Source organism: Carya illinoinensis, chromosome 3 (genome assembly GCF_018687715.1).
Source record: "Carya illinoinensis cultivar Pawnee chromosome 3, C.illinoinensisPawnee_v1, whole genome shotgun sequence".
In the NCBI taxonomy this organism is placed as follows: domain Eukaryota; kingdom Viridiplantae; phylum Streptophyta; class Magnoliopsida; order Fagales; family Juglandaceae; genus Carya; species Carya illinoinensis.
This window is the reverse complement of record NC_056754.1, coordinates 56,183,065-56,254,837: the sequence shown is the minus strand read 5'-3', so window position 1 is coordinate 56,254,837 and position 71,773 is coordinate 56,183,065. Positions and strand designations below refer to the sequence as shown.

The window sequence follows — 71,773 nt, the reverse complement described above, 5'->3', positions numbered from 1 at the left end:
TGAGTCAGTGCTTGTTGACATAACTCTCTCCCTCTCCCTTGCATGTCCTCCCATCGTCTTTCCATTTTTGATGCTTCTCGCCAGAAATTTTTCTAACCTTTTTATTCTGTTTCTTTTTGTGTTTCCATTTTCTTTCCATTTTTTCTTTCCCATTTTGTATTTTTGAGAGAGGGTGTGTCTGTCTGTTGAGCCCTAAGTGTGAGGTGGTGCAACTTTAACATTGACGGCTTCGTTGGTTGTGTCATCGAGAGAGATAGAGTCGACGGTGGCTGGCAACTCTTCTAGGAGTACTCTAGCGTCAAGATCTTCTCCTGTGACAGAGGAGAGAAGGCTTTGTTCTCCATGTCGTTGGAAATCAGTCCAGCTCCATCGTCATCTTGTAGAGAACTTGCCGATCAAAAACTCTTGAGCCACTTAGCATTGGGCTCCGTTTTACCGATAAACCACGCGGATCCTTCTTCAGTCATGTTCCTCTCGGTTTTCCACAATTGTTCTTTAGATCTACTTCAAATTTGCAACATAGGCTCGTGCTCGCATATTTTGCATAAACATTCGAGAGGAATGAAGCTTGGAAAGCCTCTGCATCTGAAATTGAAGGTTTGAGATTAATATGGGTCAATTGATTTGCTTTTCTGTGGAATGAAGGCGTTTGAGATTTCACCAAAAGCATGGAGGTTCTCAATAAAAATTTTGGAGAGGAGTAGAAAGGTTTGGAGGTTTGTAACTATGGGTCATAGTGGTATAGGGTGGATGGTGGCTACGGTGGAAGCAGTGTCACAGGCAAAGAGAAATTCAGAATTTGCAAAACATTTGCGAGAAGGAAACAGAGCCTTCGTGGCTCAATGATGCTCCAACATGCATGGTAGGTATCTAATTGTTACCAAATATGGTTGAGGAGGCCGGCAAAGTGATGTAGTCCTTCTCCAGAAGGGTATAAAGGTTTGGGTTGGGAGAAGTTTGCTGTCGAAGTATGAAGAGTCGTTGCTTTATTTTTCTACATTCATGTTGAGGGTCAAGGAAGGAAAGCCAAAAGAGGACATCTGGTCAGGAGAACATCAACTTGGAGTTGAAACAAAAAGACCCAAGCACAACCACGGTGGAGAGGCGATCATATGCGGCAATTCTAAAGATAGGTCATGCTTTGGTGACTCGATTTGATACCAGGGGCAAGAAGGGGAACTATGAAAGTGGTTGGTAGATCACACAAGCTTAGAACCAGCAAAAGGAGTCTAACTCCTCTGAAAAAGCAATGTATGGCAGTATGGTTGTAAAAGAGATACAGGGTACATTAAGGCTCAGTTTGGATTGAGAAACACTCAATCTATCTCATCTCATCATTATAACTTCTATAAATTTTCATATAAAATACAGTAAACAATTTAATTTTTTCAAATGTCAAAACAGTAATAATATTAAAAAATAATATTTTAATAATATTTTATTCAGCTTTCATTTCAACTCATCTCATTTTAACTCACTATCCAAACCTAACTTAAAGGAGATGAAACCCCAGCTTGTCAAGTTGAAGACAATGGTCGCTTTCTTGTCTACAAAAATAGACATGCTTTCAGTTGGAGGCAACAAGGTTCTAAGAACGTGCCCGAATCCTTTGAAATCTAATAAAGGAAAATGAAAAATTGGTTTCAGCCCAGTCCCTATGACTAGATCCAAGAGAGTGGCAGATCTAAAGGAAAATGGGTCATTTGAAGTGGGTTCTACGTTGGGTATTGGTGTAGAGATTTTTGTAATGGAGCGCCCTTCGCCACAGGTGACATAGGAAAGGTTGATAGGCAGTGTTACACCCTTGGTCAATGTTCTCCCCGAAGAAACTATGGCACCCACATTGGAGCTAAAGGAAATGCCGAGGTCTAAGGGCGATGTAGGGCTTGTCAAAGCTGCACAAAAAGGGTCTACTAGAGGTGAAGGAACTTGATGTACTGTCGAGACTTGCCTCCAACCCAAAACCTCCAATGGAGACCATGACAAAAAGAACCAATAGAGCTGTTGAGGAGGTACAGGATTTGAATACAGGAGATGATGGGGGGCTGAATATGGGTTTGTTGTTGGTGCTTTGCGAGGTTGAATGTTTAGGGCTTGGTGTACATTTGGAAGCTGTGTCTAGGAAAGATGTTGTCCCCCTGTTATCTCTTCCTCCTATAAACAACATAGCTGGATCATCATCGGATTAGGTTTTGCAAAAGGTTAATAAGATACTGCAGTGTGTGGGGATTACATGTGAAGGATTTGACGACCAATTCACAGCACTACAACAAAAGGTTAAATGAGGCAAGTCACTCGCTTGAAACAAAATCAATATTTAAGAAGAGCAAAGAGTTAAAATGTCTTACTTGGGCAATCAACTATGACTCAAAGGGAGGTAGTACAAGTTGAGGGGGGGCATAAAGCCTTCCTCCGTCCTTGTAGGACCATTCGGGTGGTGTATTAGGCCTCGCTTAGTTATGCAGTTCAGATAAGATGAGATGTTTTAGATAGTAATGAGATTTTTGAGTTAAGATGAAATGAAATAGTTTATAAAAAAAAAAAAAAAAGTGTTTGTATAGTCAGATGAGATGAGATAGCTTTTACTTTTTGGGATTTGATAAAGGTGTGAGTCCCATAGTTTGGAGAGCACCCTTTCACTTGAGATTTTGCACTGTTTATTTACTATTTTCCACTATTCCTTGTCAATTTTACACTTTTTTTTTTAGTGAATGCTTTCAAAACTTAGAGATGAAATATGGATGCTAAAATGCCAATTGGTTAGCTAGATGATTTCATCCCGTATAGCTCCATATGAGATAAAAGTATCTCATCTAGCTAACCAAACTGGGCCTTAGTCTTGTGGGAAACAAAGGGTTGAGGTAGTTACAGTGACTTGCTTTGTTTCGGGGAGGCGTGTTTTGTCCCATTAGGGCTTGGTGTATATTGGATAGGTTTCTAATTTCTCTCTTGGGCAATGTTCATTAGGGGCTCTATTATAGGATATGTGTTTTCTCTTGTATAAATTTGGTTATGCCTATTGATATTAATACATTTTTACCTATAAAGAAAATTTCTTCTTAACCAACCCATGTACCACCCAAGTGATAGGGCGAACTTGTGTAGATGTGTCCCATGTCCCCCATCATTAAAAAAAAATAATAATAATTCTTCTAAACTAAGCGCCAGACACAAAAGATCCCATATATAAATACGTATAGTTAATATTTATTGTATACTTAAAATCCAAAAAAGTCTATGGAAGCACTTATTAAAATTAATAAAATCTCATGTGCTTGTCAAAATAACTTATTAAACTAGAAATCATAAACTAATTGTGTCACGAACTGTCTAGGCTTCTGTCTCGCCTCCTCGGGCCAAGTCTTGATCTGTATTTCCATCCTCATAAAGATCCTCACCTAGGGTGGTTAAAACATTAAAATATATAAAAATGAGTCAAACACTTGATAAGCACACATCATACAGTAAACATTATAAAAATACAAGGGTTCTTGGAAAATATGCATACTCATAGTTACAAACGTATATAACATTAACCTTATCTGTGTATGAAATGCATTAACTTGTCTTTTACTTGTCATAGACCGGTACTCATTGTTGACTCGTGTGAGTTAGGGTTAGTGAATCTAAGTAGATTCTGATTTTGCTTGTGGCCGTAGATTGTGAAATCCATACACAAGGAAGACATGTTGTTTAATGCATAAGTCTTCACATAAAATCATGGACTTTCATAAAATATCTTGATGCATGACATGCATGTCATGTAACTAACATGAAACTTATGTAAAAAATCACTGCATTTATAAATTTATCATGACTTCGGTACATAAAAAGGGGCTTCCAATGAAGGGTGTACGTACATAATATTTTTAATAAAAACATGTTTACCGAACAAAGGTGTAAGGGTATAATCATGCTACTTAACTCATAGCGTTAATCCAATATTTTCGGCAGGTAATCGATCACCTATAGAATTAGGCATGTAACTTACGTCAATTTATAATTAAACAGACATCATAATTAAAACCCTAAATGCATTAAATAACCTATATTTCCATAAGAGTAATGCTATACACCACAGTTTCATTCTATTAAATAAGATGTGGTTCATTTATTACCATTGGATGATAAAAAAAAAATGCAATAAATGATCATTCAATAGTGATAAATGTGTCACATCATACTTAGTGGGATGAAAGTGAGATTGTAGTATGGTGTATAGAATTTTTCTTTCCATAAACCTAAAATCCTCGAAATCCTAAAATTAGTCTAACCTTTCATGGGCCCAAACTCTCGCAAATCGATATTCCCCATAAAACATAAGTCCAAGTCCATGTTGACATGCGTATAAACGCCACATATTTACTTTACAGTCCGTAACCCATGCATGCTCATATTAATCTTATACATACTAACTATAAGTTACGATGGAAGCTAGCTAAGGGTGAACCGATGAGAGCTTGTGAGCTACAGTGGTGCTCGAGCGTGGTTGGACTTAACTTAAGTGGATCATGCAGCGTCCTAGCGTCCTCTGTGGTGGCTTCGTGTTCCAGCTAAAAGAGTGAGAGGTACTGTGTGAAAAAGGGTGATTGAGCTTATAGTGATTCTTGTGAGAGAGAAAATTGAGAGGTAGAGAGAGAACCAAGTGCTCGTTTTCGCCTTATAAAACAGGGGCTTAGATTGGTGGTTGTTGCTAGCGTGGAAGGTGGCTGTGGGAGGAGCTTTGCATTTGGTTGTGGCTATGAGGAGGCTAGGTACTTCGACAAGATACTAGGTAGTGAGGGATGGTTCTTGGTGGCAGGATGTCGCTTGCAGTGGTTTGCTTCGTCAAGGTGGTGGAGCTCCCATCGTCGATAGCGGAAGTGCAGTGGCTGCTTTTAGGTGCTCTTTTTGGGTGGCTAAAAAAGGAGCCTTTTGTTGGTTGCGGCCACTTGGTTTTTCTATTCGACGAAGGGGTGAAGGGGGTGCTTCACGGCTGGTTGTGCGACGAAGGGACACACGTGTAGTGGTTTGCGGCTTGGGTTGGCATGGAGGAGCATCATGCTGTGGAGGCACCAAGCTAGTCGAGGGTGTTGCCATGACAGGGAACAGGATCTTGGGAGAGGAATCGAGGTTTGGGATTAGAGGGGTGCAACGGCTCGGTAGAAAGGAAAGGAAGTATTTGCAGCAACCCTAATTTGTGGCGAGGAAGATGGACATACGTGCATGGATCTATGAATTTATAGAAGGTAGTCAGGTTCTGGATCTTGAAGACAGGTTGGGTCAAGGTCATGGGTCCTAGAGTTTTACTTCAAGTGTTGGCTCATTTTATAGGTCTAATTAGATTTTAGGGCTTGCCTATAATTTTTACAGGCTGTCACTTAGCAACTCTAATGAGCTGATATTTAATTCCCAAACGAGTCCAACTCGTCCGATAAATATTTTTGTGCTTATAAAATAGTTCTTGGGCTTAATACCAATTAAGTGGGGGCCCGCTTGGTCCATATATATTAAATGGGCTTTAATTCAATCATTAAGCTCAATAAAAATTCCATAATCCATTTAAATAAATTTTGGGCCCATGACCTATTCAAAATCATCCAATAAATCTCGATTGGGCTTTCCAAAAATATTAGCATATTAATATCATTCCAAAATCATCCACTAAACCCTTAATGGGCCTTAAAATATACATTTGGGCTCTCGGGCCAAATTAAAATTCCCAGCTAACCTAAAAAATTATAGCTTGTGGGCTTACCCAAAATAATTCATTTAACTTAATTTAGGCCCAATAAAATTATCCATACTACATCCCTAATAATATTTGAATCGTGTCGTTATATTTTTTCAGATTCTTAATAATGTACATGTACTGCACCAGGTTTCTTATGACAAAGTGACCACAATGAAGCAGAAATCTGAATTTTTAGATAGAAAAATAGAGAGCTTGGTCAAATTCTTTCACTCAATTTGCAAGATGAAAGGAGAACCAAGCTGTGCCAACACTATTGCATTAGTTCATGATCAGCTGAAAAATAGAATGTGTTGCAGCTATATACGCCAAGATTTGCAGGTCTTTATACTCTTGCTGAAATTCTTATCAATGCATAGAATAAAGTGCCTTATGCCACTGTGGGACATATCCTTTCTGTTACTTTTGTCAGCTATGGGAAGTTGGTGGTTTTGAGAGTGGGAATGGTCGTTATAGCATTCTCCTCAACTATAAGGGCTACATCAACCAAAGGTTTCTTTTTTCTTGGGTTCCTTTATTTATTTACTCAGAGCTAAAAGTGCTTTGTCAAGTTGATAAGAGATGTCTTTTTTTTAATATATACAGATTCACAGTAAATGCTGGTCCAATATCAAGCGTAATCGTCACAAGCAAATTGAGTGATACCAACATCTTAAAGGTATGAGCAAGGAATTCTTTGTTTTTATTTATTTATTTATTTTTAACCTCGTGTTTCTTGTTAACTAGAACTTTCCAAACATTGATGCTTGCACTGGATTTGCATTTGTGCTAAATGCTGAGACTACTAGGAAGTATGTTGGATCAAGATGTTTGGCACAAGAGACACAGGTATGCTACTCATTAGCTTTATATAATCTTTGCTAGGCCATTTTCCTTAAATTTTTTCTCCTTTCTTTTCCAACCCTAAAATCAATGATTTAAATACAATAAAGAACTTGGTCTTGGTGGTATGCTCCCTCCAAGTCTAAAGTTTGAATTCTCTTTGGTGCAAACAATTTCTAGGGGCCATTAAACTTGGGGAAACTTCCCCTTGAATTACCTGAGGTGCACTTGCGGAAAATTCCTTGCCGAGGGCCTGTGCACCATTGGGATTAGATTTTGTTCTCGGACACCAGGTGCCAATAAAAGAAAAAGGACATCACCTGCAACAAGGAAAACGTTTGCAAACATTAGAACCTTGCAGTTATTTGTTTTTTAAATGGGTGATAGAATCCGTTTGATATAGCAAGCTACAATTTTTGTTGTATCAGAATATATTGTCTACTGTATTATAGGTTGTTGCTTTCACTTTTGTATGTTATATGCAGATCTCCAGTATACTTCTATGCAATCTGCTTGATGTGGTTGAGGAAGTTCAGTTAACCCAGATAGAGGTCACAAATCTGATCCATACATGTTTTCATTCTCCATCTGGTAATTTCTTCCCCCACAGGGCCGTGTTTTTTCCCTTTTGTGCTTCTACGTTTCACGTTTATGACTTTCAATCCATTAATATTCATCCAAATTGGTTGATCAAAAGTCAGCAACCCAAAGGAGAGGTTAACTAGAAGTTAATATCTAATTATATAATCTAGCATGCATGTTGATGTTGATATTGATGAATGCACCTTTATCAGCCCAACTATGAGTGGAGTCGAAAATCTTATGACAGAAACTTAAAAATTATGTATTTGGGCTGATAAAGGTGTAGTATCATTTGTCCAATTCAAGTTTGGAGGTCTCATTTGTTGGCTCTTATGATCTCTCTCTCTCTCTCTCTCTCTCTCTCTCTCTCTCTCTCTCTCTCTCTCTCTCTCTCTCTCTCTCCACTGATGGGTTTTCCCAAATGTCCCAAATGCTTCCTATCAGTAAAATCTCTTATTCTCTTATCCCTCCTATGCAATCACATTTTTTGTTTTTGGGTACTGGTATCAAGCATGTGTTTTTCCTCACGATTAGTGATCAATTCTTAGTTTGTTGCATTGTTGGCGATGGGGGAGATTTCATTACTAAGAATAACCATGAGAAGTAAGGGCATAGCTAGAACAATATCCTTCAGCTAGTTGTTAGCCAACATGGAAGATGTGTTTAAGGCAAAGAGGTTACCAAATTTTTTGACAAAGTTTCGTGTTAGCAACAACATATATGGTGCAAAGATGCTCCAACTTTCATGGAAGATATTTGGATATTTGGCTATTTTGGAAAATGTTAGTAATTCTAGATGGGAGATATGAGAAGCGGTGGAGTAGCCTTGCCAAAGAACTCAGAGAAGCTTATGGTGAAATTCAAGGCATGACGGTGGAAAATTCTATGTAGTGGTTCTCAAGAGAATTGCCTTGGTGTAGTTGTGCAGGTAACCAATAGAAGAGACGGGCAATTCAAGTAACGTTGGTAGAGGAGTTTTTAAAGTTTCATTTGGGAATGTTATGCAAGAGGGGCTTACAATGGGTCGGTTTGACTTGTTTAAAAACTGAATTGGGATTTGTTGAAATGTTTAGAATCTGTATAATGTAACTTCTAATTGGCCCTCTGGGTTGGAGGGCTTTTAGGTTGGGTTGGGTTGCATTATGTAGTCATACATTTTCTATAGCAACCCTAGTTTAGTAGACCCATTATTCATGTTCGATCACTGCATAAAAATGAAGTTGTCCTCTATAGAGGTGTAACCGGTCCGGTTTTGGATAAAATTTAGGACTGAACCGGAATGAATCGGTTTTGCATTTTCAAAAACCGATTCCGCACCAGTTACCCATCTAAACCGGTTCTTCCAGTTTTATCGGTTTCGGTTCGGTTCAGTTCACTTTTTCGGTTTTAATATACTACATTATATATTATATAATATAGTATATTATAATATCTAGTGATATAGTATCGGTATAACTATTAATATGCATTATATAATATTGGTATAACTATTAATACAATAAACTATAGTGATATAAGATTTTAAAATTTAATATTATATTAATTAATAATTTATCATATAATACAAAACTATTTTATATTTAAGTATATATTATATATAAAATTTATATACAATATAAACAAATTAAAATATATATATGAACCAGGTTGGTTTTAGAAAAAGAAAAATCGGAACCAGACTGGCTTAAACCGGGTTTAAGAAAAATAAAACCGGTACCGGACCGTACTAAACTCAGTACCTAACCAAACCCACCGGTTCGATCCTGTCCAGTTTATCGGTTCACCATTTTATTTTTCACCCCTAGTCCTCTATGCCAAATGCACCATGCACACCACTTGTGATAGAAAGACTTGTTGGGCAGCAAAGAAAATCTAGCCACCATGCCTGCTAAAAAAAACTTGGAGACAAGGGCCACCCAAATTGTAGAGGCCAAGCCATTCAATGGAGAGAAACTAGCTCATCACAAAGGGGAGAAATTCCCACCTACGATGGTGACACTATTAGGGATATTCAGTAAATGTTGGCAACCCCAAAACCAATGCTTCTCAAGATTGACATCCAAAGTGCTTGTTTTCTAGTTTAATTCTATAGGAATTGGGGAGGCTAAGTGGATGTAAAGGGAGTTTGAAGAGATTGAAGTCTTTGAAGTGTTGAAGGTTGTGCATGACGACAAGGGTCCGTGACCTGATAGGTTCTCTCATTGGCTTTTTTTAGGCTTTGGTGGGGGTCCTCAAAGTTGATTTGATGTATGTATTTGTGGAATTCCATTATTGGGGAGAGCTTGAAAGGGCGTCAATGCTACCTTCATTGCTCTTATCCCTAAAAAGCATAGGCAATGGAAATCAAGGCTTTTCCCTTATTAGCCCAGTTGGAGATGTGTATAAAATTATCTCTAGAGTCCTTGTTAACAAGATGAACATAACTCTGGAAAGGTCACATCTAGAACTCAAAAATGCCTACATTAGGGTGAGGCTGCGGCAAATCCTGTACCCAGTTCTCATCGTCAATGAGTGCCTTGATAATATACTCCATTTAGCTTGATAGTATGCAAGCTGGATTTAGAGAAAACTTGCAATCATTTGGGAGTATTGTTGTATTTATTATGGAGATACGGTGCGGGGGGATTTCTGTCTTTTAGGTTTGATTGATGTATCACCTTTCAAGTACTTTAGCAGCTCATGAGGTTTGCGACAAGGGTATCCTTTGTCTCCCTTATTATTTGCAATCCTCATAATTTTGATGTAGTCCTCGAGTAGAATGCCAACTGTTGTTTTGAGTAAAGGATTCACACCAAGTTTTTTTGTGAGGCAAAAAAATTATTATGAGTTGCTTGTGTTGCATCTTCTTTTCGCTGACAATACATTGATCTAATATGAGCCTATCTTGGATAATTTCCATCAGTTAAATTGCTTCTCTTTTGTTTTCTAGTTGTTTCAGGTCTAGAGATTTATTTGACTAAATCAGAACTGGTGTCTGTGGTGGCCAGTGCGAAAATGGAAGTACTTAGAGCTTCCTTTAAGACCAAAGCCATTTGGGAAGATGTTGAGAAAATGGAATAATCGATTAACAAGGTGGAAGCCACCATATCTATTGAAAGGAGGTGGGCTATCACTTGTGATTGCCCATCTTTTTCATACGGTGTCGATGCTAGGTTCTAGAACAAGGGTCACCAGGAACTACCCCAGACAATGCTAGAGGAGGGGGCGGTGGCACCCCTGGTCGTTGTGGCAGCGTAGCCACGGCCCTAGAGGAAGACATCAAGCCCATTTCGAACTAGGTATTCCTCTCGGCCTGAATGGGCATAAGCCAATTTCTTTTCAGACTCCAACCCATTTTGGGATGAGTTGGGCCTGTTCGGCCCAAGCCCATCTTTGCTTTGCTTTTTTCTTTATCTTTTTCAAGCCTCATTTGCTGTCGTTACCCCAACCCAGAGTTATCTTGGCCCAGGTCTTGATTGGGATTAAAATCCCAGTCCACCCTGCCTAGCAAGTCTTCAACAGACTTCTTCAGACAACACATCTCCTCCTTCAAGTCAACGAGCTCCTCCTTCATGTCAATGAGCTCCTCCTTCAGCCCAAATAGGACACTCTGCGCCTCACTTTCCACTGTGCAGATTTTGGACAGACCACCACTTTCTTTTCAGGTATAGAGTTTCGACCAACCCTCTCTCTGCAACAAAGCATTCCCCTGCTACCCAGCTGTTTTTGTCCTTCTCTCCATTTTGTGATGCCAAAGAATGGCGTGTACCACCCTACACCACCACACTATTTCCTACCCTACCCCATCACACCCACAACATACGTCCTAGCATACCCACCACTAGAACCTTGTAGGGGCGAGATAGAGCATGCTTCATCTCCATGGAGAGGCTTTTCCACCCCCTACCTTCTATCCCTTATGGGAATACAAGCAGACCTTGTCGCCCATTGTCACCATGCTCAATGACTTCTAAATAATGTCCATAGGCAGTGGAACACCGATGAGCCACCAATGACAAAGACCCAATTCGATATAAGTCTTGAAAAATCCTTCCTTCCTTCTGAAAGAGAGCACTCTTCCACAGTGTTTGCCAACCACCAAGCACTGCATGGCTGAAAACCAACTCCTTCATGACCTTCCTGCTTCTTTTAATATTAAAGTAACTTCCCCCCTCCAACAATAATACAAAAACCTTGGTTTCAATTAACAGGTATTGTAAGTAGCCCATCCTAGGCCAGAAAGATTATTGGTACTTATCAAGAAAAACTAGGAGTGCTTGTTATATTGTGTATGCCCCATAAGGGTATAACTATATGTATGTTAGAGTATATATGATGCAATAGTAAGAGGGTAGGGCTTGATTTTTTAACTGCCTAATATTTTCCTTATAGCCATTATCTCTTTCTAAACGCTAAGCCCCATTTGAATACAAAAACGGTTTCATCTCATTTTATCATTACAACTTTTCCAAATTCCCACACAAAATATAATAAACAATTCAACTTTTTCAAATTCTAAAACAATAATAATATTAAAAAATAATATTCTAACAATATTTTATTCAACTTTCAACTCTCATATAAAACCATCTCATCTCATTTTACTATTCAAACTACAACTAACTTTTACAAAATTAACCACATGACATACTTTTAGGCCTGTCAAGTCAGGCACTTGTGTGAAGTAGCATCTCGTACTTGTTTGATGAATCCCTCATGTCAAGATAAAGAAGTCACATGGAAGGGCAAAATGATGTTATCAGCTTTTCTTGATACAAAATATTGTTTATTTCAGTTTCCTCTAAATTTTCTAGTTTGATCACTAATTTTTCTGTATAATTATAATCGTACTCAATTAATTGTGATTTGAGTTGTGTTCTAGAATTGATTCAGTGAATTTGGTGATTTTTATTTACAGGTGACCAGCTTAATTTGCAGCTATGTTTCATTGATTTTTATAGTGGTTGGAAAGTGACGCTGACTCTTGATTTGACGTGTTTGAATCGGTAAAATCCTTTACAATTCTGTTCTCTATCCTAATCACTAGACACCTTACATGTTAATTGACCAAATAGAGCCATATCATAAGTTTTAGTGAAGGGAAATGTTAGTTCTACTAACTGTTTCTACAAAAGTGGCTCTGCAAAGTGACGTCACTTACAAGATTTCAGAACTTTTAACAAAAAATGAAGTGCTTGACCAGAACTATCATATATAATTGGATGCATTTTCCTGGAAGGATTCTTGACCAGAATCCTATATGTTAGGAAACTTAATATATCCGAGTATTCTTGATGCTGACTGCTTGTATAAAATAGGAATTTGAGGTTATTTTAAAGGTATTTGATTTTGGCATGTAGTACACCACAGATAAAAGGAAGAGGAATAACTTGTTTTATAATTTTTTCATCGTTATGTTGTTCAACTGTGGTGTGTTGATGGGGTAACATCAAGTGGTGGTGTCTGGCGTAGGCTGTGAATCGTGAGGGACTGAAAATGGGGGAGGAGAGGGAACTGGGTGAGGGGAGAGGAAGAGAAAAAACCATGCAGATTTGAAATGAAAACAGGGGGAGGGGAAGGAAGAAAATAAAGCGGGCTGCAAACAATAAAAAAGTTCTGAATTTTTCATAAGGTGGCAGCACACGTCACTTTGTAGACGTACTTCCCTTTAGGAAATCACTATGCCATAAGGCTATTAGTTTTTATTTTTTATTTTTTTTATATGATGGGGGAACCGCCCAAGGGCAAAGCCCTTAGGACTCACCAATGGAACCTACACCCCCTGGGAGACTAGCACAGCAACTCACTGTCATAGCCTCTCACTTAAATCACAATTTGATCTCAGGGGGTATCGAACCTGTGACATGGGGCTCATGCACACAAGTTTGCCCTTGCCACTTGGGCTACCCACAGATGGGTAAGGCTATTAGTTATAGTTGAAGTTTTTGAAATGATGCGATATAAGGGGTCCATGGTCTGTAATCTATGGTAGATATATGAATCACATGCATCAGGCCACTGATTATGGAATCTTTGAGTTCAATAGTAGTTATCTTTCTGCAAGTGATTTACATTCATGGACATATTTAGGATCGACATCTGTGGAGCTGTTCAGGGAACTCTGATAAGTTTGACCCCTCAGGTGCGCCATACACAATTCATCCAGTGGGGTGTGTGTGTGTTCTCTTTCTGCAGGGTATTGCTCTTCCTGCAAGTGATTTCCATTCATGGACATATTTTCTTTTACCCTCAGATGCACTATCCACAACTCATTCGATGGTCATTGTGATAAGAAAAGTGTGTGTTGCCTGTAACAATCTGTTATCCAGATAGAAATGATACTTGTCTCATAATTCGATTTTTAGACTGCTTAGATAATAGGTGTTAGGAGGTTGTGATACGGGGCATATAATTACAACTGAAGTAGAAATGAGAAAGAATAAAAGAAATAATAAAGAATTCCAATTGTAGAAGAATTTCACTTATAGCAAAAGGATTACAAGAATTTTTCTCTTGAATAAGGAGAGCACAATTGACAATACCCTCTCTTATAAAAGGAAAAAAATACACTCTTTCTTATAAAAAGAAAGACAATATTTAGGAGAAACCTCACTATTTTTCTCTCTAAAACTCTCTCTTTCTCTAAATTTTTCTTTCAAAATGGGATGGATTTTTAAAAACAAAAACATGTATTTATAAGAGTTAAAGGAGGTGGAAGATGGCGGCTTGGAAATGTGAATGCAAGCTTGATATAGGTTGTCAACTAGCTACCATTTTTGACCCATAAAAGTGGCTTTGGCGGTGGAAGATGACAGAAACAAATGTGAATGTAAGCTTGATATAGGTTGTCAACTAGCCACCATTTTTTATCCATAAAAGTGGCTTTGGCGGTGGAAGATGGCGGAAACAAATGTAAATGCAAGCTTGATATAGGTTGTCAATTAGCCACCATTTTTGACCCATAAAAGTCCATAAAAGTGGCTTTACCGCTACATATCTCTCACTTAAAGTCACTTTTGTAATCCTTCTATCTTTTCTACACTTTCCATCTCCAGGCCACTTACATATCTGCTAGGCCTAAGGAGGATCGACACCAAATAAACTTGTCATTATTAATTGGCTTTGTTAATATATCTGCTAGGTTGTCTTTTGTATAGATTTTTTGTATATCCACACTTCCTTCTTCCACCTTCTCATGAACGAAGTGATATTGAACTCGTATGTGCTTTGTCCTTGAATGAAATGCTGGATTCTTTGCCAAATGCAAAGCGCTCTGACTATCACAAAATAAATCAACCTTCTCTTGTACGTGTCTGAGCTCTTCCAGTAGCATTTGCAACCATATTGCCTTTTTGCTAGCTTGTGTAGCTGCGACATATTCTGTCTCCGTTGTAGAAGTAGACACGATAGACTGCAATTTTGAAACCCAGCTTACAGTTCCTCCAGCAAGAATAAACACATAACCTGAGGTGGACTTGCTTTTGTCAAGATCATCTGCATAATCTGAATCAACATAGTCTCTGACAGTAAAGTCTGATCCTTCATAACATAATGTGACATTTGAGGTACCCTTGACATATCTCAGGATCCTCTTTACAGCACTCCAATGCTCTTTACCAGGATTCACCATGTATCGACTAACCACTCCCACTGATTGTGCAATGTCTGGTCTTGTATAAACCATAGCGAACATTAAGCTACCCACTGCTGATGCATACAGTACTCGAGACATTTCCATCCTCTCTGCTTCAGTGCTAGGACTCATACTTGAGGATAACTTGAAATTAATAGGAAGAGGGGTAGAAATTGGCTTACAATCTTGCATGTTGAAGTGTCGCAAGATTTTCTTCAAATAATTTTTCTGAGAAAGCCATATCTTTCTATTATTTCTATCTCGGTAAATTTGCATCCCTAGAATCTTGTTTGTTGGTCCCAAGTCCTTTATTTCAAACTCCCTAGCCAACTGTGCCTTTAAGTCTGTAATACGATCTTTGTTGGGGCCTGCTACCAACATGTCGTCAACATACAACAACAGAATAATGAAATTACCATCACTAAATCTTTTGTAGTAAACACAAGGATCTGAACTATGTCTGTTGTATCCAAGGTTCATGATAAAGGAATCAAATCTCTTATACCAACATCTCGGTGCCTATTTGAGACCGTATAGAGATTTGTTCAACCTGCAAACCAAATTCTCTTTTTCTTTTTCTTCAAAACCTTCTGGTTGGAGCATGTAAATCTCTTCTTCAATTTCTCCATGAAGAAATGCAGTTTTCACGTCCAGTTGTTCTAAGTACAAGTTAAATGTAGCACACATCGCAAGGACTGCTCGAACCGTTGAGAGTCAAACAACAGGAGAGAATATTTCGTTGAAATCTATGCCTTCTTTCTGAGCGAATCCTTTCACCACCAATCTAGCACGATACCGCTCCACTTGGTCATTGCCATTTCGTTTGATTTTGTAAACCCATTTGTTTCCGATGACCTTCCTTCCTTGTGGTAGTGGTATAAGATCCCATGTTTTGTTTTTATGGAGAGTTTCAATTTCTTTTTGCATTGCAACCATCCACAGAGAAGCTTCTTGGCTATTTGTAGCCTCATGGAAAGTTGACGGTTCTCCATCTTCTGTTAGTAGACAGTATGCGACATTTCCCTCCATGATGTACTCTGAGTGCCAAGCTGGTTCTCTTCTCTCCCGAGTTGACCATCGAACTTGTGGAATTGCACACTCAGCTTGTTCTTATTCTTCGTGCTCTAATATTGCTTCAGAAGAATCTGGAACTTCTAATTCTTGTCTTTCTTTAACTTGAACTGTAGTAGTCTCTGGTTTCTCTTTTGAAGCGCTATCATTTTCTTTTTCTTGTACCTTATCTTCTACAAATACAACATCTCTACTAATTAGCACCTTGCGGGCAGTGGGATTGTTGGGGACCTCGGTCTAGTCCCCAAACATTAGGGGTCCATGGGTCTCGCGTCACTTTATAATGACCGAATATTCCTTGTCGTCTTGCTTGGACTCGGCTACGATATGGCAATGAAGGGTTCCTAGGTCAATGAAAGTATGATGTTTAGTGATGGATTTGATGATGATGATGATGAGTTCGGGTGATCTAAGTGGTGAGTTTGTGTGTTTGATGCAATATGGAACGACTTGATGGTTGTCCTTGATGTTGGCGCCACTTGGAAGGTGCTTGGGGTTGGTATGATGAAGTGTAGCTAAGGTTTTGGGTGGTGGCTAAAGGGGATTACGAACTTGGGAAGTGGTGTATTAGGGTTGGAGTCTAGGATGGGAGGCTAAAGTTTGGAAGATGTTTGAAAGAGTCTAGGGTTGCTCATTGACTTTAGGGATTGGCTAAGGTAAGATGAGGAAGGTAAGATTTGAATATAGTAAGAGGATGAAGTTAGATGGTGTTTGAATAAGTCTCGGGTTGTTCCTAGAGTTTAGGGATTTGGAGATGGGAGATAGGGTTTGTATGATGGATAAGGTGGCTAGGGTGTGATCCTAAATGATAAGATCGATGGGAGTTATTTAGAACTTGAAGTTTGACTAAGGCCAAGTATGGATTTCGAATTTGGATGGAGTGGAAGATGGAAGATGAGTTCCTAAAAGGTAGGAAATGATTTAGGGATTAGGGTAGTTTGGCTAAGGCAAGAGTAGAGTGAGGGATTTAAAGTTTGAGTGAGTCTTAAGTAGTTCCTAGAATGAGGGATTTGATATGGCAAGCGGATGAGGGTATTTGGTAGGTTTTGAAAAGATAGAGATGATTGAGAGAGTTTAGGGATTGGATTTCCGAAAATGTTAGGATTGGAATTTAAGTTTGAATTTGAGAAAGTGGTTGGCCAAAGATGGAGATGTCGGGATATGATGTGATTTGGAAGATGAGACGAGGATTCCTAAAATGTAGGAAATATCTTGTGGGGATCTTGGTGGTTCGGCTAGGGCTTGTGAGAATGGAATGAGGGTGTTTTGGGAAGTGTTGGCCGAATATGGACTATGGGAAACAAGGTGGTAGGCGTGTGGTGTTTGGAAAATGGATTAAAGCTAGAGAAATGATGAACACGATGGAAGAACACGAAGAACACATGAACAATATGACAACTAGAAAATATAAGAACATAAAAGTATTTTTAGATTTTTGAATAGAGAATGGAAACATGCAAAAGATGGATAAATGGATGATATGAATATTGAATGGAAAATAAACAAGAACAACGATAGATAGATAAAGAGATTCAACATCTATTCATGAATTGCAAGATGATGAATCAAAGATAGATAAATGGACAACACCTATTCACGAATTGCAAGGTGTTAATCCTCTCATTGGGATTCACGAATTGCACCCAAAAGAGTCCAAGTGCAAAAGCACCAAAAGTGTTCATAAGAACACACCAAACCGTTCCACAAAGGAAAATATGCCAAATGATCAAAGATGCCAAATGAAATACCTAAGGGTCCTATTTATAGAGCTTACAACTTGGAAATCCCCAAAAGGCTCCTAGCACAATAATTTAAATAAATAATTAAAGAAATAAACTAAAAGCAATAAGATAGTGATGGATGGGCCATGGTGGCCCGTGGCATGCCATGGCCCATGGATGGGCCATGGTGGCTCATGATGTGCACGGCATGGTGCCGTGTATGACTCGATGTGTGGCACGGCTTAGGGCTGTGCATGGCTTGTTGTTGGGCGTGGCATGGTGCCGTGCATGGCTGCTGTGTGGCACGACTGCATGGCATGGCATGGGCCATGCGTTGGTCTTGTGATGGGCACAGCATGGCGCTGTGCGTGGCCTGATGATGGTGGGCATGGCATGGTGCCAAGCCTTGGCCTGATGGTGGGCACAGGGTGATGTCGAGCTGCTGCTGTGAGGCTCAGTCAGGTGGCTTGGGCGGTGGTCTTGCATGGCCCAGGCTGGTGGCCTGGGTGATGAGCATGCATGGCCCAAGCTGATAGTCTGGGCGCTGGGGCTGCAAGGCACGGGCTGGAGTCGTGCGCTGGATGGCATGCCTGGTGGGCATCCACTAGCCTTGCCTGCAAGGCACGGGCTGGAGCCGTGCGTTGGATGGTGTGCCTGTGAGGGCACGCCACTATCCTTGCTAAGTGGTGTTGGGGCGCGCATGCATGCGCGCAGGTGCTCACTCAAGGGAGTGCACAGGCCTACATGCATGGTCTGTGCGCTGCCAGTAGTCTCCATGGGTGCTTGCTGCGTGTCAAGGCATGTAAGCAAGCTAGCCATGTGACTGTCCTGGGCGTGCCATGGCATGCTAGCTGGGATGTCCTGGGCGTGCCATGGTATGAGCTATGGCATGCCTACGACATGTATGTGCGGCTGACATGAGTGTGCCATGGCATGCTAGCGATGCTGTCAAGTGCGTGCCATGGCCTGTCTGTGGGTTCGTCATGCATGTGCCATGGCAGGGGCCATGGCATGATGGTGGTGCTATCAGGGCATGCCAACAGAAGTGTCAATGGGCTATTGGGGCTGAGTCATGGCTTAGTCAAATGGGAAGATGTGAGCCATCTTCCAATTGACTCGTGCCATTCCCGCAATCTCCCTAGAGTTTGCACTAGACCCCTAGAGAAGTCCTCCAAAGTTAGGCTTGACCCCATATGTGGTCCAATCTCCGATATCCATGCATGTCTAGGACCATGTCCTAGGGCGATTTTTGTTGGGGTCTCGACAGGGATCCCACAGGTGATACCCCTTGACTCCATCAGCATACCCTAAGAAAATACATTTTCTAGATTTTGAATCTAGTTTTGATGTTTCTTGGGCGTTGTACATAACATAAACAGCACTTCCAAATGTATGTAAGTGAGAATAATCAGCTGGCTTATCAGTCCAGATCTCCATCGGCATTTTCAGATCAATTGCGGTTGATGGTGACCGATTGATCACATAACAGGCAGTCTTGACTACTTCTGCCCAAAATGACTTTGCCATTCCTGCAGTTCTCAATATCGCTCTTGTTCGTTCTAACAAGGTTCTGTTCATCCGCTTTGCTACTCCATTTTGTTGTAGAGTATATGCCACCATGAGCTGTCTTTTGATACCTTCTTGTTGACAGAAGCTATCAAATTCACTACCAGTATATTCTCCTCCATTGTCTGTCCTTAAACACTTGATCTTCTTTTCAGATTCAAGTTCAACCCGCGCTTTGAATATTTTGAAAATTGAAAATACATTTGCTTTATTTTTTATTAGATACACCCAACATCTCCTGGAATAATCGTCAATAAATGACACAGTATTTTGCTCCTCCTAGGGACAAAACTGGTGCTTGCCAAACATCAGAATGGATTAGTTCTAAGATAGCTTTACTTCTAGCAGAGGAACTACTGAATTTCAATCTGTGCTGCTTACTAGTAACACAATGCTCACAAAAGGGTAATAAAAACTTTTTAAGCCCTGGAAGAAGCTTTTGTTCAGCAAGAATCTTCAAACCTCGTTCTAACATGTGGCCAAGCTTACGGTGCCACATCATTGTTAATTCTTTTGCTGAACTTGCCAACGCAGTGGATGCTTCTCCTTGTTGTGTTTCTCCTTTAAGCATGTACAAATTTGCATCTATCTTTTCTGCTTTCATCATTACAAGCGCACCTTTAACTATTTCCATGATCCCATCTTGAATATGGGTTTTACATCCACTATTATCTAATTGTCCTAAAGATAATAGATTTTTCTTCAGGCCTTTCACATGTCGTACCTCCTGAATGGTGCGAATTGTACCGTCACACATCTTCAATTTGATGGTACTAATACCAGCAATCTCCAAGGCATGATCGTCTCCCATGAATACAGATCCTCATGAGATAGGTTCATATTGATGGAACCATTCTCTCCAGGGAGTCATATGCCATGTTGCTCCCGAGTCAATAAGCCAGACATCAGCGAATCTTCTTCTACCTTTAATAACTGTCGTTGCCTCACTGTATAAAATTTCACCATCATCTGAGGTGCTTGCTACACAACCCTGAGTTTTTGACAACTCAGGGCCTTTTCCTTTGGCTTCTTCGTTCTTCTTGAGATGCCAACACCCTTTTTTGTAGTGCCCTTTCTTGTCACAGTAATGACACTTGACATTCTTCTTACTTCTGGATTTTGATCTACTCTGATTTTGACTCCCACTGGGGCCACGTTTCGTTGATCTTCCTTTCGTCATTACCAAAGCTTCGGCTTGTTGTGAACCTCCTGGTCTATCTTCTTTGCTTTTGCGCCGACTTTCTTCTTCAAGAACCGCAGCTGCAATATCATCGAAGACTAGAACTTCAATGTTGTTGGTTAAGTTGATGATGAGTTGATCATACGAATCAAGTAGACTTTGAAGTAGAATTTCAGCACGTTCACCCGTCTCTATATTATGCCCCATTGCTGTGAGCTATGAAAATAAAGTGTTGAGGGTGTTGATGTGGTCTGTCACCATAGTTGACTCCATCATTCGAAGGGTGTAGAGTTTTCTTCTCAAGAAAATTTTGTTGTGTAGTGATTTGGCCTCGTACAATTTTGTCAGAGTATCCCATATCTCTTTTGCTGTTTTTTTCTCCGCTACACTTGACAATACTCCATCAGCTAGTGCTAGGTGTAGATTAGCAATAGCATTGCCATCCATCTCGTTCCACTTGCCGTCGTCAGTGATCTCATCGAGCCTATCTCCAATTGCCGTCAAGCAATTATCTTTCCTCAAAATTGCTTTTATTCTCATTTTCCACAATGAGAAATTACTCTCATTGAACTTCTCTCTTTCGTAGTTTGTCGCCATTATTGAATATGCCTCCTTTCCACTAACTGTAGCACGAAAATCAGCTATAAACTGATGCTCTGATACCACGGTTAGGAGGTTGTAGTACGGGGCATACAATTACAACTGAAATAGAAATGAGAAAGAATAAAAGAAATAATAAGGAACTCCAATTGTAGAAGAATTTCACTCATAGCAAAAGGATTACAAGAATTTCTCTCTTGAATAAGGAGAGCACAATTGACAATACCCTATCTTATAAAAGGAGAAAAATACACTCTTTCTTATAAAAGGAAAGACAATATTTAGGAGAAACCTCACTATTTTTTTCTCTAAAACTCTCTTTCTCTAAATTTTTCTTTCAAAATGGGATGGGTTTTTAAAAACAAAAACATGTATTTATAGGAGTTGAAGGAGGTGGAAGATGGCGGCTTGGAAATGTGAATGCAAGTTTGATATAGGTTGTCAACTAGCCACCATTTTTTACCCATAAAAGTGGCTTTGGCGGTGGAAGATGGCGGAAACAAATGTGAATGTAAGCTTGATATAGGTTGTCAACTAGCCACCATTTTTTACCCATAAAGTGGCTTTGACAGTGGAAGATGGTGGAAACAAACGTGAATGCAAGCTTGATATAGGTTGTCAACTAGCCACCATTTTTGATCCATAAAAGTGGCTTTGGCGGTGGAAGATGGCGGAAACAAATGTGAACGCAAGCTTGATATAGGTTATCAACTAGCCACCATTTTTGACCCATAAAAGTCCATAAAAGTGGTTTTATCGCTACAATAGGTCCTCTCAGTGATGAAGATTGTTCTTACCTTGATGAGTTCAGTTCAAGATTATATGCTACGGCACTTCTATTTGCTATTCTTACCGCATATGAGCTTCATAGCCCATATGTTATATATATTTCATTATTTTATGTCAAAGGATTGCTGACTAGTCTGATTGCTTGGTTTCTGGGCAGTGGTGTTTATCCTTCAGAGGTTCTTCCGAATGAAATCCGAGCTCCCAACGCCGGGTCAGATAATTCATGGTTGCAGTCACTCATGGCTGAAATAAGAACTGCAGCCGAGAATCTCAGGACTGGATATTCAAGGATAATGAGGCTCTGCAGGTGCGTTTCTCAGGTGGTGCAAGCTTCAGGGAGATGAACAGTATTGACAAGGGAAGGTCAGAAGTGTCACTGAATTTCTTTAATGTGTCTAGAATGCGTACCAGGGTAATACAAATGTTCCCTTTTCTTGGTAGATTGCACGGTACAAATGATTTGTTATGTATTTTGGTTGGTGGAGATTGACAGACTTGTGCTTTTTTACCGAAGGTGTTCCTCGTAGGATGGAGTCGAATTTTGATTTGGCATATTCTAAAATCTAAAGTAGACGTGCGTTGTGGGTGGGGCAAGTGGATTGTTGCCGCTATCATGCTGTCATGTTTCAGGTTAGTAAATGGGGGATTATTCTCTTTCTTAGGTTTGGGCCGGAATGGTAGTCAGGGATCAAATGTTTTGTCCTACGTAATGGGCGATTGGAATCGTGTGGCAAAACAAGATATGGCACATCTCGGTAATGCCATTTTTTGAGTTCAGAAGCGTGCATTATAATGTTGATTCTAAAGCCTCCACACGATGAAATGAATACTAAGGCTTGGATTAGTTATACAATCGTGTGGCAAAACAAGATATGGCACATCTCGGTAATGCCATGTTTTGAGTTCAGAAGCGTGCATTATAATGTTGATTCTAAAGCCTCCACACGATGAAATGAATACTAAGGCTTGGATTAGTTATACAATGTTAAAAATTTCATCTTAACTTATTATTATAATTTTTTTAAATTCTCATATAAAATATAATAAATAATTTAATTTTTTTAAGTTTTAATATAAAATTAATATTAAAAAATTATATTATAATAATAATTTATTTATTATTATTTAAAACAATTCATGTCATATGTGTAATCAACGGGTTTAAGAAATTCGAAGGTCAATGATATTAAATAATATATCGAAACAGTTATATCGCTTTGTTTGCTTTTCCGCTTTGTTCTTTCCACTTCGCTCTCCTCCCCTTCATAACTTAAAAGATAAAAACATAGAACCACCTAGACCGACCATGTTTGCCGATCTTTCTCTGCCAGACTGTCAAACTCGGAGTCCCAATTTGCCTGGCATCTGTATCTACGTATGCATGTACATACAAACATACAGTACATAGCATATATAGATATTTATAATTGGGAAGATATGAAGTGTCCTTTTAGCGGCGGCTACTTGGTAGGAAAAGCAGAAAAGAATGGTCCCACTGACATGAGGATATGTTTGTTGAGTCACGTGGCACGAGGGAGGCAATTTGTCAATTGATGCAGAGAGAGAGAAGGGTAGTTGGGTAAAATAACTAAAGGAAAAGGCAAACGCTTTTGTGGAGAAAGTGGGGTTGAATCCCACGTGTCCCTTTCTCCGTTTACTCAAATCATAGAATACTCTATCCTTCTTCCCCATTCTCGAGTGGCCGCAAGCTCGTCTACTCGCTCCCCATGGTTGCCACTTCTTCTAGCTTACTATTTTTAACAAGTTATACTACTCTTAGGAGCTATCGCTCTAATTCCCTTCATCATTTTAGTTTTTACCATATTTTTGTTATTTTATAACGTGATATTAAAAATTATTTATTATACATAATATTTAAACCTATTATCTAATTATAAGATGATAAGAAAAAAATTGTAGAAAAAAAATATATGTTTTCATTAGTTTTTGATTGTTTTGTCTTTTATTATAATTATTATGAGAAATGAATTTCTACACTTTATTTTTTCAAAACCTAAAATGTTGAGTAGAATAATCAATAATGTTATTTTTAAAATTTACGAGGCTAATATTTTTTTTAATAAATACGAAATCCTTATTGATAACTGTAAAGGCGTAATTAGGGGATATTCATGATTAAAATATTGTGAGATTAAAATTATCTTTATTGTACTTTTAATCTTTAAGTACAGATTTTTTAAATACATAATAATATATTTATTAGAATTATATATATTTGTTTTATTTTATTTTGTCAAAAAGTTATTTACCAAAATGACATCAGTTGATCAACAAGCCAAGTGTGGGAGTTAAAACAAGAAGCTCGCTATAGCCAATGTAGCAAGATGGGCTGGCATTAAATGGGATATACGGGTGCCATAAAGGACGAAAGGGTAGAAATTACCGAGCATGTTGTAATCAGGAATTACCGAGCATTATATGCGCTGGCATGTTGTAATCAGGGTAGGAATTTCATAGATTCCCACTTTTGTCCAGTTGGGAGTCCAAAGCCCTTGTAAATGTTAAGAGCATATAGGGAAAAGGGACAGCTTCCTAACCGAACAATGCCAAAGAGCAAACTAAAAGTAAAACATATAAAACAGGAAAGGAGATAAACGTATGGCCGGTTGGTCTGTTCTCCTCCAAATAACAGCTCTTCAATGAGTAAATGACACTAGGCCTCCATTTCAGCTCCACTATAACCACACCACACCACACCACAGGCTATAACTCACCGAAACAAAAATCCACTCTCTCTAATGACACTTCCCCCCTCTCGAAACCCAGAATCAGATGATGGCCCCCTCCCAAAACAAAGAATCATGCTGACTCTCCCAATGGAAATAAAAATATCAGATCAAACAAAAATGAAAACAATCGATCGGTTAATTCTTTTTAACAACTAAAGAGCAAGAGCCAGCCGTCGTCATTGCCCACACCTATGACTCTCCCTCTCTTCAAATTCAATTTTTCGTCGATCTCTCATCAGCAAACTATCTCTCTCTCCTTACTTTGTTAGAAATTAAGCCAAAAGAAATGAAATTCATTAGGATGGAGTTGGATTGGTTGTGGGCTATGGCTTGGGCTTTATTATTGGGTGGCTGGGTGTTTTTGTGTTTTGATTTGTGAAGACAGTGAACAATGGTATTATATTAGTAGAAATGGCATGCCCTCCTCTAAGTGATATGGGTTTATTCAAAATGGTTGTCCATGTGATTTGGGTTTGTCTCAATTTCTCCTGAACAAGCAAAAATGACGATGAAAACAAAATCACGAAATTGAGTTCTGGAAATCTTGAGAAAGAGCAATAAAAATAAACCCACTGTGAAATCAAAGCTAGAGAAAATGGAAATGCAGAAGACGATGGCGATGGTTGTTTTGAATCGGATGAAACTTGGTGGCTATATGAATGGTGTGGTGTCGTGCAGTGATGGAAGATGGTGTGGCAACACTGTTGTCCGTGTTAAGCTACTACCTACAGCACAGCCCACATAAGTAGTAACAAACACATATACACCAACTAACAGAACAGAGACAACTCAATCTCAAACTCTAATCTCCAATTCAAACACTTGATAGTTACAACACATGTTTATCTATAATTTATAATTTAAATACTAGATAGGATTAGAGTTTTATTGTAACTTATCATCTCTAACTGTACTTATCAATTCAAGTCTATAAAATCACACAATGGTCAACAACGATTTCAAGTTGCCACACTCAATTTCTCTACCTTTTTACATTGCATCCTAAGCCATAAAGCTTTACTGCTCTCACGATCCTACAATGGTTGCTTCCGCCTCCCTAGTTCCAATTTTCCAAATTCCAAATCTTACACCTTTGATATCAGTCAACTTGAATTACTCCAATTATCTCCTATGGATTTCTCAATTCCTTCCAGTGCTCTGCAGTCACGACCTTATGGGGATTGTCGATAGGAATAAGCCTTGCTCATCAAAGTTTCAGGTTGCTGTCGATGGCAACCTAACCAATTATCTCACACCAGAATTTGTTCTCTAGTATAAAAAGGACCAATTTTTGTTAAGTTGGCTCAATGCTACTTTGTCTGAGAATGTGTTGTCCCTCGTTTATGATTTCAACTCTTCTCAGCAAGCTTGGAACCTCCTTGCATCTCGGCATCGCAATCCCGTTCTCGGGTTTCCCATCTAAAGTTGCAACTTCAGTCCATGCGACAAGGTTCTAAATCCTACAATGAACTATTGTGGCTTGCCAAAACTTTATATGATCGACTGGCCATTGTGGGGAAGCCAGTTGCTGATGATGATCTTATCACCTATATAATTAGTAGTTTGAACTCCTTTTACCATGCCTTTGTCACTTCTTATTCTTTGGCCACTTGAAATGCTTCTCTCTCTTTGGATGAATTTCAAACTGAACTCTTAAATTTTGAGATGTTTGTTAACAATCAGTCATATGGTAATGATGCTAATGCTGGAACATTTACTCTATTTTCTCAAAAGAAAAGCAGCCCTACCACAAGCAACAACGCAATGGTTTTGTTAGGCCGTCAAATTCTCAGCAAAAGCCACTCAAGTGGTCTTCCAACTCAAAGTCAACATAGCATCCTCCTAAATATGATAGACCTGCTCCACCTTGTGCACCATGTCAAATACGTGGTAAAAATGGGCACCAGGCTCTTGATTGTTTCCATCTTATGAATTTCTCTTATCAATGACGGAATCCTCCTTCTCAACTGGCTACAATGGCTACAAAATACTCAAACACATGAGAAGAACATACTTGGTTAGCTGACAGTGGTGCTAACTCCCACATCACCTCTGACCTACAAAACTTACCGCTCAGTGAGCCTTATACTGGTGGTGATGAAGCCGTAGTTGGTAATGGCTTGCCTATCACGTCCATTGGTTCCTCTGTAGTTAGTAACTCCTCTACTTCCTTTCATTTAAAAGATGTTTTACACTGTCCCTCAGCTGCATCTAACCTTTTATCTATCCAAAAATTTTGTGAAGACAATCATTGTTGGTTTGCTCTAACATCTAAATTTTTTGTTTTGAAGGACAATCTCAAGGGACAAATTCTTTTACAAGGGCCAAGTAAGAACGGCTTATATCCACTCCATTTTCCCACCTCCATCAATAAAGCTCACTCCTACACAACCTTCCTTGGAGTCACCACTGATTCATGCACATGGCACATCGATTGGGGCATCCCACCTCTTTTATTTTAAGTCTGTTAAAGTCTCAAAGTCTTGTTTCTATCAAGTGTCATGTTCAGCATCATTCTATGTGTGATTTGTGTCAACATGCCGAGAGCAAGTCTCTTCCATTTTCTCTATCTACTAGAATGTCCATTGTTCCTCTTGAAATAATACATTCTAATATTTGTTGTTCTCCTATTAAATCATTGAGTGGCTACAAGTACTACATTACATTTATAGATGACTTATCTTATTTCACATGGATGTACTCTCTTCACAATAAATCTGAAGCCTTCACTTATTTTATTAAATTTAAATGTTATGCTGAAGATCAATTTGATACAAAAATATAGTCCATTCAATCCGATGGCAATGGTGAATTTACTTACACACAATTTGAATAATTCCTTGCCTCTAATGGTATTATGCATTGCATCTCATGTCCCTACACCTATCAGCAAAATGGTGTTGCTAAGAGGAAACATCACCACATAGTGGAAACAGGTCTAGCACTTCTTACTCACTCCCATCTCCCTACTACATTTTGGGCTGAATCATTTAATACTGCAGTATATCTTATAAATCGTATGCCAAAATCTCTACTGCAAAATAGATCTCCCTAACAGGTTCTCACTACCAAAATTCTAAATTATTCCATTCTAAAAGCATTTGGTTGTGCTTGCTACCCTCTTTTTAGATCATATAATACTAACAAACTTTAATTTCATTCCATACAATGTGTTTTTGTTGGCTACAATGCTAATCATAGGGGTTATCAATGTTTAGACCCTATGACTCACAGAGTTTATCTCAGTAGAAGTATTGTCTTTAATGAACAACTCTTTCCTGCTCACAAATCTACTTATTCCTTACTTAGTGGCTCCACAACTTAATCTGTTCATGTGGGATCTGTCTCGGCTTCAACTACACATATTGAGATACCACATTTCTTACCCTTTTCCTTTAATGGCATTGATAGTTCTTTAGATACCTCACTATCTAATTTACCTGCTGCAACACCTCAGTCTACTCTATTAGCTCATGTCCCTGTCACTACCTTTCCTCTCCCTTCACCAACTGCACCATCTTCAAGACCTTCACCTCCTCCCATCCTACCCCACCATCCCATGACTAGTAGGTCCCAAACATGTCATTCTCATCCCAAGCCATTCACAAATTATCATCTCTACTACTGTATAAAGTACCCTTTATGTGCTCTACAAACCTTTACTGTGTCATCTGCCCCTTCATCATTTCATCAAGCTATGAAATCTCCTGAGTGATATGCTGTAATGGTAGAAGATTTTAAGGCCATTCAATCCAACAATACTTGGACCTTATGTCCTCAGCTTCCCAACAGAAATATCATTAAAAATAAATGGGTCTATAAAGTCAAGCAACATGCTAATGGCTCCCTTGAGAGACTCAAAGTTAGGCTTGTAGCCAAGGGTTTCCAACAGCAAGATGGTTTGGACTACTTCGAGACATTTAGTCTCATTATCAAGCCTGCTACCATCCACATGATTTTAGCTATTGCAATACACTTTAATTGGCCATTACGCCAACTTGATGTTTCTAATGCCATCCTACATGTTCACTTAATAGAAGAGGTATTTATAGAACAACATACTGGCTTTGTTGACCCCAAATATCTATAACATGTCTGCAATTTAAACAAAGCCTTTTATGGCTTGAAACAAGCCCCTCAGGCGTGGTTCCATCAATTTGCAAATGCTTTATCTCAACTGGGTTTTATTGAATCAAATGTTGATTACTCATTGTTTGTATTTCATGGACTGGTGTTCTTATATTCTTACTTATCTATATTGACGACATCATTATTATTGGCAATGACATGGATCTTATTCTCAATTTGATCACTTCCTTGCGACGGGACTTTGCTATCAAAGACTTGGGTCCTCTTCACTATCTTTTGGGTCTCAAAGTCACATTTTGAAATTCTTCTAGTATGTATCTTTCTCAATCTAAGTACATATTTGATTTGTTGCACCAATTCAAAATGGCAGGTGTCAAACCATGTACCACTCCTCTTGCTTCTGGTGTGAAGTTGTCTCAATCCTCAAGAGATTATTTGGCAGATATAACCTCTTATAGGTAGTTGGTTGGTGCCCTTCAATATTGCACCCTCACAAGGCCTGAAATTTCCTTCACAGTGAATCAACTATGTCAGTTTTTTCATACTCCTATAATTGATCATTGGTCCATTGCTAAACGGGTGTTGCGCTATCTCAAAGGATCTCTCTATCATGGTCTCTTTTTCAATAAAGGGCCTCTCACCCTTAATGCATTTTGTGACTTTGATTATGCTGGCTCAATTGATGACCGACGCTCCACCACAGGATATGCTGTTTTTCTTGGACCTTGCTTGGTTTCTCAGTGGTGTCTAAGTCCTCCACTAAATCCAAAGATATCGCTCTATCGCTACCATGACTGCTAAATTGTATTGGTTGCGAATACTACTCTGTGACCTTCATATACCACTTCCATCAGCACATATACTATGGTGTGACAACCTTAGTACCTTCTCTTTGGCACTGAATCTTGTCTTTTACACATGCATCAAGCATATCGAAGTAGATTACCATTTTATCAAGGAAAATGTGCTCAATCGAGATATTAGCTTACAAATCATCTCCACTAATGCTCAGCTAGTTGATCTATTCACCAAAGGATTGACAAGTGAACGCTTCTTGTTTCTTCTCTTCAAATGGATGATTTATGAACCTCCCCTCAATTTGTGGGAGGATGTTAAGCTACTATCTGCAACACAGTTCATGTATGCAGTAATAAATACATCTACACCAACTGATAGCACAGAGACTACTCAATCTCAAACTCTAATCTCCAATTCAAACACTCGTTAGTTACGACACATGTTTTATCTGTAATTTATAATTTAAATACTAGACAGGATTAGAGTTGTATGGTAACTTATCATCTCTAATTGTACGTATCAATTCAAGTCTATAAAATCACACGGTAGTCAGTAGTAATTTCAAAATGTCAAACTCATTTTCTCTACCTTTTTACAGTCCGATAGTGGCGGCGATGGAACTTGCTATCGTGTAATAGGTTTGAGGGTTTTGTTAAGGGCTCACGGCTGTTTAACATGTTTTTATCTTTTTCAATTTTTGACATATGTATTTTATCACGTGATGAATCTCGTTAACTTATGTTATAAAATGTTGATGTGGCGAGTTTTTATTGGAGGCACCTAAACCCTAAGAATAAAATATCGGGTCCGAAGAGGGACTGAACAGGAAAAAGGGTCAGATATATGTTCAAACAGCAAGTGGGAAGCAACTGAACTACAATTCGTCCAACACAGAGAGTATGGGAACCACTTTTGGTAGGATACATATCTTTGGCACTTAAAATTATTATTAATTAATACTGAAAAGAAACGGCAGACGGAGAGAGAGGGCCTTAAAATATGAAAAGGGTATTATTTATGAACGGGGGGACCAGAAAAGGAAGCCCAACTTTTATTTTCTACGCCTTTCACTACCAAAAGGGTCAGGTCCCCCACTTTCCCTACCCCACTCTGAGCGCTCTCTCTCTCATTTGCACTTTTTGTCAGCTTAGATAATTGTGATCTCAAATCTACCATACACGTATACATACGTACACTCATATTATACACATACTTTCTCTCTTACCCACCCCATTTCTATCTTCCTATCTTCCTCAGCAATCACAGCCCGCGCGCGAGAGAGAGAGAGAGAGAGAGATATTTTCTGGAAAGATCCTGTTCTTAGGGTTGCTTAGTTTTGTCTACTTTTTACAATATTTAAAAATTAGAAATTCAGCTCTTTACCGATCTTGTCCACCTCTTTTCCGAAAGGTAATTTTTTTACTTTATTTGTGCTCTCCGGTTCTCTGTTTTTTTCTTTGTTATTTTCCTTGATTTCTTCTTCTTCCTCCTCCTCTTCTTCTTGGTCGAAATCCCCTGGTGAGTGGTGTAAATAAAATTTAGGAAAAAAAATTTCCTAGCTAGATTTGAAACGTGCTGAGAAAAAAATAATTGGAGTACCCTTTATTTTACAGAATTCTTCACTTTTTTTTATGGTTTTTTTCCCAATAATTCCGAATTTCTTATTTAGTTTGTATTTAGGCCGACTTTTCGTTTGTTTATATGTTTTTGTGTATTTTATCATCTTTTTCTTTTCCCTTCAAATCACCCAGAAGATTTTATCCATTTTTCCATATTTCATTTGGTAGTATTAAAAAATTTTTTTTTTTTGGTGGCTCCCTTGTAGTGTTAATATCTTATTTTGCTTATTGGTGGTTTTGATTAAGATAGATAAATAATTTGCTTTTACAAAATGAGTATTTTGCTTATTAACTGGAGTGAAAGATGTGATTCTTTTTCGTTTGATACAATTTAAGGTTCTTTTGAATCATCTTGTAGTTGATGTAAGCATAATCCTTTAATTGCTACTAGTGCTCCAAAGATTTTTTTTTTTTTTTTTTTTTGTATATCTTGAGTTTATGTGAGCTCAACGAGTACAGGAGTTGCCTCACTCCTCGGGTTGATATCACAACAATACTAGTTTTTCCTTTTCTATTTTTAATTGAACTCCTAGATGAATACTTATAAAAAAAAAAAATTTGAACTCCTAGATGAAGGTAAATTTCTTCCGAAGTTGACCTATTACTTATTATACAGAGAAAAATCAAAAGAGATCTAAACATACCGATGTAGTTCAAGAGTTGTAATCCCTGTTTCTTGCTAATGAAAATGCCTTTTTGTTTAGTCTATACTGATTTATTGCATTTGTTTCTGTATACTTGAAGGTTGTAACGACCTGGGAACAATTGTGATTCGTGTAAGGAGCTACTTTTGGTAGGCTGATATATAACTTGGGTAGAGGTTTGGTAATTGGAGAAGTATAGATCTGAAGATGGGTTATTTATGTGATTTTTGCGGGGAACAAAGGTCCATGGTGTATTGCCGCTCAGATGCGGCATGCTTATGCTTGTCATGTGATAGAAATGTCCATTCTGCTAATGCCCTATCCAAACGCCACTCGAGAACACTATTATGTGAAAGATGCAATTCACAACCTGCACTAGTAAGATGTGCCCAAGAGAGGGTCTCTCTTTGTCAGAACTGTGATTGGATGGGTCATGGCACTTCTACCTCAGCTTCAACACACAAGAGACAGACAATCAATTGTTATTCTGGATGCCCATCAGCTGCAGAACTTTCTTCAATCTGGTCATTTGTTTTAGATTTCCCTTCTGTGGGTGAATCCACTTGTGAGCAGGAATTAGGTTTGATGAGTATAACAGAGAACGGTGAAAAAACTGCTTGGGGCGCTGCAGAAAACAACATGAGCCAAAATTTATGTAGTTCAGTTGAATTGAATGGTGTGCGCAACGTGGAGAAGTCCAGCGGTTGGGTTGGGTCCTCTTCAGTGCCTGGAGTTCGTTCTGGGCCTCACATTCTAGACCAGCCGGCAGGATCCGAAAATACATCTTTGCCCAAGGTATTTGTCAATGGTGTCATTTACTTGCAGTAGAAAATCTTAACAGTTATGTGGATAAATCTACCACAATACAGTGGTAGGACATTGCCCTCATGGTGGGAGTTGGGTTTTCTTTCAATTGGTTTCTTTGACTTTTTGTTTTTAAAGTTTGCTTATTTGCTTATTAGTGATGTGATGTATCGTTCACTTGAACCCATCAGGGTGCAGCCTAGTGGTCAAAATGAGGTATTGAGATGAGCTGTAGACTCGGATATCCTGGGTACACTTAAATTCATTTGTGATATAGGCTAGTCTGCATGAATGTTACCCATGGCAGATGCCATTAATTAACTGGAGAAAACAGTATTTGTTTTAAGAGGTCACAGCCCATAACTTCATTGAATAAACATAACTTGTGGTGGAGGAAAACTATGGTTACAAAAAAGTCAAAACTCATTTCTTACATATATGAGGTAAACCTGTTTATCTACACTCAAAAGGCCCCTCGCTTAACTTATTTACTACATGTATAACTGGAGAAACAATATGCTGCAAAGCTATAAATGGATTTTATTTTAGTGGTTCCACCAGTTATAATTTATGTACCATTCATCTAAATGTTCAACTCTGTATTGGGCAAATGAGTCAGATTGACTACGATACTCCAAATTCTGTAAACATGGCAAAGCCCAACCACTGAAGGTAAACTAGTTTTGGAGTTTGATAAAGTAGACATGTAATCGTTGTGCTTCAATTTTTTGCAGATCCACCAGTAGTCTTCTTGCTTGAATTACAGGCTCCAATTCTCTCTCTGCTTTAGTGTTATATATTTCCTTTCCATATCATTCATCTTTGGGCACTTGTCTTGGCTTTCTTAGTGCGAGATCAGTTATATGACTCTCAAGCCACCCCTTTTTGATGGTTGTGTTGATTGACAGATTTTAATTTTTTATTTATTTTTGATAAATAAAAGATTTAAGACCAAGATTGACAGATTTTAATTTTAAGCATTACATCTTGATGATTTAGATTGAGATGATTGGCATCTGTGTCAAACTTTCTTATGTAGTCTTTGGGGCATTCAGAATTAAGCTAAGTTGCATGCTTGGTCGGATTTACGAATTATACCTAATTTACTTGATGGGAGTGGCCATATTTGAGCTTTGTGTTTAAATTGGTATATGGTGGAAGTGTTATAGTTTCTTCGTCTAGGACTTATACAAGTTTCACATTATTAATATGCAGATATGCTGTCCTGGAGCTAAAGATTCTGGTCTCTGTCAAGAAGAAGATCTATATGAGGACTTTGAAATGGATGAATTGGATTTGAATCTTGAGAACTATGAAGAACTCTTTGGCGTAGCGCTTAGCCATTCTGAAGAGCTTTTTGAAAATGGTGGCATTGATAGCTTGTTTGGGACAAAGGACATGTCTGCTGCTGATTCCAGTTGTCAGGGTGCAGTTGCTGCTGAGGTATTCATCTCATATCCTCCTTGACACATAGGCTCCACGTGTAATACTTATGCATCTGTTGTGTCTCAATTAGTCTGCCATGCCTAGTTCTGAAGTTTGTCTGCTCTCATTGTTTTGAAGATACTGAACTTTACCTTTTTTTTTTTTTTGGTACTACATAAATAAAAGACAATTAACTTCAAGAAAATATTTTACTAGTAAAAGAAATTACCACCTAGCAGTGATCCTTGGATTTATTTTCTTGAAGGCGTGATTTTGGATCTTTTACCATAAGATATTAAGATGCATGAATTTTGAAATCATATGATGACATGTCATTTTGCCTTTATATAACTTGGTGCACCCAACAGTAATTTCTTAAGTACCTTTTCATCAATTCTTATGTTGATTAATACTTATAAAATAAAGTATAATAATATTGATTAGTGCTCACAAACATGTTGAACTTTCAAACATGTGTGGAATGAATGGATATGCAAGATGTCATTAAAAATTGTTCTGTCTCGCATAGTAGTTGCAGGAGATAGAATTCACTTCCATGTTTAGCCTTTGTAATATTGTTTGGCAAAATGTATTCATGATCTGATCTCCATGTACTTCTCCAGGGGTCCTCGGTGGGACTGGTTAATGCAACGCAGCCAGCATGCAGCACTGCAGCGTCTGCAGATTCTATGATGAGTACTAAAACTGAACCAGTACTTTGTTTGACAACAAGACAAGCACATTCAAGTATTTCGTTTTCTGGTCGTACTGGAGAGAGTAGTCCTGGGGATTATCAAGATTGTGGGGCTTCTTCAATGCTTCTCATGGGCGAGCCTCCATGGTGTCCTCCATGTCCTGAGAGTTCCTTCCAATCTGCTAATCGTAGTGATGCTGTTATGCGTTATAAGGAAAAGAAGAAAGCACGCAAGTAAGTTTGGTGCCAATAAATAAATAATGAATGAACTATGTGTATTGGAATATTGATTTGTGGCAACTTTCTTTGATAGTAATTTTTTTTTTTTTAAGTAACAACTTTTTTTGATGGTAAACTCTTAGTACTGCAGCCTCTAGGGAATAGAGTTATTTAGTTTGGTTTTCTAAATTTGTTCTCAGCATTGCTAGTTACTTTGATATAAATATATGCATTTCTTAACACAATTCTGTGGTTCCATTTCTTTTTTCTCGACTAAACAACGTGGGTATGAAGTTTTCTGTTACTAAAGGTCGACCTGGTTGTCTAGATTGGACTACAAGCCATAACAATCCATGGATATGTTTGTCGATATGCATGTCTTTGTACGTACCTATGCATAATATACCACTCAATCTTAATGCTATATTGTGCTCACAAATACGATTACTTTACCCATGCTGATATGATGGCATTTTCACTTTATGTTTATTTAATTTCTAAACCTTTTGGCGTGATGTTCTTCTAGCCAACCTTTTATTTTTCAACTTCTATTTGAATTTTTTCTAGGTTCGAGAAAAGAGTGAGGTATGCCTCTCGCAAAGCTAGGGCCGATGTTAGAAGACGTGTTAAGGGACGCTTTGTCAAAGCTGGTGATGCTTATGATTATGATCCGTTGACACAAACCACAAGCTACTGAGAGTACACTTTTTAACCATGCTTTATAAAAGGAAAGCATCGCATGATGTCTTCTTGTTATAATTACTTAAACAGTGGATGGAACTAATGCACTATTTCCCTGTGCAATGACAATCTGTATGATTATATCTCAGGGGCCTTGGTTTTCATCAGTGGAGAGTGGTGGACATAAAATACTGGTTTCCAATGCTTCGCCAGTAAGTGGAGGAGCAGAATGTCGAGCATCCATCACTATAAAGGATTGGTGGGTTGTGAGACCATCTGAACAGACCACATAGCACCCCTTGGTTCGAGTTATGGATTGTTGTGTCTGTCTGTACGCAGTTCTCTAGTGAAAGAACCTTGGGGGTTCTCCCCAGCCCTAACACCGCAATAACTATTGTTTATTGTATTCCACGCTCTGGTCACTTCTACAAATTCAGTTTTCATGGCATGGCGGGTGGCTGTACTTATCTGCCAGATCAACCAAGAAACTAGCTAGCACTTCTCTACCGTTCTCGTTTCCTTTTAAATTGACGTTTATAGCACAGGATTTATATGACAGTTTTGTCTGGTTAACAATCCCGTGGTCAGACAAATACCCTTGTTGTACATTTCTCCTCCATTTCATGAACAGGTATAGCAGGGAATTATATGTGTTTTCGAGGGAATACTCTTGTGGTTTTACATCGGTGTACGAACAAATAACTCTTTTACCATTTTGTTGTTGCATTATGGCGATACGGCCTTCTTTTTAGCTACTAATACGTGTTTAAAGTGGTTGGTATGTTTTATACAGCAATGCTTGTTATTAAACTTTTTCGGCTGGTTTGGTGCTGACCTCTATATGGGCCCTGTATTCAAGTAAATATGCATCGAAGACGGTTTTCATCACAGGCAATGCTACACAACCTTCCATCTTTCACACAACGTATCTTTTCAAAATTTTAAACATTTTCATATTTTTTTTATTTTTATTTTTTAACTAATTCAATTCTTCTATTCATTCTTTATATATTAAATATTTGATAAAAGAACAAAATAATAAAAATTAAAAAAAAAATGTGTAGGTAGATTTTTTTCTTTCATTACAAGCTAGCTATGAAAATGCCTGCACAAATGGTAAGGCCGTATATCCCATCCAATAAAAGGGTTGATTGTTTATTGCAGGCTAAAACCCAGAGCTTATCATCAGTTTGCCGTTGCCAACCTTTCAATGAGTATTACTATCCATCACTCTAATTCTTATCATCTTATAATGTGGTATTAGATAATTGAAAACTAATTATTATATTTCACTTATGAACCAATCATCTAATGCCACGTGATAAGGATGATGAGAATTGGATTGATTAATAGATTTGTTGTATTTGAAAATACATGAGAATACTTAAAAATAGTTGTGTTGCCAAACGAGCCCTTCTAACACTATTGCAAAGCACCATAACTTCCTATGCATTAAGAACACAATAACGGCTTCTCAAACACAAAAAACAAGCTAAACACGAGGATAACTTCAATTTCCCCAAGCTATTTGAGTTCCTAAACATTAATCATCATCAGAACTACCATGTTCTGACATCCTTCTGAACTCATCTGCTACATTTGCTTCCTGTAGCATGTTGCAGATAAATGTTAGTTGGAAATATAAAATAACTACAAATTCATCTACACGGGTGTGTGTGTGTGAGTGAGAGAGAGAGAGAGAGAGAGAGAGAGAGAGAGAGAGCTACTAGAGCACGATTTCACAAGACATGAAAATTCTTACAGGAATCTTATCCCAGTCCTTCAACTTAGGATTCGTTAACATGTAATTATCACGCAAGGGGGCCTGCCTCCCTTCTCCATCCCTCTGGCCAGGAGATGTATGCCCCTACATATCGCAATGCCAAGAATAGAAAAAGATCGTTCAAGTCCGTTAAAGCCACAGATTAACCGGATTATAAAAAATTATAAAAAATGATCCAAAAAGAATACAGGAAATTGAAGAAGGAAATAGACTTACCTTGGTGAGAGTATTGGCTGCTGGCTTTGATGTCTTGCCCAATTCTGAGAAGAAGGTTTCTTTCCTCCGCTTCCTTATTGCTGACAATATTCACAGATATTCAAGAATCTTAGACTCACCTGAAGGAAGCATCTACTACAGACAAGCATGGCTCGTATCAATGACAACATAGTGAGGTGTAAACATTGAAACGCAGATTAAGGCTAGTATTTAAATCATCTGCAGTTAAAAAAAGAAGAAGAAGCAATCAACAAAAGCAAAACATGGCTCTTGCAATGATTAAAAAAAATGCAAAATTCAGCTGGTTCTCCAAAAATTGTAATGATCAAACATGAACCTCTATAACCAAGGTTTTTCTTTTTACTTTGTTAAGTGCAACCAAGGTTATTCTTGCTTTCTTTCTTTCTATTCGTAAACAAAAAAACTTTACGTAAGAGAAGCAAGTTTGATAAGCATAACATTTCACGTATAAACAGACTACAAATGGACTTTAAAAAAAAATTAAAAAAATCGAATAGTCTTAAGGATTGCGAAAAGTCGATGTCGGAGTTCAGGTCTTTTGTTCTTAACACCTTGCATCATCGGTTAATGACCCAACATGACGTTACCTTCCCTAGTTCCAACTCTGGATTTAGCACTCTTTCTTTTTTATGGTTAAGTAGACTTCATGTATATGTCCAGTGTACGGAGGTATCATCCTCTTTCATCATTAATAAAATCTTATCTTACTCTTTTCTTTTTCATTGGTAAAGAAGTTACATTTCAATCTAATCTACTCATCATTAACAACAACAAAATCCGGTCAAGTATAACACTTAGGCAGAATGATCAAAGCAGATTAAGCGTAAGTGTTAAATTAGATGTTTGTGCAGGGTCCACAAATCTTGAACAGATTAAGATTTTAAAGATTATGCTAATGGGGAGTTTGTGCCCACCCGCCATATTAGTAGTTCACATCAAGGCTTTTGTGGGCAGTCAAGAGACAATAAAATAGAAATTTCAGGCAAAAGGTTAAATCTTCTGTTAAGAAGTTCAATGAGAAACATTAAACCAATAAAATAAAAGTGTTAGTTGCAACGTAAAATCAACCATGAACATACCGGTATAACTTGACATGAGTATATGCATATGTATTCAAGATATGAGGCCGAGTAATATCTGACAAACTGCATTAAAAATCCCCAAAGTATTCTTTGATTGCACCAGGTGTACGGAACAAAGTTCCAACTAATTCGTGGGGTTCAGAGGCCCTCGGCAAGGAGTTTACTGCAATAGAAGCTTAAATAGAATTGAAGAACTTGAGACCTTAAATAAAAGCCGTCCAGATTTGGTAGAATAAGAAGCCATTGAATTTCTAATTGAAGGCCTTAGAAAAACCAATACACCGTATTCTTAATGGCTGTCCAGATTTATTTCAGAAGCAAAGTCAGTGGATTTTATCGTGGGGATAAGTGAGGTGTAGACTCCCTTATTAAGGGATGCCTTTTTGTAAGAGATTAATAGAATTCAATTCTAGCGGGATGTTGATCTTTTGATACTTGTTCTGGTTAGGTTCAGAATAACTACTCGCTCTTGAAAAGCGTTTGGTTATTGGATTAGTGGGACCATGTATGTAGCCCTATAATGGGTTTTTGCAAAATAAATATTCTTGAATATCTAAAGGATGAATAGGTGTGCACAGAAAATATGTAATTCTTTTGTACAATGTGATATGAATTTTTATTGTCCTTTTGTACAATGTGATATGAATAGGCCTCAATATACTACAAGGGGTGTTCATTGAATTATTGAAACCCATTTGTGGGATGATAAATAAAAATCATCCTTTGAGTCTGTAATGTCGATGTCCTTGTGACATAGGATAATATGTAAAAATCATCCTTTGAGTCTGTAATGTCGATGTCTTTGTGACATGGTGAACACCCCTCGTGGTATATTGAGGCCTGTGAGACCATTTGGAGGTCTGTGACCATTGGTGATTTTCCTTAAAATTTGGCCTTGGATAATGCTTCATATTTATATTTATATTGATTTGAGATGTTCATTGCTCAGAACTTTTGGTGTTATTTATAATTAAAATGGCCATTTCCCCCACCCACATTAATTTTCTATTTACTGAGCAAGTGTTAGCTCACTCTTTTGTGTCTCCATCATTTCAGACTTTGCTTAGGATCCATCTACTTCAGGTTACAGTTAGCAAGGTCTGGAGGTGTAGATACAAAGGCAAACTTCTTGGAGAAAAATAGTTGACGAGTTAAATTTTTGACGTGGTTTCAATTTCAATAAATTGTATTAAGATTGGTTTACAAGTAGTGAATGGATTTGTAGTGCTCTTACCAAACAATTGAGGTTGAAATTCAAATCTATGTTTGTGACTTGGAAACTAATTGGTATTTTATTTTAAAATTTGTAAATAGCGGAAATGCCCATACTTCAGACAGAACTATGTGCATTTGAAATTTGGGGCGTTACATAGATGGACTGCAAGATATAATAGTGCATAGATAAGGGGATCTATACTGAAAAAAATAAAAAAAAAAATAAGAAGATAAAGGGATCTCAAATTGTAGATTCATCGTCTATCAGCATACCTTTTGCATCTTTAGACCTCATAAGATTCAAACCTTTCTGAGCGTGTTGTGCCTTGTTGACCTGCACAAGATACCGAGCACAGAAATGGGAACTAAACATCACTGCAATAGAAACAACCTCACAAAACAAAATTGGAAAAAAAAAATCAATCTAAGAAAAAGACAGTGGAAAATCTTCATGGAGAACTTACAGCATTAAACAACTTGACCACTGAAACTCCAGTAACACACATGGTAAATATGGATTTAGTTAAAGTTATGAAGTATGCAAATCAATCTCAACAGGCCCTCATTGCATAAGTCTCTGTCCACAAACATAAACACAGTACCTCCTTTTGTAGCAAAGCCTATCAGAAACTTTTCATGTGAATCAAAATAATTAGCAGGTTTCACGTGCCCCCTTTTCTCCAATCTGTATTATATGGAAAACACAAATCTAATAAGCAACCAACCAGATCAAATAGGGGGAAAATGTATATGCTTGTCAAATAACTGAATTTTTTTTAAAAAACAAAAATATATATATTGAACTACCAAATGTTTTTCCTTCTTGAGCTCCACCTTGACCTTCCTCTCAGCCTCCTCTTCCGCGAGCTTTTCTGCAATGAGCTTCTTGTGCGCCGACAACACTGGACCCTGCAGAGCAAAGCAGACTTTATATAAATCCTACAGTATTAAAAACATCCAAGCAGAAAGGCTAGCTTACGAGTGAATCATCAGGCACGTTCTTCTTGATAATGCTCCCAACCTGAATGCTCTACAACCCTCAGCAAACTTGGTAATCCCAGGAAGAATTTCACCATTTTCTTCATCATCAGGAAGAATATTATCCAGCTCCGCATCCACTTCCATTTTTTCTTCCTCAGAAAATTCCTCATCTCTGATCACAGCCATAGAGCTGTTGTCATGATCCCCATCATCGTCATCTGAATTGTATTCTCGCGCCCACTTGCGGAACAATTTTTTCATTTTTATGTCAATCTTCTTAACCTTGCTTTGTCCAATGCCCTGTAACATTGCTTTCTTTGTGTTTTTCTTAGCCTTAGAGTCCTCCTCCCCTAACCTTCTCTTCTTTGGGAACTTTGCTGGTTCTGCCACATGGGTTTTCTTAGCCATGTTCCAACTCACTGATTTCTCAACCAGTTGGCACTCTAAATTTCTTGGAGTTAATCAGAGAGATATAGCCCATACCACAAACTCCAGCCGGCAGAAAAAGTGGGTCTTTTCACTACGGGAAATTTCGATGTCAGGGTATAAACAAAGGTAATCTAGGGTTAGGGTTACCAGGGACGCATAGGACAACGAGACGACAAGTTTGGAGAGTGGGATGTGATGAGAATTTTGTAGGAATAATAATAAGATAAGTTGTAAATAGTAGTAAAGTAATTTGAGTTATAGATTATTTGACGTGGTTCCGCTACTTCCTGCCTACGTTGGATACCAAGGAAATAGAATTAGGGTTTACGAATATGGTAATAATATCTTTGAATAATTCTGTTTATCATCTTCACATACTATATGCTATATCTATTTTATTTTATTTTTACATTTTTCCTATAACAAATATGTGGTATATGGATGATAAGTAGAACAACTCAATTATTTTAACAAGAATAAAATTAAATCAAAATTAAAATTAATAAAAAATAATTTTAAAATATGTAATGTGTGGTGTGGGATGATGAGTAGCATTCCTCAATACCTTTACACCTCCTTTGTTACTGGTTTATCATTCAGCTTTTTTTTGTTCGTTTTGCTATTTGAATTTAAATTAAAAATCTTAGAACATGATCTTCTTGCATAATCTAGAAGAAAATAAATTCAATTAATCAACATAATCATGTAATCTCATAAGGTCAATTTTTATAAAATTGAATTTATTTTTAATTAAATTACAGATTTCATTGGTTGATTGACTTTATTTTCTTCTAAATTATACAAGAAGGTCATCAAGAGCAAAAGGGAAAAAAAAATAGTTGGATAGTAAAATATTAGTAAATGAGGTATAAGGGTATCATTACCCTTACCAAAAACGTGGTTAGTAGCGGATGGTTTTGTAGAAAATGTGCATTCTTGGTGGTCTTCTTATCTGTTTATAGGCACCCCTAGCTTCATTTTAGCATGTAAGCTCAAGGCTTTGAAGCAAGATCTAAGGAAGTGGAACTTGGAAGTGTTTGGCAGCATTGACAATCAAAAGAATACCCTCATGGAGGAACTACAAGAATTTGAGGAAAGGGAATGGACGGGAGACCTCTCGGAGGAGGCCTTAGCAAGAAAAAGGGCGATTATAACTAATTTGGAGAGGGTATTATTGATGGAAGAGATTTTGTGATAACAAAAATCTAGAACCATTTGGTTAAAAGAATATGGTAAATGCATGAAGTTCTTCCATAAAATGGCGAACTCAAATAGACGCAACAACAATGCTGAGTCACTTCATTCAGGTACTCAAGTGCTTTCTTCCACTGATGATTTAAAAAATCATATTGTGCAATATTAGAACCTCCTTTCGGAACCGGCATGCTTGAGGCCAAAGCTTGATGGCTTGTTGTTCGAGTCTATTAATCCACAAAGTGCATGTGGTTTGTAAATGTCTTTTGATGAAGATGAGGTATTTAAGGTTATTCGCAGTATGGCGAAAGGCAAGGCACCGGGCCCAGATGGATTCTCGATAGGTTTCTTTCATGCTTGTTGGGATGTTGTGAAATGTTATATTATACAGGTTTTTGCATAATTCCACTTTTTCCAGAAATTTGAGAAAAGCCTCAATACGATGTTCCTTACTCTTATACCAAAAAAACATGGGGCTAAGACAGTTGAAGATTTATACCGTATAAGCCTTGTGAGCGGAGTTTACAAAATTATCTCGAAGGTCCTTGCTAATCGGCTTAGCCCAGTGTTGGAACATATTATCTCTAAGCCTAAAAGTGCCTTTATTTGGGAGAGACAGATTTTGGATTCGATGCTTATTGCCAATGAGTGCTTGGATCATAAGATGCGGGAAGGCATCCCAGGTATTCTTTGCGAGCTTGATATGGAAAAGGCTTATGATCATGTGAACTGGGATTTCCTTTTATACTTGCTTGGAAGATGTGGCTTTGGCGATAGGTGGATTCCCTGGATCCGATATTGTGTCTCTACCACTCGTTTTTTGGTATTAGTTAATGGCACTCCTGCTAGGTTATTTAATAGCTCACGTGGTTTGAGGCAAGAGGATTCTTTGTCTCATCTTTTGTTCGTCATTATTATGGAGGCACTTGGCCAAATGGTGAAGGCTATTGTTGGAGGAGATTTTCTCTCCGATTTTTCGATGGGTAATGGCACGAACTACTTTACTGTAACACCCCATTCCCCTACTAAGGTCAGGAATGTCACTTGCTTACTTACATAAAGCCAGGGAAGAGACTTGCATAATTTGCAGAAATATTGCTCATCACTTAAAAAAGTTTATAAAATAAGCTATCTTAATAAAACATAGCTCAATTTTTCAAACTGACTGAAATGAAAATCACACAACAAAGTCACTAAGTTCATAGTCTGCTCCTTCTAAGCCTGGCCTGTCTGCTCGTACTGATCATCATCCTGACCTGGGCGAAGTTTTAAGAAAAACAAGAATAAACTAAAATGAGTCGAAAACTCAATAAGAAACTCATCACAATGTAACATAATAACTAGAGGATTTTTCATAAATCATTTCGTTCAGTGGAGAATCTTTAAAACATGACTAATCATGTTGATGCTTATGTTATGCATGACTAGTCTTAATTATCTGAATTGACTGTTCTGACATGTCTAACTGATTTGATTTTACTGAGTTGATTGGTCAACACACTTAACCATGTAGGTTGCGCACCGACCCCACAACCTGCTGTAGCAAGGGGAGCCGTTGAGTAGTACTCTGGCATACTACCGTGAACCACGCTTGAGTCCGTGGCTTGCACATCCTCCCTGATCTGAACTGCATTGATACCATGCATCTGAATGTCCATCTGATTAACTGATATGATCTTATCTTGCACTTGGACTTAAGAAATAGCTTACGTCTCTTATGCGACATGAGATGCATGATATACATACTGATATAAATAAATGTAAAATTTCTGAATCAGAATATGATGCTAAATGACATGATCATTTGCTGTGTTATGCTGAATGACATGCTTGCATGAGTGGTTCATAAAAATGGTTGTCTAAGAATTGGCTCTAATAATAATTTATTTATTTTTGATAAGTGGCTCTAATAATAATTTATATAAGCTTAATGTGATGATCCTAATTTGTGATCAAATCACTTACCTCGCTACACTGATTCCTGAACTCCTTTCGTAGTTTGCCACCTATACGAAGTATTTAAGCGTCACTAAATCTATATGAAATAAAGTGTCTTACTATTATGCTTGATTGATACATTATCATTTAGAGTAATTTAATACATATTAAGCTTCATACAAAATCATTGAATCATAAAGTTAATTAAATATATTATAGTTTAGTAAAATACTTGGGCCAATTCAATTTAATTAAAATAAGTCATAAAAACCTAAATTCTTAAAATAAATTTCCTTCTTGAATTTAGCCATAACTATTTAGGAAATCTGATAGCTACTAATATCACTTAAATATCTTTAACATATTTCTTTATTTTAACATACACAACTTAGTACATAATTAAAATAAAATCTGTCAAAGCCAAATGTTTAAACTCGTATAATAAAATAGACTTAATCAAATTAAAGCATTTAATATAAAGTTAAACACTTACTATTTTTATCATATATCATATATATTTTTATCTAAGTTTATAAAAATAATTGGCAGAAACATTCGATTCATAAAAAATAGACTTACTCATTTTAAAGCATTCAAAATTAATTTAAATTCTTCATTAGTTACTACTGAACTCTCACTATAAAATTAATAACCGATAACATAGATAATTTTATCATATTTTCACAAATTATGCAAGTCTTTTGCCTGGCTTTATATAAGTAAGCAAGTGGCATTCTTGACCTCAGTAGGGAATGGGGTGTTACATTTACTCTCACATCTCTTATTTGCAGATGATACTTTCTTATTTTGTGATGCAAATCCTAGTCATATTCAATTTCTGCGAGCTCTCTTGTTATACTTTGAAGCAATGTTGGGACTTAAGTTTAACCTTGATAAATCTGAGATGGTTGCGGTGGGTGCGGTGGGTGCGGTTTTAACAGCTTGGCACGGTTGTTGGATTGCAAGGTGTCTTCTCTGCCTATGAAATATTTGGAACTCCCTTTGGGGCTGACCTTTAAGGCTCAAGCCAGATGGGATAGGGTGGTGGAGAAAGATGAGAGAAAGCTTGCTGGGTGGAAATGGATGTATTTATCGAAAGGGGGGCGATTCACTTTAATTAAGAGTTTTCTAACTAATCTCCCCACATATTTGCTTTCACTCTTTTCTTTGCCTGCAACAAGGGTGGTGACTAGAATTGAGAGATTATTCCGAACTTTTCTTTTTTCTGGGTGGGGGTTGGGGGTGGGAGAAAAAACAAAATTCCATCTTGTTAATTGGAACAAAGTTTGTTCTCCAATTCTGAATGGTAGCTTGGGAGTATGCAATTTGAGGACTTTTAATAAAGTTTTGTTGGAAAAATGGTTATGGAGTACCACTTTTAGGGGGACACGCTATGGAAGGAGATTATTAATTCCAAACACGGGAGTGCATGGGGAGGCTGGTGCTCTAATGTAGTGTCCTGTATGGTGTGGGCTTATGGAAATTTATAAGGAAGGGTTGGCAAGGTTTCGAAAGTCACATACAGTTTGTGATGGGAAAAGGTTCCAGAATCAGGTTTTGGCATGATATTTGGTGTGGAGAGTGTGCTTTATATAGGGCATTTCCAGCACTATCGTATTGCAACTAACAGAGAGGCCACTATGGTAGATATGCGGGTATTCTCCCATGGTTCTTATCAGTGGAATGTCCTTTTTAATAGGATATTCATGATTGGAAATTGCATGTCGTGTCTGATTTTTTCAGGTTGTTCTATTCTATGGAAAATATCATGGCACGGGAGGATAAGTTGCAGTGGAGGGCCAATGATAGTAAAAAATGTACAGTCAAGACACACTACAGGATTTTGTCAGCCTAAGGCTATGTTTCATTCCCATGGAAGAGGATTTGGAGATCCCAGGTGTCTACTAAAGTAGCTTTCTTTGTTTGGGCTACCACTCTTGGAAAGATCTTGACTATGGACAATCTAAGAAAGAGGGGAATCATAGTGATAGATTTGTGCTATTTGTGCAAAAAACATGGAGAATCTGTAGATTACTTACTATTGCATTGTGAGGTCACAAGGGGGCTATGGAATGAAATCTTTAGAAGAATGTATATTGCTTGGGCAATGCCTTCTAGGGTGGTGGATTTATTGGCTTGTTGAAATGAGCTTCAGGCTGTCCTCAAGTGGCAGCTAGGGGTGTAACCAGTCCGGTTCGGTCCGGTTTTGGACAAAATCTAGGACCGAACCGGTAGGCACCGGTTTTGCATTTTTCAAAACCGATTACGTACCAATTTTCCTCCTAAACTGATATTCCGGTTTTACCGGTTTCCGGTCCGATTTGGTCCGATTTTTCGGTTTTAATAAAATAAAAATTTGTCATAAAAATTCTGTTTTAAAAAAAAAAACTGATTTAAAAAATTCTGTTTTATTAAAAATCTATTACCATTTACAAAAATCTGCTTTACAAAAAAATTCTGCTATGTAAAAAAATTCTGCTATCAAAAATCTGCTTTATAAAGAAAAATCTGCTATGTAAAAAAATTATGATATAAAAAATCTGCTTTATAAAAAAAATCTGTTATATAAACAAAATTCTGCTATATAAAAAACTGCTATAAAACAAAAACTAAAATAAGAAATCTAGTGTAAAAAAAAAAATCTGCTATAATCCTATATTAGACGATTAGTATTAGTATATATATATATTAGTATTAGTTATAGCTATATAATATATTAGACAATATAATAGTATTAATATTAGACTATTAGTATAGCTATATATTAGTATTAGTTTTGATGATTTAGTATAACTATATTAGTATTAGTATAACTATAGTCTATATTAGAATATTAGTATTAGTATATATGTAATTATTTTTTATGTGATTAAAAATTATATATAATATTAATATATAAATAGTACCGGTCCGGTCCGGTCCAAAATTAACTGGAACCGAAACCGGACTGGTTCCGACCGGTTTTTTATTTATGGAAACCTGTTCCGGACCGAACCGGTCCAAAACCGGCACAACCGGTCCGGTCCGGTTCAGTCTGGGCCGGTTTACCGGATTTTTTTTACACCCCTAGTGGCAGCAGTGTGGAAGATGATTCCGTTGTGTATCATGTGGTGCACATGGTCAAAAAGGAATGAGAAGTGCTTTAAAGATAGGGAGCGCATAACGGCATAGATTCAGAATTTTTTTATGCACACTTTAATGCTTTGGTTTTCAACCATTGTACTTGATGGAAACAACGTTCATGACTTTCTTTCCTTAACCTAGAATGTATTTAGGTATTCTTTTGTATACTTCTTGTGTATACGGGGCTATGCCTATTTCATTCGTATGAATAAAATTTACTTATTAGTTATAAAAAAAAAAAAAAAAAGGTATTTTGAGATGATGAAACAAGTAGCTATGCTTGGATTTAGAAGATTCACTGGGTTAATGGTGAACTTCTAAAATTTAGGAAAGTTAAAATTCTCATAAAGTTCCATAAATAAACTACAGTGATTACCTTCACCTCTTCAAAGTTTAATGGGGATGCTAAGAAAGATGAGACTGTATGTCAATAAAATAATACTTGTAAAAAACAACAAACCTTGAAGAGATTTTTCGAAGCCCCTTAATTGTGAAATAAAACCAAAGTTAGGTTCATTCCATGTTTTTTCATTAGATAGGCAACAACAATGGTCACACTGAAACCCAAACATGCAAAACCTAAGTTCAAAGTAATTAATTACAGCTTTTGGGCAAGAAGATGACCCTGAAAGTGAGTAGCCTAGATATGGTAGGAAAACTCAACCTTCTGGACTTTCCCCGCGAAGCAGTGAACCAAAACACCACCACCCAATATTTTAGTTCATCAATAAAATTAAAAGACTCTTCAAAGTACTGTTGTGTCTTCTCTGTTGGTGACTACCTCGAATTAAAAAAAAAACTGAATTCAGTTCTAGAAGCTCAACAAGGTTCAGAACATTAATAAGCATCAAAAACTTCAACAGGAGCTTTTTCTCGCAACAGTGTCTAAGAACTGGACCACAAAATCTGCAGAGATTGTAACGGTGATCCTATTATTGTGAATTATCAACGATCTTTGCCAATGCAGTGGGGGGAAAACCTCTTACCTACCAGAACTGCAGGATTCGACGCCAGCGAGTGGGGAGCTTCTGGCCAATATGACGACGGAGCTCACCAAGCGTGGCGGAGGGGAGCAGTCGATCTTGAGGATCCGAGAGAGAGACGGAGGAACAGGAGAGCAAGAGGAGCAGAGAGAGAGAGAGAGAGAGGGACGAGAAACTCTGGATATGAGAGAGACACGTGCTCTGTTCTTCTTCTTATTTTTTATTTTTTATTAATTAATATAAACCAATCTCAAGTTCATAAAAAAAAAACAAATATATATATATATAAACCAATCGCTGACGGGGCAACACTGGAGTGCGTATACAGTGACTCCGAGTATCCATATTGGTTTCATCAAAGTCATTTTTAAATTTTGATGAAAAGTATAAATTTTCCATAATTCTAAAATTTTCCTATTCATAATCTCACATTAGATTAACTTTAGATTTATCAAAATAATAATATAATATTATTTTTTTAATAATATATTTTTTTTTCATATTTTACAATTAAACCTATTATATGTAAATTAATAATTTAATTTAATATTTAAATTATTGATTTCCATTTAATTTGAAGGCAGTATATATTATGCATTTTATTAACTTATATGGACCTAGACACATATACATATATATATATGTGCTAATATTGAAGGCACAGACAATTGTGCCTTTTATTAACTTATATGGATATATTTATATTTATTTATATTGAAGGCAATATCATAAATAATTATATGGAGCTAAATCTCGTATACAGCTGCAACATCTTCTTAAAAGCAAGACAAATTCAGCTTCATCAATACACATCTCTACACCAAAGCTTCTTAAAAGCTACACATCTCTACAAACTATACTATTAAGTTAAAAAATACAGCTGCAACATCTGGAGCTAAAATCATCTCTACACAAATTTAGCTTCTTAAGTTATTTTGGAGCCTCAAAACAGAAAAATCCAACCACATAACAGCTGCAACATCTTCTTAAAAACAAGACAAATTCAGCTTCATCAATACACATCTCTACACCAAAGCTTCTTAAAAGCTACAAATCTCTACAAACTATACTATTAAGTTAAAAAATACAGCTGCAATATCTGGAGCTAAAATCATCTCTACACAAATTCAGCTTCTTAAGTTATTTTGGAACCTCAAAACAGAAAAATCCAGCCACATAACAACTGCAACATCTTCTTAAAAGCAAGACAAATTCAGCTTCTTTAAAAGCTACACATCTCTCAAAACAGAAAAATCCAGCCACATAACAGTGTACAAAATCAGCCTTACTAAATGACATCCATAAACAACCTGCATTATCATTTTAATGTCCACTTTACAGATCCAAAAGACAAGTTTAAAAACACAACTTCCATTCACCAAATATTTCCAACAAATACAACTTCCATCCACAAACACTTCCAAAAAGATGGGTACTTCACATATTCTGCCCAGCCACATGCTTCCTCAGGAAGTCTTGTGGCTAAGCAGCCACTAGAAGCTGGATAATTGTTTGGGTAATTCGGATATACCATCTGAATCACTCATTGACTCTTCCCAATTTTTTTTCTGAACTTTATGGAAGTAGGCTTGCAGCATGGCATTCATACCAGAAAGATCCTTGCTCATCATCTCAGCATCGAAGTTTCTTTTATCAAGCTCCAGTTGTGCACCTCTATCGTGATCAGCCTTCGTCTGCCATTCTCTTCTCTCCACCATGAACAATCGTCTATCCCCGGTCATTGCTCCTAATGCCATGTTGAACTCAGCATCAGATGATTCTTGAGCCTTTCGCTTCCTTAAGTTTTCATTTTCAGCCTTTTTTCCAGCAGGCCTTTCAACATGCTCCTCCACAACATCGCCTAAAACTTCACTTGACTGCTCATTTGAAGGACGTTTATCATGTGGCTTTCTCCTCGTATTCAGCGTATTCATATGTTGATGCCATTTGGATTGGTGTCTCAAAAGATTCCAAGAATGGTCCATTGTGAAATTTCCTCATTTCATCTCTTTGTACAAAATTTTTGCCTTTTCAATCTGAAAAAAGTTTTAAAGAATAGTGTCAAATAATAAATCTTACATAAATAGACCATATTATTAAAAGAAAAGTGTACATACCTTATCTTGTTCGGTTGCACCACTCGGGTGCAATGACTCTACTTGAGCTAGATATGCACAAAACTTATTTGTGCATTTCTGAATTATGGACCAACGATTGATCAATGATCCAACCGAACGGTTCATAGTTTGTGGCTTTTTATATTCGTGATAAAATTCAGAAATCCTCTCCCACATTTGAGTGGATTTCTGATCAGTTCCCCAAATGGCATCAATACTAATGTTGAGCCAACCAGAGACAAGTACATTATCCTCCTCAACAGTGAAAGAAGCTCCTCTTTAAACTTTTTTTGTTGGAGGCCTCTTTTCACCGTGAATGGGGGGTTGAAGCGGCCACAACATTAGAATGCTGTGAGAATGTTGGAGTGGTAATAGGACCTTCTCCTCCACTTTGTAAGAGAGTGGTGAAGAATGGGTCCTCATCCAACAGATTGTCCATCGTAGGAGAATTATAATTATTAAGTTGTCAGACAAAGCAGCACATACAATACAACACAATAAATAAGACAGTACAATTCAAGCTTTTAACATCAGCATATATAGCAGTATATGACTGCAATTGACACAAAAAAATCTGCTAGTAAGACACCAAAGGATTGAAATAAAAAAAAGAACACTTTTGAGAATTTAAGTCTGAAATTTGTCTTAAATCTGCTACTAAGACACAAAAACAGTACCACTTTATAGAGATTTTTGACTAATAAAAACAGAACACCTCATTGAAATTCTACTTAAATCTGAAATTCTACATAAATAGCAATCTTTGAAGTACATTTCATCTTCTGAAGTTATTGTAAAATTTTCTAAACCAACTATAACATTTTTATTTTTAAAGTCTAAAACAGGTTTACCATTTAAGCAAACCTCACACAGTGGTATGTAGTGTCGAATAAAACATGGGCAAGAAAAGAAACAGGGCACCCTCTTCCCTTAAGGAGACTATTCTGCACAGTTCATTTATATCATATTCTGAGCCAGAAAAATTTACTCAAGCTAGAAAAATTTCGCTCCAAGATGACCTGTGTAACATCAATAATCTTGCTACTCCTCACTAGCTAGGCATGAATAATTGCTTGCATGATTCACTGGGGATATAACATGGCATGAAGAACAGAAGTACTTTGCTCAAGATTAAGAGTCAGAGTGGCCACCACATACCATTTAATGATATGGAAAAATAAGTGAATCATAACCAAAAGCATTTATTTACAGCTGCCGTACGTTCAAACATACATATCCACATATAAATTTGTAACCCATTTTTCCTTTCTTTTCCTCCAAACAAGGTCTATCCTATCCGAATGCTTAATAAGTATAGACCCTAGAGTCTCTCCTCGTCTTTCCTCTCGCCTCCTCTCTCAACCTCACCCTCGCTCTCCGATCCATAGGCTGAAAAAGTGAATATGTTCCCTGCATCATGACCCGCTCTCTAACACCTCGTTATCAATACCCATCCTCTCCCAGACCCACCACCACAAAAACCACCCTCTGCTCCACCTCAACCCCAAAATCCCACTCACCCGCCGCTCCCTTCTTCTCCTCTCCTCTTCTTCACTCTCAATCGCCACCACTCTCAAAACAAAACAAAACAAACAAACAAACAAAAAAGAAAAAAAAAAAGATAGACCTAGGGTTGTAGAAATTTGGAGAGGAGACGAACCTGAAGGGAGCAGAAGGTTACGCCAAGTGCTGAAGGAAGTAACCCAGTAAATCACTCTGCTTCTACGTGAAGAAAAGAGAAGGTGAAGAATCGGTGAGGAAATACCGTTACAAAGAGAAATAGAGAAAGGGAGAGAGCAAAAAACATGGGAAGAAAATGGAGAAGAAGATCGCACCTGATTTGAGGAGAGAAACCATGGATTTGTTTTGATTTTGCGTGGAGGAGAAGAGTCCCTTTCGATTTTCTGAGCTCGGATGAAAACGAGAGAAAGAGAGAAGGGGGGGAGAAAGACGCAGGAGGGAAAGGAGAGAGAGATAAAATAAACCGGCTATGTATTAAAATTACAATAAAATATAAGGATGAATATGACACAGTAGTCTTTCAAATATGAAGGAAGTCTTCAAATCACTGTAGCTCAAAACTTGAGCGAATTGCCTTTACCGAATCCAATGCAGGTCAGTTTTATCTATATTCATTAAATTTTAAAGATGCATTGGCTTTTGATGAAGTCAATGCCAATGCTCTCAGAGATTGGATGTAACAAATTGACTAAATAAAATATATCGCCTACCTACTTCTAAATAATTTATTTCTTTTATAAATTCTAAATTAGTCATCTCAAAATTAAATTACTGTCCATATTTTTTGATTAAACTTTGTATTCCCTTAATTTCGAAAATATCAAATTAGAAAGTGTCAGATAGAATCATCAGGCCTTTTTTTTTTTTTTTTATAATTTTATTATATACAAATACAGTTACGCATTAATCTATGTATTAATACTGATTTATTTATATTTAAAATTTAAATTAATATTATTTTTAATAAAATATACTTTTTGATCAATCACATCATATTAGTACACAAATTAATACATAATTATATTTACAACTATATATATATATATATATATATATATTTTTTGTTGTTGTTAGGGAAAGCTGAGAAAAAATATTCGCACGTGGAAATTAACCACACGTGCGAAATGCCATACAAGGCGCCAAGCTCATCCTATTTATCTTCATCTCCACTACGCTCTATTTCTAAGCTATCCATTCCCTTTGCCATGAGTCAGCAGGTTCAAGCTGACCTCAAATGACGAAATTAAACCTGCAACCGGTCCTAATTTTCCAGCCAAGTGCCGGCTCTCATGGCTATCTGTCCCTGCTCCTCAACTGAAGTTCAAGTTCCTGCCGGGTGTTTCAGGTTCATGGACCTCAATCACCTCCATAGGCGCACCGTTACCGCTCCATTCTCTTCTTCGATTCTCCGCTCCGAACGTTCTCTATCTCCGTGAGTTCACTCTCTCCCCCTCTTTATATATTCATCAGATCTGCATGTATAGCATATTGCACTCTATGTATTCTTATGTATGTATGTATGGCCTTTCTTGGATGTGCTTTTAGCTAGTCTGATTTCAATTTAGTGTCAATTGCAATGCGCGCCCAAAGAGAGAGAGTGCGTAGTTTTATCGTTGGTCTGAGTTTATAAAACCCAAAGGCCTCCCATCACTTTACCCTAATTTATGTACGGGTAGTAAAGTCTTCCATATATTCCAGCAAAATATATAATTTTTATCTTTCGATGAACTGTTTCCTTTTTTTCAATCCTTCTGTTATATTGCAATGTCAAAGCGGTACTGTTGTGTAGGCTTTCTGGTGGCGGTTTGCTAGATTCAACCGGATATTTTTTTATCATATATAATTGACATTGCTTATACCAAATATTTTCCATTTTATTGGGATGTTGGTAATCTATAATCTGCATCAGAGATTCAGCATTCGACTATATGGCAGACTATGGCTGTTATTGCATGTTTAAAGCAATGCTGCCTCTACGTGGGGAAATGAGGGAAAGCACTCATAAGCGATTGAGTCTTTGGATCAGCATATTAGTTCACTGGCGTTCACATCATAATTTTCTAGGGTTGCTCATTTATCATTCCAGAAATCCTCACCTTCACCCACCCAATGAAGGAAAATGTATTGCAGTCTTAGAAGCAACTGATTGGCATTAATAGTGCCCTCGCTTGGGTGTTATTTGTTATCCTTACTTTCAAATTCATGAAATAATCTTTTTATTGTTCCATAGAAAAGTCAACAATTTATATGAAACCCATGGCACATAGACAATGAAATCTAGTTTCTCAAATCTTATAAAAAATAGTGTTAGGCTATTAGCCCTGGTTTATGAGCAGAAAGATGTGATATTTATGACAATGTAAAGAGCTATGGTCTTTATACTCCTGTTCTCACTCTAAATTATCTTCAAATTCGCATCTCATGTCACAGACTCACAAGCTTGTTAATCACTGCTGGTGCACAGTTCAAGCAAGTAACTGAACTCAAATATTATTTTTCTTCATGTCAACTTAAGGCCTTGACTAGAGTTGCTCTCTCAAAATGACTAATACATCCTAGTTTTAATCAGGTATATATGCCACCACATACCCTTTGGAAACATGGTCAGATTCGCGCTTTGTGTAGCAAGTTGTAATTCTTTCAGAAGATCTCCTACAATGGCGATTAAGAAAGGTAAATTAAAATTCCCATTCTGAACCTCTTGCTGGTGAGACTCTGAATACTTTGGGCAGTACTGGGTGTTATCTGTTTTCTGCCACTCTTTTTATGGTAGAGACCATAAATATGATCAGATTCGCCCTTTGTGTAGCAAATTGTAATTCATTCAGAAGATCTCCTTCAATGGCAATTAAGAAATGTAAATTAAGATTCCCATTCTGAAGCTCTTGCTGGTGAGACTCTGAATACTTTGGGCAATATTTGTGTTATCTGTTGGCTGCCACTCTTTTATGGTAGAGACCTAAACCTATTTCAGCGATATCTTGTTTTTCGATTTCGACTTCAGTCTTAGCTGTCTCTTTGTATTGAGCCTATTCTTTCAAGTTAACTAACTGTTCTATTTAGCGTTCTGTGATTATTTAACTTTTCCTATATGAATTAAGTCTTGCAAAAGTAGATTTCATGTACATTTTGATTACTGGTATCTGTTGACTGTACGTCCGGTGTACGTGGCTTCGCCTATTTTAATAAAATTCTTATTTACTGATAAAGAAAAATCTGCTGACTGTAGCTTTTTTTTGTGTTGGTGTTTCCAATGGAGGGCTTTTATATGTTTGATAATATGAACTTAGTATTGTTGCTTCTATGTACTGACTCAAAAAGGGTTGCCTATAATCACGTGGGGCAAGGAAAATGTGGTGAACATATAATTATATTCCGGGCCCAAAAAGATCAAAGCCATTAGTTCCCCCATTTTGTTGTGGTGTCAGAGGTCTGAATGGAATTCTCATCAGCAGAGCATCATTGCTCAGTCTTGTAACTTTTGAAGTATAGTTTACCCATTATGAGAGAGAACCTTCTCTCTGTATCTCCCCTTGATTTTGACAGGAAGATATGTTTTTCTTAACAGGTATTAATGTTTCGGATCATCCTTTCAGGAAGTACTTTCCCATAGTTTTGAATGGCTGATGGATCTCACACATTCTGATTTCTCAGGAAATTCAAACACGAATCTGAAAGGATCATGCAATGTGGTTTGGACTATAGAAGCCGATGTAACTGCTGGTCAGCTTCTGTACTTAACTGGGGATCCTGTTGTATTAGGCTGCTGGAAACCGGAGATGGCAGTACTACTGTCTCCGACTGAACATGCGAACTTATGGAAGGCTGAAGTCAAGGTAATTTCACCTTAGCTGCGATGATTGGTTGCAGTTTTTGTTGGTAAATACATATCATAACGAGAGATTGGTACTGTAATATCTGCTTTATTGGTTGTTTCTGACAGTTGTTGTCACTTTTGATTCAACTAGTTTAAATACAGCAAGGAAATTAAATTTACATTTACAGATCTAGGAGAGCTCTGTTAATGTGCCATCAGTTTAACACCCTTTTACTCATCTCTCTCTCTCTCTCTCTATCTCTCTTTCTCTCCATGGCGCTATCTGGGATTGGTAAATTTTTTATCTGTTTCCGTTGAAATGAGAAAGAACAATGTAATCTGCAAATTTATTTCTTTTTGTTTCTACAGAGAATTGCCTTAGAGAGAGAGAGAGAGAGAGAGAGAGAGAGAGAGAGAGAGAGAGAGAATTGCCTTAAAAAGGACAATTATTTCTTTTTTTTTAGTTAGAGATTTATTAATATGTGAAAAAGATGATACCCTAGTACACAAGAAGTGTACAAGAGATACACTTAACTGTCAAAATTGAAAAGATCCATAAAGATCTGAAATCTAAGACTAGGAATACAAGAGTGAGTAGCCATCTGAGGATAAAGACTACTAAAGAAGAAAGCCTTAAGGTCTACCAAAGTCTTCTCAAAAGATTCGAAGTTACAATAATTTCTTCCTCTCTAAATGCACAACATCAAGCATAACAAAATCATTTCCCACAAAGTTTCGCTTTGACAACCGCAAACCACTCGTTCCAACACTTGAAGGTTTTCATCACACTAGTCGAGAACCAGAGCCTTATCTAGGGTAGTGAAAGTTCTCAGATACCTCATCATCAAAAAGCTACTTAAGAGACTAATCTCCACACCACACATTATGCCAGAACCTTAATATTATGAAGAATAAGTCGTTGAATACTAAATATTACCCTTCACATGAAACTAATGGAAGGCACTTGAATGAACTTATTGGCTCCTGGTTACATTACAGAATTATTTGCATTACAAATTCCCCTAGTCACCCTTTTGTGCTTGGCAGATGGCTTGTGGTGTAAGTTTCAAGTATAATTATTTCGTAAAGGGAGAAACATGGCCTTCACGTGACATCATTTGGAGACCTGGACCTGAATTTTCTATATCAGTACCTCTACATATAGAGAAAGACAAAAAAATTATAGTGAGAGACTCATGGATGAGGCTTGATGTCAAAAGGCCTTCTGCACAATTATGGAATTCCTGGATAGAGGAGACATATCTTCCCATACAATCTTTGATACCGGCTCCAGCCAGAGGTAAAGTATCCATCTGTATACGATTGTATATGCAACTTCTTCCCCTAAAATGTTTCTGAACACTCAAATGCTTCCAGTGGTTTGACAGATGAATATGAGATAGTGAATAGCCTTGAAATTGACTCAACAGAGCCAAGGCCCCAATTAAATGATGATATGGTCCATGATATAAGGTACTTTAAAAGTGAGGATGCCATTAGGGCTGCAGATAATGGTTCTGAGGGAGTTTTCACCGAAAGAGATCATCCTGTTGAGGAACCCTGGTTATTCCAGTCAGCACTCCTTTTTCCCATTGTTAAGGATAAGATGGGGTCTGATGAGTCCAAAAGTACTGTCTGTGTGGAAGATGAGGCGACCAAGATGGAAGATGCAGGTAAGTTGTTACCTGAAGAAGGGAGCAATCTTATATCAGAGGAACCCATATCTACTGTTATTCTGATTAATTCTTCAATATGTACCATGCAAAGGATTGCTGTCCTAGAATGTGGGAAATTGGTCGAGTTATTACTGGAACCTGTTAAAACTAACGTTCAGTGTGATAGCGTGTATCTAGGGGTGATCACAAAACTTGTTCCACATATGGGAGGTGCTTTTGTAAATATTGGAAATTCTAGACACTCTCTTATGGACATCAAGCAGAACAGGGAACCATTTATATTTCCTCCATTTCGTCGTAGGACAAAGAAACAAGAAGTCAATGGTTCTGTTATTGGAGCCCTGGAAGAGCGTTCAGATGCACATGATAATGCATGTACATTGCATGATATTGTGTTAAATTATGATAATACCGAGGTCAACTCTCAAGATGACTTCGTACAACCTATGCACAATGACTACCAGGAACATGAAGTTGAGGATGATCTTGATGTTTCAGAAGTTCTTAACGAGAATGTAAATGGTACTATAGTTGATTTCGATGAAGCAGAACCTGATTTTGAGGACTACTTAGATCAAATTGAACATCATCTAGAAGGTGAAACCATTAACAGTTCCCTTCCTGTCGGCGTAAATGGCTCACATGATTCTCAAATGTCTCAGTCCCAACATTTGAAGGACTCTAGGCATACATTCAGCAATGAAAACAAATGGTCCCAAGTTTGGAAAGGAACAAAAATTGTTGTACAAGTTGTTAAAGAGGGATTGGGTACAAAAGGTCCCACTCTAACTGCTTATCCTAAATTAAGAAGCAGATTCTGGGTATGATTCTCTCTAAATCTGTATCGTTGTGGTTTATTCTACTGTTAGTTTTTGCTTTTTCACTATATTGCCGCTTGCAGATACTGATCACTCGTTGCAGTAGAATCGGAGTTTCAAAAAAAATTGCTGGTGTTGAGCGCACACGCTTGAAAGTTATTGCAAAAACTTTGCAGCCTCAGGGTTTTGGTCTGACAGTAAGGACTGTTGCTGCTGGTCATTCTTTAGAGGAATTGCAGAAGGACTTGGAAGGTTTGCTTTCAACTTGGAAAGATATAATAGAGCATGCAAAATCTGCAGCTCTGGCTGCGGATGAAGGTGTTGAAGGGGCCATTCCCATTATTCTCCATCAGGCAATGGGCCAAACACTCTCAGTTGTTCAGGATTATTTTAATGATAAGGTGGCTATTTTTCTTTACTTATATGACCTAACTCTCGATTATCCCCTTATCTATGCTATTTTGAATGCTTCGTGTGAACTCAACAATCTCACAATCCCATTCCCTAATTATTTTTTTAATTATGACTTACATTCAGGTTCAGAGAATGGTAGTTGACTCACCAAGGACATATCATGAGGTATGACATCGGCTGAATACCAGAGAGGGCTATGTTTCTGAATCAGGAGTCATGATGTGCATCTGTGTTCATCTTTTAGTTTTTATTTTTATTTTTTTCCTTTCCAGGAAGTATTGAGTGAGGATTGGTGTTGTTGCTTTTAGTGATTAATAGACTTGTCAAAAAAATGAACTACCATGTACCATAGAATTAATCAATTTAACTATCATAATACCTCGGATTTATCTGAAAGGAAGGAGTTCTTGCAATTGATAATAATTTCAAGAGTCTAATTGTAACATTGACTAGTCCTTTAAAGTATAAGTCTAGATGTGGCTTGAGCTTTTCCTAAGTCCTTACAAGTAGTATTAGAGCCTAATGAATACTAGACAAAAGTTTGAGACTTTAGCCATGCCGCTTATAATGGAATTGCCTAATGAGGATTTTGGGGATATAGGAGGGAGGTTGTAACACCTCAGATTTAATATGAGGGTAATGAATGAGATCTTACATTGCCTGAAAGGGAGAAGTTCATGCTATTTATAATGACTCCAAGGGACTGCAATTGCAATATTGAGTCCTTATGATGTATAAGCCTAGCTATGGCTTGGGATTTGGCTCCTTACAACTATATATTTATAACGATCATATATTGGTGTATGACTGCTGCAGGTTATTATAGATGTTTATTCAGTAAAACAAATAGTCAGACGTAGAGTAATTTGTAACTGCTGTGGTATGGTCCATGGGTTTATACAGATCTACTTTGCAATTCTGCTCATCTTGTCTTTACTTCTTCAATATGAAGCATAACTAGTGTCAACCTTGCCATTTCATTTTTCAGGTTACCAATTACCTTCAGGAAATTGCTCCTGATCTTTGTGATCGAGTTGAGTTATACAATAAAAGAATTCCTCTTTTCAGTGAATTTAACATTGAAGAAGAGATCAATAATATCCTAAGTAAAAGGTGAGGGTCAGTTTGTATTGCTTAGGTTGTCAGTTTTTGCATTATCTAGCACTGAAGCTGGGCATGTGAAGCTGTTTATTCATTAATGTATGTGTTCTCTATATTGGTGAACCACCAATTCAAAATCTTAAGCTGTTTAGGAAGTGAGCCAACAATGTTGATTATGCAAATACCGTCTCATATCTTAAAAAAAACAAAAAACAAAAAAAACAAAAAACAAAAAAACAAAAAATACCAGCTCGTACTCTCAATACAAGTTTATGCTGAATTGACCTAGGTTTTTTAAATGAATTTTTTAACATGCATCAATCATCAAGATAAAGCCTCCAAGCACAAAATAAAGCATTATGAAGAGAGGCTTAAGAGAGAACCAATCTTTAGTGTTCAAGGGCAAGGGAATGCTACACTTGGGGTATTCCTGCCGAACAAAAGACAATCTAATTAACTGATTTTTCAGTTTGTTTCACACATGATGTTGGCACATCCAGTGATGAATATGTTGGTTAAACTAAGAAAGGGTGAGGGTTGGTATTTAATTTTAACACTAGCTTAGGGATTTCTTCTTGAGTACTTTGGGTTGTTGTGCTAAAGCTTATGTAATGGTGGATAATTTTCTGAATATGTTTTAGTTTTCTGGTGTTAGTTTTCTTTTTGTTTCTGGAAGTTGTAGGTATTTCCTTTGTATGTGTCCTATGTACTTGGGCTTATGCCTATTTCTTTGAATAAAATCATTACTTATAAAAAATAATAATTTCATTTTAACACTAGCTCCTTCGTGTTGGAAGCGTGGTTGAAGAATCAGCATAAAATTTAAGGGATACGTGACACTACCATTCCCTAAAATTGGCATCTCCTTTGTATACTCCCAGTGTACTTGGATTGCACCCTTAGCACTTTTCTAATAAAGCATGGCCTCTGACGTATTTATATCACCAAAGAGTGCATCAACTAGTCATGGCTCTCTTGAATTAATGTACTCACTTTTACCCTCAAACTATAAAATGTTTCTTGAAATTTTTACTTTTTTCTTGGATATTTATGTTTGCAATGTCAATTGTTGCTGATGAACTTTAAAGTTGGAATTGTTTTCATGTTTTGTGTTCATATAATTTCTTGGATGTTAGGGTTCCCCTTGCTAATGGAGGCTCACTCATTATTGAACAAACTGAGGCATTGGTCTCTATTGATGTTAATGGGGGACATGGCGTTTTTGGTCGTGGGACTTCACAAGAGAAAGCCATTCTAGATGTCAATCTTGCAGCTGCAAAACAAGTACGTTTGATGCTTAACCTTATCAACACTTTGTATGCACACCATGTAGTTAGTGAGCCAAGTTCAATGGCATTATTCCACTTGCCAGATGAGCCACTGGATCTTGAATCCTAATGTTTATGTTTCCAGCTAGCTAGAGAGTACATGAATCCCTTATACTTCTGTAATTTTCTTCCATTCTAACTTGTAATAAGTTTATACATTCCAACTATCTTGGCCGTTGCTTTTTCCATAGCGGTTATAGCTTGTCACTTTGCTATAACTCTAGACTTCTTGTAATTCTTATGTTAATTACCCTGATACACACCCAATCAAACAACTCGATAATTAGTTTATAAAAGTGAATTTTGCAGTTAATAAATATAAGAAATGGGAAATACAATGGCAAAACAACAGCTAACTGTAAGATTTGAATTTGAAAAGCAAGGACTCATTTCTGCTGTATTTTCCATGTTGTAGTCTTGGTCATGTTTGTGTAAGAGTAGGACATCAATATAGCTTCATGCTTTAGATCGGTGCTACATATGTAAAAAGGGTGGGGAGTCTATAGACCCTCTTTTGCTCCATGGTGAGATGACTAGTACATTGTGGAATGCCATTTTCCACCGATTTGGGTTGACTTGGGTTATGCTCAGAAACGTAATGGATCTCTTTGCAATCGGCGAGGGTTATGTGGTAGCCCACAAATTGCAACAGTAAAGAGGATGGTCCCTATTTGTCTAGTGTGGAGGATTTGGAGACAAGTGAATGATAGACTTTTTGAGGATTGCAAGTGGACGCTAGAGGAGTTTAAAACTTGATTTCTTCATCCTATGTTCCTTTGGGTAGCTTTTATATATAGCAATTGGCTGAGTTTCTATGATTTCTTGTCTCTTTTCCTATATATAATTAGGTTTTCCTTTTGTATAACTTATGTACTTGGTATGCCTTCCACAATTGTTAATAAAATGTTCAATTGATATAAAAATATTATGTTCATAAATTGAAAGTTTTTAATGGAGTATGTGATTATGCCATCTAACCCACCAGAGCTTTACACGAACTTTTTTATTTGAAAGAAAATAACATGTTTTTCAGATTGCGAGGGAGTTACGGCTGAGAGATATTGGTGGCATTATAGTTGTAGATTTCATTGATATGACAGATGACTGTAAGTTACAAAATCTCTCCCCCTCATGTGCTTGTCTTCCTTGGGAGTCCTCGTTGGTTGATTTGCAAATATTTATTTGTAGAAAGTTACAGGATCAACAACTCAGGTTTGATCTTGTCCCTAGATTAGCAGCAATTACTTGAGAATAATTCTTCCTTTGTTCTCTGCCATCACAGTATCATACTAAGGCTAGAGTCACTGAGATTTTCGTCTATTTATTAGGGGATTTCCCAGATTCAAAGAGAGACTACTACTTGCTTTTCTTTTAGAATAGAGCAGAGGTTCAACAATATCTGTAGTTTGCATCATCCCTGTCATCTATCTCTATATCATTTTTCTCTTACCCAAACCCAACTGTGGAATCTTTATATGTCATGCTTTGTAAACTGCGTTAACCTTAAGCTGTATCAAAAACTAAGGATATCCAATCAAGGGACCATGTTGTGTGCTAGTAAATTTGTTGGGATTTTAACTCAGATATGCAGTGAAGGATTCACATGAGCTTGGCATCTGCACCACCTGCGTTCTAGGAGCTTCTTTCTAGGTAGACATAGGAACAAAGGAGAGATTCACTTGCCTAACCACCTTTGTAGCAAACTTAAGACTTGTTATGTGGTCTTACATTCCTTCTTTAGAAAGGTTTTGCCAACATAAATAAAGAACGTTTTGTATTAAAATCATATTACAGCAATGCTAGAGGAAGAGCTTGATATGTTAAGAATTGGGAGAACTTTTGTAGTTATATGAAGTTATTATCATTTTTTATTTAAGAAATTAGCACTCACAAATAAGAGATTATCATTAAAAGGGTATGAATTATTCAATTATCATCCATTATCCTACTTTTCAGCAAATAAGAGATTGGTCTATGAAGAGGTTAAGAAGGCTGTGGAGAGAGACAGGTCAATGGTGAAAGTATCTGAATTATCTAGGCATGGACTTATGGAAATAACAAGAAAGAGGGTATGTTCCTTGATTTTAAATTCACTATTTTCTTTTCTTACAATTTCCAGGAATCTTCCAAAACCAACATGTCCTCGTCCCAACTATTGGGATTGGCTTAATCATAAAATGGAATGAAAATACATCATCATGATCTGATTTGCAGGAAGAATATTCATTTGAGAAGTTTGACATGGTAATAGAGGAGTTCAACTGTTTGTTTTCATCTAATGAATTGTGGCACAATGTTTGACAGGTTCGACCTAGTGTGACATTTATGATTAGTGAGCCATGCACATGCTGTCATGCTACCGGGAGAGTTGAAGCTTTAGAGACCTCCTTTTCAAAAATTGAACAAGAAATTTGTCGGTTGCTAGTAAGTTTTACTGTGTCAAAAGTGTTTTAGTTTTCTATTTTATCTACTCTAAAAAGTGAAATGCCAAAAAACTTATGAAGATTTGCAACATGCTAGTGGGGATAAAACAACAGATTCCTATCATGAATTTCCTTCTAAAAGTACTAAAAAAAATAATAATGAAATGAGAAATTAGAAGGCAGTTAGTTTTCAAGTTAAAAGTTTTGTATAAAGTGGGCTTTATAATCTCATTAACTTATGAATTCGTCATAATTTGGTCTATATATCTCTGATGCACCTCTACAAATAATAACGTAATAACGTTAAGGTGCCACTGATATACCGTGCCGTTATCACTATACCTGTTCGGTTTTATCTATTTATTTTTTTCAGGCAATGATGGACCAGAAAGCAGATCCCGAGAAACCAAAGTCCTGGCCAAAATTTATTTTGAGGGTTGACCACCACATGTGCAACTATTTAACTTCCGGGAAAAGGACTAGGCTTGCCATCTTAAGTAGCTCGCTCAAAGTTTGGATTCTTCTAAAGGTATGCTTGATTAGCGAGTTTATTTTTCCATTTAGATCCTGGAAATTCCATACAATCATGACAGTGGTTAGCATCAAGTTCATTACCGGAAGGGTAGGCATGATTTTTGGAAAACAACCTGATGAGTTAACCATCCCTTTGTTAATATCCCGAGAACAACATCGGGATAAAAGAGGGTAGGGAGTTGCTCAACAACTGATCTTTAGATAAATCAATACATGTTTATAATCTGCAATGCTAATAATTAATTGACAAAGCTCTAATCTGTCAGGTTGCTAGAGGTTTAACCAGGGGTGCATTTGAAGTGAAACCTCTAACAGATGAAAAGGAAAACAAGAATCGGCATCAAGCTGCCATTTCCATGTTACGACCAACAGAGATTACGACTAATAGATCTGGGAAAAAGGTGACCCTCATTCCGGTCAAAAGATGGAAGACCGGTGGGAAATGAAATTTTGCCGGATTCACTTATTGTTATCTATGCAAATAGGCATAATATTATCGTTTTGTTACGAAATTAGGAGGGACAAGGATGACTTTCATTTCTGTAATTTGTTTGGGCCCGACAGTGCCCACCCACTTTCAAAATTGGGAACATTCATAATGCAATATTGCTAGGCTGAGGAGTTTTGTTCTTGAGAGCAGAATGTTTCAAGTGATCAATGGTGGCTTCAATTAGCAATTCAAGAAGTTATTTGCCACATTTTTCCTTGTTGGCTAACTGAAACTGATTTAGGCTGCATTTGGATATTAAGATAAATTGAGTTGAGTTGTGAATAGTAATATTTTGTGAGTTTCATTAAAATGGGTTTAACTTTTTTTAAGTTCAAATGAGTTTAATATTTTTATGAGAAATTGAAAAGGTAATAAATTTCATCAATAATTGATTTGGGATAAGTTGAATTTGATTCACGAATCAAATATAACCTAATTGGTTTACTTACGCCAGTATATGGTTAATTTCACTAGAGGTACTCAAAGTGAGAAACACAAACTTTGATACTGATTAGTGAATTTGATAGCATGCTCAAAAAGATAAAATCTGTATGTTATATTTTTTTTTAAAGGAAAATTTCATTTCATCAAAGTAGATGTTGAATACATGGAGGGTAGTCCTCCATAAAAATATGTTCCTCTAAACATGTCAATGCAAATTTAGCTAGAGCATGCGCTATTACAAAGTTTAATATCTCTAATCACCAAACCCGTGGGGCTCCAGCTTTCATCCTTGTGTTGGATAGCTTGAACCACTGCTATAGAATCTCCTTCTAACATAATCTGGTTCAAGCCTAGTTCAGAGCAGAAAGAAGAGGCTCTAAGTGCTGCTACTGCTTCCCCAAGTAAAGGATTAGGACTTAAAGAAATGGATGAGCATAATGAGGCTATGATTAGACCACTCGAATCTCTAATAATCACACCCACTCCAATCTTTGAATTCTCTTTGTCCACTGCTGTATCCCAGTTAGCCTTGTAGAAGTTTGGTGGAGGGGCAATCCATTTAGTCCCATGATCCATCTGTGTCTTAATATATCCCCCCCCCCCCCCCCCCCCCCCCTTTCCTCCTTATTTACCCATAGATCAATTGCTAACAATTTTGTATGGACCTATTTGGACACCTTAAGAGGTGAATGAAAGAGTTGCTCAAATAACCAAGAATTCCTTCTGTGCCAGATAGCTTTTGCTATAACTGCAACTTCTGTGAATTCAAGAGGGGATATCTGCTCTAATATAGGCTTCAATACCTCTATAAAGGGGCTACTTTGAATACTTAGCTTTTGTAACCTTCTTGAACTCATAGGCCAAATATCTTGGGCAGCTGAGCATGTCCAAATGGCATGAGTAACTGATTCAGGTGCATTAGAGCAAATTGGACAGAGGGGAGACTCCACCACCTTCCTCTTGTATAAATTCAAACTCGTGGATAGGGATTCCCAATGTGCTCTCCACATAAATGACTTCGTAGCTTGAGGTGCTTGCATACCCCAGATTTCCCTCCAAAAAATTGACAGTTGATTCTAAGTTGAACATTGCCCTTTCCTATCTTCCATCATTGTACCTTGTAAATGATATGCACTTCTCACTAAGAATTTTCCATTGCCTGAACACCTCCATGTCAGCACATCCTGACTCTTACATGGGCTAATAGTCATCTTATTGATTACATTGGCCTCAGACTCTGTGAAAATGGCATGGATGAGATTTAAGTCCCATTGCATAGTTTCTGGATTGATGAGTTCTATTACTGTTACCTCAGTATTCAAAATGTTTACAGGTGATTGCATTATATAGGTGGAAGGGCTTGGAAGCCATTTTTCTGCCAAATCTTGATTTGTTTTCCAACACCAACTCTCCATAGCAATCCCTCCATAAGAATAGGCCTTGCTGAGAGGAAGTTTCTCCATACAAAGGAGTCATTAGCTTTCCATTTGGCTGAAAAGAAGCTAGATCCCGAGAAGTACTTGGCCTTAAGTACCTGAGCAGCAAGGGAGAAAGGGTTTTGGATGATCCTCCATCCTTGTTTAGCCAGCAAGGCTAAGTTAAAGAACTCAAAGTCTCTAAATCCCAAACCCCCTTGGTCCTTGGGTTTTCCCATTGTCTGCCAACTCAGCCAGTAAATTTTAGACTTAGTTTCTATTTGACCCCACCAAAATGATTGCAACAACTTGTTGAGACTCTTGAGGATTGACTTAGAGAGTTTAAAGATTCCCATGCTATAAGTGGGAATTGATTGCAAAACAGATTTCAGTATAATGAATAGATAGGGAGAGAGAGAATCTCCTTGCCTGATTCCTCTGGTGGGGTGAAAAGGCTTTTGAGGGATGCCATTGATCAACAAAGAATAACTGACATTTGTAACACTGCATTACCAAATCTACCCAAGTGACAGCAAAGCCCATTTTAAGCATTACTTTATACAAGAACTCTCATTCCACACAATCATAGGCCTTGCTCGTGTCTAATTTTAAGGCCATAAACCCATTATGTTTTCCTTTGAGTCTAGTTTGCATAGAGTGTAAAAGCTCATAAGCCACAACTACATTGTCAGAAATTAACCTCCCTGGGACAAAGGCACTTTGAGAATGTGAAATCAGGTTGGGCAGGATGGTTTTGAGCCTGTTTGCTATTACTTTGGAGATGATTTTATATAGGACATTACATAAACTGATGGGTCTGAAGTCAACAACTGATTGGGGGGATTTCTTCTTTGGGATCAGAGAGATGAATGTTTGGTTGAGATCAATAAGCCCTTGCCCATTATTCAGTACTTCAATGACAACTTCTATTACTTTCTTACCAATTGTGCACCAGTATTGTTGATAAAAGACAGCTGGGAATCCATCAGGGCCTGAAGAGCCAAGAGGGTTCATTCCTTTAATTGCTGCTACCACTTCTTCTTCAGTGAAGGCCTTAGAGCATTCACATTGGTTTATGCATATGCATATGTAAAATCACATCTTTTGGAGATCCAATTTACCATACAAGTAAAACTTCCACATTGGCTTATGCAAATTTGAGACAAAATAATAATAAAATATTATCATTTTATTATTTTTTTTACTTTTTTTTAATAGGGTTTGATCTTCAAATATGTAAAATATTTGAATAAAATATTTTTTGGGGAGTGAGTGAGTAAAATATGTAGTAAAATATATAAAGGTAAAATATGTAGAAAGAGAGTGGGATGAGAGAAAAAGAATAAATAAAATATGTTTTGGAGAGTGAATAGTAGATCTTCAAACATGTAAAGGTACTATTCATAGCTATGCAAATATTTGAAGATGCATAATCCAATGTATATGAATTTAGGTTCATATTATACAAATATGACTTTGCATATGCATATGTGTGACGCCCCCAAATTCCGTTTGGGATCGGACGGACATTTGAAGCGTCGAGACATGTAACACAAGGTTACCTGTCCCCGTTCATGACATATAAGATGCAATGTTCCTAACATGCATATAACATTATGCAATATTCGTAGCGGATAATTTTTTTCTTTAGCAATACTATGCACCAAATTGAAAATATCCCAAATGCTTAAAACATATTTCATACATAAAGACCTATTGAATAGATCACAACACTAGTCCAAAATGGTTATGATCAAAAAAGTACTAGAGATGCAACTCCATTGTACAAGTAGTAATTTACGTTAACTACTATATTAACATTGACGTCGCACCGTCGCTTAGTCAACTGTGTCTAGTTGATCAGCTCCTGATTCTCCTTCAGGTCTTGTAACAAGATTTACCATTCGGGAGAAATGGTAGTTGAGACTACCAAAGTGAGATTTTATTACAAATCTCAGTAAGTTAACAAAAAAACTTCCACACAAGCTAATGATGCATGGATGACAGTAAAAGCATAAATGCATAATCAAATTCATAAGTAATTAAAGCATAACTTGGCGTACAACATAGCATAATTGACATAATTTAAATTGAAACATGAACTGAACTTGACTTGACATGAACTTAATCTGAAACTTGACTTAACATGAAAAATACATACTCCACAGTTGTTGTGGTCTCATGTATTCTACGTGTAAATACATACTCCACAGTTGTTGTGGCCCCATGTATTCTACACAAACTTGACTTAACATGAAAAATACATACTCCACAGTTATTGTGGCCCCATGTATTCTACGTGTAAATACATACTCCACAGTTGTTGTGGCCCCATCTATTCTACACAAACTTGACTTAACATGAAAAATACATACTCCACAGTTGTTGTGGCCCCATGTATTCTACGTGTAAATACATACTTCACAGTTGTTGTGGCCCAATGTATTTTACGGAAACTTATTCTTTAACTGCTTAAATACATACTCCACAGTTGTTGTGGCCTCATGTATTCTACGTGTCACAATTGCTGTGTCTTACGTAGTGTATGCGTCACAATTGCTGTGACCCCATACATAAATAATCAAGATGAAACGTGACTGGAATACGAAATGACTGAAGCCCTGACGTAACATAACGTGACTTGAACATAACTTGAAATACATGACCAACTTGAGATAGAAACATTTCGTAACATGGCATAATATATAATAGACAACATATTTAACATGACATACTTGCAACAGTAAATATTACATGACTTGACATACATGTAATAGATTGTATACTTAGCATGACGTACTTGTAAGGTACAGTAATACATGACAGAATATATTATGTAACAGATAAAAATTGATGACAGAATAAATTCTGTATAATAGACAATTACGTGATAATTTGGCATGGCATGACATATATGATAACACACATACATACACTGTAGTTCCTTTACTTAGCACACATACACAGTAGACTGTTAGTAAGTTAAAAGCTAACTTACCTCGATCTCCGCGTTTCTTATAAAACCTCAAGTGCGATCATGAGGAACTGTAATTAGTGATTCTAAAAGTTAGCACTGAATCACTAATAACTTGAAATATGAAAAATACTAACTTAAAGAGTAAAATCTACATGTAGAAAAATGACCGTTTTACCCATAACTTAAGGATTTTGCATACTAACTCCAAAAGTCACCAACATCATGTAAATTTTATCCTTAACTCAAATATCAATTTAGAAAAATTTAAAACTAATCACAACTATTAAAACTCCAGAGGGCCGAAATTCCCATATGCTGTTTCCATTGATTTTTGTTTCTAACTTGTTTTGATTAACCTTTTGATCTATGACTTATAAAGATGTGATCTTCAAACCAAACCATCACATGGTTTAAAAAGATATCCTAAAATATATAAGCTTCTAATTCAAGATCACATGGTTAAAAATTAACCAAAACATAAATTTAGCCAAGAACATCTACGCTTTGGCTTATATGAATATCTCTTTGCATAAAATTTCATATCTTTGAAACTAACATCAAATATCTTCAAAATAATAATATAACATGTATATAAGATGCTTAGGATCCTCCAATAAAATTATCAAAGTTGTTGGAATAGGTTTAGACCACCAAAGAGTTAAACTTTCTCAAAACAGAAACTGTTTTTCCTCTTCCAGTTTCTAAGTTTCTAAATCTAAGAACATATTTCATCAAAACCTTTAATCATGCAAAAATCCTCAACCAATAGTCATATATACATGTTAACAATACTCCATAAAAATTTCGGACCAATATCTATCCATTAACTTGGTCAAAAACTCCAAACTATAACATATTCTCCAGTTTATCTTCCAGAATGACATTTCTATAGTTTACATAATATTTGACTAACCAAATGATTTTCAAATGGGACAAATAAGATATCCACGTAAACTAGACTAAAAAAGGAACAACTTATATGAAGGAGACTTTATGATAAAACACTTACAAAAGCTTCGAAATGGGCATGCAAAAGAACTCCTAAAAGCTGTCCGAGAGAGAGTGTTTGATATTCTTTTAATGGAAAGTATAAATGAAAATAATTTCGTGGGGAGAGGTGGCTGGAGATACTTATGGATGAGAGATGGAAGAGATGAGGCTGGAGTGAAAGTTAAGTGTAGGACTCTCTTACCTGAAGTGAGAGTTAAGTGTAGGACTCTCTTACCCGGAGTGAGAGTGTAGTGTAGGACTCTCTTACCTAATAATATCTACAAAAATCAATTCAAGATATTTTTACCCAATAATATCCACGAAATTAGCTTAAAATATTTTTATCTAATAATATCTATAAAATTAGTTTAAGATATTTTTATCCAATAATATCTACAGTTTTGAACAAACGTTTTGTCCGAAAATATGAAAAAATGTTATTGCACCATAAGACTTTAAATAATCCTCTGAATCTAATGGCACAAACCATAATACATTTTGACACTTCTAACTATCTCCAATAATAAAAAACACACTTCTGATACCATAGTAAATAATAACACTAACTATGTAGTTAGACAAAAACCTATACGATTAATGGATTCGTGAAAACTTATGGGGTTTTCACGAGGTTCCTAAAATTAATAGAAATTTCACAATTGAATTTCTAGCGGACTGTTACAATATGCATAGATTAATGTAGATGCTCTTAGTGAGATAGTGAGATAGGAGTTCATCTTTTCACTTACTAGAGGCTGAACAGACTGTAAAGCTTCTACAATATTCATTGGATAAAAGGTAGAAAAAAGGTCTTGGTAGAAGGTTTGAAAGGTCCTGGCTATGCCTTCCTGGCTAGATTCTACAACACCATCCTCACTGTATGTTATATAATTTTTGAAGTTGGGTCCCCTAATATCACATATTCACATCATTAACAATGTTTTTATAATGGGTACTTATACTCAGTTCCCTCACTACTTCAGTTTGGTTTTTTGCGTTGCTTTTTTTTAAGTATTATAAAAAAAATGTACAAATGCATTAGTGGTAATTTTATTAATAATAATAATGTACTAGCTGGAACTTTGAGCAGTATGATTGAGGAGATTAACTAGTATTATTTTTTTATATTATTTAGTAATGAAGTCTTTTATATTATTTAGTAAATGAAGGCTATTCCTATAAAAATATGTTTTCTTTTTTTCTTTTTCTTTTTTTGACGAGATAAATATTATATATATGGATGAAAAAAAAAAGGCACAAGCCAACTACACAAAAAGTGTATAGAGGAACACCTAAATACATATTACGAGCGATAAATTAAAGATAAAAAATCATGAACGTTGTCT

General features: G+C 37.1%; 4 protein-coding genes and 1 pseudogene across 19 annotated transcripts in view; 3 read left to right on the top strand and 2 right to left on the bottom strand.

The window, feature by feature from the left end:
• Positions 1-27,053, top strand: part of LOC122305519 — a 32,321-nt gene extending 5,268 nt beyond the window's left edge. For 2 of the 8 annotated variants that reach the window (XM_043118109.1, XM_043118111.1), the window contains 7 exons: positions 5,861-6,052; positions 6,144-6,223; positions 6,317-6,389; positions 6,458-6,559; positions 7,039-7,144; positions 12,033-12,120; positions 26,716-27,053. In XM_043118109.1, coding sequence (XP_042974043.1) covers positions 5,861-6,052; positions 6,144-6,223; positions 6,317-6,389; positions 6,458-6,559; positions 7,039-7,144; positions 12,033-12,120; positions 26,716-26,950 — 876 coding nt within the window. In that variant the 3' untranslated portion in view covers positions 26,951-27,053. Of the gene's footprint in view, positions 1-5,860; positions 6,053-6,143; positions 6,224-6,316; positions 6,390-6,457; positions 6,560-7,038; positions 7,145-10,064; positions 10,400-12,032; positions 12,121-13,204; positions 13,311-21,831; positions 22,447-26,715 lie in introns of those variants that run through there. The other 6 variants (XM_043118113.1, XM_043118112.1, XM_043118108.1 and 3 more) reach the window with 6 other exon arrangements.
• Positions 27,054-30,493: 3,440 nt separating this feature from the next.
• Positions 30,494-36,156, top strand: LOC122305517 (zinc finger protein CONSTANS-LIKE 9-like). Of its 4 annotated transcripts, none has more exons than XM_043118107.1 (6): positions 30,494-30,721; positions 31,675-32,369; positions 33,594-33,821; positions 34,427-34,731; positions 35,284-35,444; positions 35,547-36,156. In XM_043118107.1, exons 2-5 carry the CDS (start codon positions 31,782-31,784, stop codon positions 35,411-35,413), a joined length of 1,251 nt encoding a protein of 416 aa, XP_042974041.1. In that variant the 5' UTR covers positions 30,494-30,721; positions 31,675-31,781; the 3' UTR covers positions 35,414-35,444; positions 35,547-36,156. The 4 variants fall into 4 exon arrangements, with proteins under 4 accessions (XP_042974041.1, XP_042974038.1, XP_042974037.1 ...); XM_043118104.1 differs by having other exon boundaries at positions 30,495-30,721; positions 35,284-35,415; XM_043118103.1 differs by having other exon boundaries at positions 30,497-30,721; positions 35,284-36,156.
• A 563-nt stretch (positions 36,157-36,719) lies between these two features.
• LOC122305518 lies at positions 36,720-48,578 on the bottom strand (annotated as a pseudogene).
• Positions 48,579-53,163: 4,585 nt separating this feature from the next.
• On the top strand, positions 53,164-64,809 carry LOC122305515 (ribonuclease E/G-like protein, chloroplastic). Of its 6 annotated transcripts, XM_043118098.1 has the most exons (15): positions 53,166-53,432; positions 54,431-54,469; positions 54,570-54,673; positions 55,655-55,836; positions 56,865-57,117; positions 57,206-58,314; positions 58,395-58,712; positions 58,849-58,890; positions 59,714-59,838; positions 60,963-61,110; positions 62,188-62,260; positions 63,111-63,223; positions 63,459-63,578; positions 63,951-64,106; positions 64,378-64,809. In XM_043118098.1, exons 1-15 carry the CDS (start codon positions 53,290-53,292, stop codon positions 64,555-64,557), a joined length of 3,105 nt encoding a protein of 1,034 aa, XP_042974032.1. In that variant the 5' UTR covers positions 53,166-53,289; the 3' UTR covers positions 64,558-64,809. The 6 variants fall into 6 exon arrangements, 5 of the variants coding, with proteins under 5 accessions (XP_042974032.1, XP_042974033.1, XP_042974034.1 ...); XM_043118099.1 differs by lacking the exon at positions 54,431-54,469 and having other exon boundaries at positions 53,167-53,432; XM_043118100.1 differs by lacking the exons at positions 53,166-53,432; positions 54,431-54,469 and having other exon boundaries at positions 54,574-54,673; positions 55,569-55,836.
• Positions 64,810-65,261: 452 nt separating this feature from the next.
• On the bottom strand, positions 65,262-65,621 carry LOC122305014. Its single transcript, XM_043117276.1, has one exon. The coding sequence runs from the start codon at positions 65,619-65,621 to the stop codon at positions 65,262-65,264; it is 360 nt and encodes a 119-aa protein (XP_042973210.1).
• Between the last annotated feature and the right edge of the window lie 6,152 nt (positions 65,622-71,773).

What these genes read in the sequence shown, in the direction of transcription:
- LOC122305517 (XM_043118107.1), top strand. Translation starts at nt 31,782, where the DNA reads ATGGGTTATTTATGTGATTTTTGCGGGGAACAAAGGTCCATGGTGTAT. An exon ending in AAAATACATCTTTGCCCAAG is followed by an intron (nt 32,370 to 33,593) that starts GTATTTGTCAAT and finishes ATTAATATGCAG; the next exon opens with ATATGCTGTCCTGGAGCTAA. An exon ending in GAAAAGAAGAAAGCACGCAA is followed by an intron (nt 34,732 to 35,283) that starts GTAAGTTTGGTG and finishes AATTTTTTCTAG; the next exon opens with GTTCGAGAAAAGAGTGAGGT.
- LOC122305515 (XM_043118098.1), top strand. Translation starts at nt 53,290, where the DNA reads ATGGCTATCTGTCCCTGCTCCTCAACTGAAGTTCAAGTTCCTGCCGGG. An exon ending in TATGGAAGGCTGAAGTCAAG is followed by an intron (nt 55,837 to 56,864) that starts GTAATTTCACCT and finishes TGTGCTTGGCAG; the next exon opens with ATGGCTTGTGGTGTAAGTTT. An exon ending in TGGAAATAACAAGAAAGAGG is followed by an intron (nt 63,224 to 63,458) that starts GTATGTTCCTTG and finishes AATGTTTGACAG; the next exon opens with GTTCGACCTAGTGTGACATT.
- LOC122305014 (XM_043117276.1), bottom strand. Translation starts at nt 65,621, where the DNA reads ATGGATCATGGGACTAAATGGATTGCCCCTCCACCAAACTTCTACAAG.